Source organism: Helianthus annuus, chromosome 9, assembly GCF_002127325.2.
Source record: "Helianthus annuus cultivar XRQ/B chromosome 9, HanXRQr2.0-SUNRISE, whole genome shotgun sequence".
In the NCBI taxonomy this organism is placed as follows: Eukaryota; Viridiplantae; Streptophyta; class Magnoliopsida; order Asterales; family Asteraceae; genus Helianthus; species Helianthus annuus.
In genome coordinates, this window is record NC_035441.2 from 131286674 (window position 1) to 131358762 (window position 72089).

The 72089-nt window shown below is 36.9% G+C and overlaps 5 protein-coding genes across 12 annotated transcripts in view; 3 read left to right on the forward strand and 2 right to left on the reverse strand.

The window, feature by feature from the left end:
• The first annotated feature begins 22540 nt into the window (after window positions 1–22540).
• On the forward strand, window positions 22541–30788 carry LOC110878739 (aarF domain-containing protein kinase 1). 5 transcript variants are annotated; one of them, XM_022127100.2, is made up of 16 exons: window positions 22541–22844; window positions 22919–23002; window positions 23093–23233; window positions 23767–23837; window positions 23957–24050; window positions 24987–25064; window positions 26320–26386; window positions 26472–26557; window positions 26636–26686; window positions 27247–27294; window positions 27549–27624; window positions 29163–29343; window positions 29422–29559; window positions 29639–29757; window positions 30288–30359; window positions 30527–30788. In XM_022127100.2, exons 1-16 carry the CDS (start codon window positions 22653–22655, stop codon window positions 30640–30642), a joined length of 1614 nt encoding a protein of 537 aa, XP_021982792.1. In that variant the 5' UTR covers window positions 22541–22652; the 3' UTR covers window positions 30643–30788. The 5 variants fall into 5 exon arrangements, with proteins under 5 accessions (XP_021982792.1, XP_035833487.1, XP_021982790.1 ...); XM_035977594.1 differs by having other exon boundaries at window positions 29639–29751; XM_022127098.2 differs by having other exon boundaries at window positions 27549–27669; window positions 29425–29559; window positions 30527–30781.
• A 1318-nt stretch (window positions 30789–32106) lies between these two features.
• On the reverse strand, window positions 32107–40444 carry LOC110878740 (renalase). Its single transcript, XM_022127101.2, has 10 exons — window positions 39967–40444; window positions 37988–38251; window positions 36459–36585; window positions 35778–35839; window positions 35472–35693; window positions 35269–35390; window positions 34558–34696; window positions 34277–34475; window positions 33741–33862; window positions 32107–32333 (listed from the first exon to the last, which is right to left on the reverse strand). Exons 1-8 carry the CDS (start codon window positions 40324–40326, stop codon window positions 34317–34319), a joined length of 1455 nt encoding a protein of 484 aa, XP_021982793.1. The 5' UTR covers window positions 40327–40444; the 3' UTR covers window positions 32107–32333; window positions 33741–33862; window positions 34277–34316.
• A 2252-nt stretch (window positions 40445–42696) lies between these two features.
• Window positions 42697–48244, reverse strand: LOC110878737 (serine/arginine-rich SC35-like splicing factor SCL28). 3 transcript variants are annotated; one of them, XM_022127095.1, is made up of 7 exons: window positions 47992–48244; window positions 46858–46935; window positions 46570–46734; window positions 46436–46497; window positions 46292–46331; window positions 43535–43838; window positions 42697–42867 (listed from the first exon to the last, which is right to left on the reverse strand). In XM_022127095.1, the coding sequence occupies exons 1-6, from the start codon at window positions 48195–48197 to the stop codon at window positions 43568–43570; spliced, it is 822 nt and encodes a 273-aa protein (XP_021982787.1). In that variant the 5' UTR covers window positions 48198–48244; the 3' UTR covers window positions 42697–42867; window positions 43535–43567. The 3 variants fall into 3 exon arrangements, with proteins under 3 accessions (XP_021982787.1, XP_021982785.1, XP_021982788.1); XM_022127093.1 differs by having other exon boundaries at window positions 43535–43964; XM_022127096.2 differs by having other exon boundaries at window positions 43535–43964; window positions 47065–48210.
• Window positions 48245–66020: 17776 nt separating this feature from the next.
• Window positions 66021–70959, forward strand: LOC110878736. Of its 2 annotated transcripts, XM_022127092.2 has the most exons (7): window positions 66023–66280; window positions 67761–67787; window positions 68273–68371; window positions 68592–68850; window positions 69093–69402; window positions 69720–69774; window positions 70620–70959. In XM_022127092.2, exons 1-7 carry the CDS (start codon window positions 66134–66136, stop codon window positions 70692–70694), a joined length of 972 nt encoding a protein of 323 aa, XP_021982784.1. In that variant the 5' UTR covers window positions 66023–66133; the 3' UTR covers window positions 70695–70959. The 2 variants fall into 2 exon arrangements, with proteins under 2 accessions (XP_035833488.1, XP_021982784.1); XM_035977595.1 differs by lacking the exon at window positions 67761–67787 and having other exon boundaries at window positions 66021–66280.
• A 114-nt stretch (window positions 70960–71073) lies between these two features.
• LOC110878735 (protein IQ-DOMAIN 31) overlaps window positions 71074–72089 on the forward strand; it is a 2875-nt gene continuing 1859 nt past the window's right edge. The window contains exon 1 of the mRNA XM_022127091.2: window positions 71074–72089. This exon is cut by the window's right edge and continues 233 nt beyond it. Coding sequence (XP_021982783.1) covers window positions 71942–72089 — 148 coding nt within the window. The 5' untranslated portion in view covers window positions 71074–71941.

Below are 72089 nucleotides of genomic sequence, written 5' to 3' on the forward strand. Positions count from 1 at the left end.
AAATTCACGTTTTTACCGTACAAGTGCACATGCATAGTCCTAACTCCTACTATCATCTCAACACTTATTATTTCACATTATACATACTCATATCCACATATCATATCACACATGCAAAGTTCACCCTTGAACAACCCGTTTTTGCATACATTGAAATATGCGTATTTAACGTTTCGGTAACGTTTTTGGGCTTCGGAAGTCACGTATGACTAACCAAACACCATGGATACTTAATATAAGTTAAAATACTTATATTTATTATGAAAACACCAGTTTATAACCTGATCTAATACAGTTTTGGAAAAATCACTTTAAAAGCCGATTTTTATCGTAATTAACGCATAGTCTTGTACCGAACTTTATTATAATCATCCCAAGTCGTCACGACTTCATATTTTAACATAACACATGTTATTTACTGAATAAAATGGTACTAATATCCATGTTAGTGCAAATTTCATGTAAGACACATCAATCATGCAATTTCACCCATTCTACCACTTTTTAAGCTTCATGCACAACATTCATAAATACCAAACTTATGACATATCTTCGTATCATCATAAAACATTATTTAGAATCAATTTAACATGCTTATAATCTGATTTAATCCACTTTTATCATAACATCTCATGTTCACGATCATATGATCATTTAATCATCATCTACACTTATGTACAGGTACTTAATGCATGATTATCATATCAGCATCATCATCCGAGAACTTAAATGCATCTAACATACATTTATTTCATTTTCATATAATCCAAACATCATCTTTATCTAATCATCATCAAATCATTGCATACTTTTATCCTTCACATTTATGAACATCTAAACAAAAACCCATATGTACATGCATATATATATATATACACACACGACACACACATATATACTTTCAAAAATCAACTTTTCATATATTCATTCTTAATCATAAGAAATTTTATAAAACCCCTTTTTGATCATGCATGCAACCATCCTTTTAAAATCACATAAATCAAGAATCAACTAACAACCAAAACTCAAACTCTAACCCATATATACACACATTTTCGGCCATGTATACACACACATGAGCTTCCATTTTTATTTTGATTAAAACCCATTTGTTATTAGATTTCAAGTTTGTGAAGAATTCCAAGCTTTTGAGAAACTTTCCATCATCGTCATCATCATCATCAAAAAACAAGAACATAACTTTTTAAAAGCAAGTTTATACCTTACAAGAATTTAGTGGGTTTTGATGAGATTTTTGATGATATGGAGCTTGTTCTTCCTTGAAATCACCTTAGAAACTTGATGTGTGTAAAATACAACATATAAATCACATCAATTAAGGCATAAAACTAACCCTTTTTAAGTACTAATGTTGGAAAAAGAGTGTTTTTGTCTTTCTTTTGTATTTTCAGGATGAAATGAGCTCAAATTCACAAAAGAAGCAAAAAGACAACTAATTCTAGCATAAATACAAGAAAAGGAATAAAAGTAGACTGCCCGGACCCTCAACGGCATCCTCCAAGGCAAAGAAGAGAAAGCAGAAGTCTGAACACGCCCCGTGCTCAGCCAGCACGGGGCCGTACCCAAGAAGCAGCATAAAAGACAAACTTATAGAAGCTTCCATTGCCCACCACGGGGCCGTGTCCAGCGGACACGGGGGCGTGGTGAAAGTACAGCAGGCGCATTAATTGTAATTGCGAATTACAATTAATGAGGAGAGAGAGTGTCAGACGGGCACGGGGGCGTGTCCAGCGGACACGGGGCCGTGCCCAGCCTTCTGTTCAGCCTATAAATAGGAGTGCTTGGTTTCATTCCATCTCATCCCTTGGCGCACCACCTCTCTCACACTTCACCCACCACCCACCACCACCATAACACCATCATCCACCACCATCATCCATTGTCCATCGTAGAGTGTGTGAGTCGTCTCGGGATCCAAGATTGATCGTAAGAGTTCTTGACAATCAAGGCCATGTTTGCCTAAGTCTCTTACATAACTTGGTGAAGACAAGTGTTTAGTATAATACTTTTTATTTTTAATCTTTTGCACTTTTTATTTGGTTTTGTATTAATGACTTTAATAACTAGTTGCTTATGTTGAAGGTGATCTTTCCTTATCGTTTGTCCGTGGTGTCTTGGCATTATTTTACTGTCTATATAAGATAAAAGATTTTCACCATTCATATCTCCACGGTCTATATGGAGGTATGTTGGCTACCTGGTCGGGGGTTAAGGGAACGGTTTGGTAAGGGTCTTGCACTTGTTCAGCGTTTAGAGGTCCTGCAAGGGACCTGGGTCAAATTTAGTAGGATCTCCTTCAATGCCCATAGGTATTGGATGGCGGGGATCCAAACTCTTTGACCCCCTCATAAGTTAACTACTATTAATACTATAACCCGGCTATTTAGGACTGTATCCCTGCTGACTCAGACTACTTAGCCGAGGGTAACGTCACCGCCGAAAGCGGGGCCTACCACAAATTGCATTAATAACTTAATTCATTATCTTTCAATAATCCGACCCTTTAGGATTGTATCCTTGCTGACTCAAACTACTGGGTTGAGGGTAACGTCGCCTTCAAAAGAGGGGCCTACTACAATAACTAAGATAATCTCTTAAACAAGTGCAAAAGTGCGAAAATAATCAAAGGTTATACTAATACACGTGTCGAATCCAAGTGATTCATCTTGTCTATCTGTTTTATTTTATTTTTATTTTTCAGCATTTAGTTAGTTTTTATTTTCTTAGTTTAAAAAACATTTTCTCTCACTTTTTGATTTGATTAGACGTTGAGGATAAACCGGTATTAAAAGCTCTTGTGTCCTTGGACGACCTCGGTATCTTACCAACACTATACTACGTCCACGATGGGTGCACTTGCCCATATGTGTGTTTAGTGTTAGTAAATATCGTGTTTTATAAATTTAAAACTTGGCTAAAAGTGTAAAAAAGGGCTTAAATATACATCAAAAATATAACACACTTCACGCACATCAAGTTTTTGGCACCGTTGTCGGGGACACAAGGATTTTAAGAAAGTTAGGAATCAACGGCCTAATCATATTTTTATTTTTCTTTTTAATTTTTAGGATTTTTCTTAGTTTTTCAGCTTCTGCAGAGCTCAGCACGGGGCCGTGCCTGCTGAACACGCCCCCGTGCTCAATCATTGGAACTGGCAATCCTGTTTTAAGTCAGACAGTAAGCTGAACACGGGGCCGTGTCCACTCAACACGCCCCCGTGCCCAAGATTCTCTTACTGAAAACAGAACCGTTAGATCCCGGCGGTTGGTAATTTCTGACACAAACATGGGTGATAGTAATTCTTTTTACTTTCGGCACTCTTATGGTATGTGGTGTTGATTATGTGGAGGCGAACATGAAGAATTAAAATGTTATTTTTTAAATTATAGGCCCCACTATATAGACCCACCGATTCCTTATAACCTTAAGAGGGGCGAAAGTAAAAATAAGCATTATCTCTCCCTCGAATGCGCCCAGCCAGATATTCTAGGGGAAATGCTCCTTGACGAGTTATTTCAACTAGAAGAGCTAATTCTAAATTGGTCAAAAGAACTTAGGAAGGATTTTATTGATCCGCCCCAAGATGATGACCATGAGGAAATGTTGGAACCGCATTCCGACAACCTCGTTGCTCCCGAAAATACCTTCATACCTAGAAAAGACTTGGACGATAGTCGTCCCTGTGCCGATTGTGCCGTGAAGGACTCCCCATCGACTTCGTTCGATGCATACATAGACCTGAGCGATTCGGCATACACCTTCTTTAACGAGAGCCCGGAAAAGGGTTGGACTTGTCCACCTAGAATGAAAATAGGAATTACCCTCACCGATAACCTCTTGCGTTCTCGCCTTAGTATAGGACAATTAAGGTATCTTAGGCACTTTGGGGTTGTTCCAACAAATCAAGAACCACCCGATATAAATAATGTGACAACTCGAGTTTCCGACTTTCACTTTCACATTTATTGCACGTTGACTATGACTGTTTAGTTGTTTGACTTGTTGAACTTGAAATTGTACGCGTTGTGTTTTAATGAAGCGTATTGTCATTTTGCATATATGTGATTACTCATTGTTGTAGAAAATAATATTAAAATTATTATAAAACGCTTAGACTAAGTCACGTGATGCCCGACGAAACAGAATTTTATTCGCCATTTAACCCACTCGACGAAACATATGTGTTTCGCCGAGCCCTGATTCGCCAAAGCCGCCAAAGCCCAATTACGGCCCAAACTTGCTTGCGTGAAATATATACTAGATTAAGGGAGCGATTACCAAAGTATTGAAACCCTAGACTCCCCCCTCTAGCGGCAGCCTTGCGACTTAGTGAATCCCCAAGAAACGATCGGAATCATTTCCTTGTCCCTCGTGGTTAGTGTAAATTATTGTTTGATTATGTGTTTAAAATCGTTAAGTGAACACTATGCTTGCATATTTTCTGCGATGATGATCATGATAAGTTGTCGGCCACCGTTTAATTTTTGGTCCAATAACATCGCCTAGCATATCCTTTTATATTATGGTTGTATGTACCTTGTCAGTTTATATATATGATTGAAATTGGTGAGTGAATGTCGGCTACATTGAAATTGTAAATTGTTGTGTATTGATAATGATAGAACCGACATCAACATATGCAATCAGTGACCTTTAGTTTAGGTTGATAGTAAAGGTCCTATGAGAAAGATTATATGTGCATTAAAGGTCCAATGAAAAAGATGAATGGCCTGACATGTTGTTTACATCAAAAACTTGGTGCATGTGATTTTATATTGCAAATAGAAATGGGTAAAGGGGCAAGTCGGTTGAATGATTTGTGTTTGGGCGGCCATAAAGTTGATTGGTGGGAGGAGCGGCCCAAGGGTGGTCATTAGCTGACTTTAGCGGTCCACTATAAGGTGCCAACCGAATTATTATGTTTAGAAGTAATATTGTTGCTGTGATGATTTTGACGAAACAAAATGTACACCGACGAATCACCGGTTGACGAATCTGGATTTTTGATTCGCCAAAGGTCCTCAACGAAATAGAATTTTGATTCGTCAAAGGGTAGTTGACGAAACACATTATGTTTCGTCAACCTGTGTTTCGCCAATTAATGTGTTTCGCCAACCTCTGTTTCGCCAACTTGGATAACCTGCACAGTAAACTGATTTAATTCTGTTAATTGTTAACTGAGATATTTAACTACAGTTAAGTGATGTGCATGACTTATACAATAATTGAATACATGTTTAGTACTTCTATGATTACCTATACGTGCACAACTTGGATATAAACTGATTGTGTATACGTACATACCCTAGGACGTGATTGATTTACCTCGAGCACATACTTAGCATACCGAGCAAACCCAAGGTGAGTTCACACAGCCAAGGCATGGGGTTCCCGGGTGGGAATGGGATTTGTTGAATTATTGTACATACTCAGCTGATAGAACCGAATGATATGACACGACTAGACTAGTAACACTTACTGAACTGATCTTCGCACACCTGCCAAGGGTTGGCCGCGATATTATGACTGACTTCGCACACCTGCCTTAGGAAGGCCGCGAACTAAACATACTAATCTTCGCACACCTGCCTGGTAGGCCGCGATACAAATAAACCTAGTCTAGAATACTCGGGAGGAACATCCCCTAACATCTTCGCATACCTGCCTGGGAGGCCGCGATGGAAATACGATATACGACATAACGGACGAACATACTACTCACATTATACTATTACAGAACTATTACTGAACTATTAACTGTGAACTCGCTCAACTAGTTGTTGACTCTCTGCTGCATGCCTTGCAGGATCTTAGGTACTTATGGAGCTTGCACAAGGAAGGAGCAGGTCGTTGTGGACAAGGATTCGTGAATGCTTGTTAAACATTTATGACATTTCAAACTATTAATTATGTTGGATTTATTTACATGCTTCCGCTACTTAAACAAAGTTTGGTTTTGAACATCAATCATGTCGTAATGAATTACATTATTTACTTTCATTATTAAATGCTATGTTCGATATGATTGGTGGCTTGATCCTGGTCATGTCACGCCTCCAAGCGGTGGTACTCCGCGGGTGGATTTTGGGGGTGTGACAGATTGGTATCAGAGCTATTGGTTATAGAGAACTCGGTTTTAATATGGGAAAAACGTTTTTATTAAGACCTGACTATAACCAGAACAGTGCTCTCAACGATCCACAACGACGCTTCGCTCCACGTGCAAGACTCGACATCCTAGGTAATAAGGTTTATGTTTATTACCTGCTTGCTAGAACTACATAGAACTTTGCTCGTAGTATGCTAGATTACATTGCTTACAATACGTCGTTGCATGAGAATACCTACGTGCTTACACTCTTCTGTCATCGCACTACTCGCGAACCTTTCTCACTTATGCTACTTTTACAATGAAGATCATGTCTGGACGAATTAACATGACTCAAGCCCAGCTAGAGGCTCTCGTTCAAGCTCAAGTTGCTGCGGCACTTGCAGCCGCTCAAGCAGGTAGTTTACCCTGCAGTATAGACTCACACTAGGATCTTTAGATCCTACATTAACTCTTGTATTTAACTTTGTCCTATTCGTACACAATAGGTCAGCACGCGCAGCAGCCTGTCTGCACTTTCAAGAACTTCATGGACTGTCGTCCAAGTACTTTCAGTGGCACCGAGGGGGCAGTGGGACTCCTCCATTGGTTTGAGAAGCTAGAGTCAGTGTTTGAAATGTGCGAATGCCCTGAGGCTCGCAGGGTCAAGTATGCCACTGGCACGTTGGAAAGGATTGCGCTCACCTGGTGGAACGCGCAAGTACAGATCCTAGGGTTGGCAGCTGCTAACGCCACACCTTGGGAGGATTTCAAGGAATTGATTAAGCGTGAGTACTGCACGCGAGACAACATCCACAAGCTGGAGAATGAGCTATACCACTTGAAGATGACGGGGTCAGAGATTGAGGCTTACACGAAACGATCAAATGAACTGGCCATCTTGTGTCCAACGATGGTGGACCCTCCAGTTAAGCGCATTGAGTTGTATCTCAAGGGGCTTGCGCCAGAGATTCAGAGCCACGTGACGTCGGCTAACCTCAACAATATCCAAGACATTCAGCGTCTTGCTCACCGACTCACCGATCAGGCAGTGGATCAGAACAAGCTGCCAAAACGCATCAGTGCTACTACTACTGCTGTCACTACATCTGCTACTCCCAGTGACAACAAGAGAAAATGGGAGGGGGATTCCAGCAAGGGATCAGTATCTGTTCAGTCTCAAGCACAGCAGCGCAAGACAAATGATTACCAGAGTCCAAATCAGCAGTCATCGGGTAGTCAAGGGCAGAGTGGATATAGGGGAACTCACCCATGGTGTGGTAGGTGCAACAAACACCACAGTGGAAGATGTCGCAGGGAACGTTGTCAAAGATGCCTCAAGCCGGGTCATGAGGCTAAGGATTGTAGAAGCTCACGGCCAGCAAATCAGAACCAGCAACTCCCACCGCCAGCTCCACAGAACCAGCAGCAGCAGCCACAGCGTGGGAACCGGGGATGTTTCCAGTGTGGGGCTGAAGGTCACTACAAACGTGATTGCCCTCAATTGAACCAGAACCAGAATTGCAACAACAACAATCAGGGCAACGGGAACAATAACAACAACAACGGGGGAAACAACAACAACAATGGCAACGAAGCTCGGGGTCGTGCTTTTGTGCTAGGTCGGGGTGACGCAGTGAATGATCCCAATGTGGTTATGGGTAAGTTTCTTCTCGACGATATTTATGTTACTGTCTTATTTGATTCGGGTGCTGATACAAGTTATATGTCCATGAAAATGAGTAAATTGTTAAAACGTACACCAACACCCCTAAACACCAAACATGTCGTAGAGTTAGCAAATGGTAAAAGTGTAAAAGCCGCACATGTAATCAAGGGTTGTAGCATCATTTTAGCTGGTCAGACCTTCTCGATTGATCTTATACCCATAGTTTTGGGTAGTTTCGACGTCGTCATCTGTATGGATTGGTTGTCCCAGCATCACGCGGAGATTTTGTGCAAGGAAAAGATCATTCGTATTCCTCGCTCTAGTCAAGAACCTCTCGAAGTTCAAGGCGACAAGAGTGGTGTTGTGGTTGGCATCATCTCTTTCTTAAAGGCGCAGAAATGTTTACGAAAGGGGCACACTGCAATTCTGGCACTTGTCACTGACGCAGCAGGAAAGGAAAAGAAGCTGGAGGATATTCCAGTTGTACGTGACTTTCCTCAGGTGTTTCCTGAAGATTTACCCGGTTTACCGCCTCACCGCCAAGTCGAATTCCAGATTGAGTTAGCTCCTGGAGCAGCACCAATAGCCCGCGCACCGTATCGTTTAGCTCCAACCGAACTGGAAGAACTGTCGAAGCAGCTACAAGAGCTCTTGGAAAAGGGTTTTATTCGTCCAAGCTCGTCGCCTTGGGGAGCTCCAGTACTTTTTGTGAAAAAGAAGGATGGCACTTTCAGGATGTGCATCGACTACCGTGAACTGAACAAGGTGACGGTGAAGAACCGTTATCCTCTTCCGTGTATAGACGACTTATTCGACCAGTTGCAGGGGTCGAGTTACTACTCGAAGATAGACTTGAGGTCAGGGTATCATCAGCTGAGAGTCCGGGATGAGGACGTCTCCAAAACCGCATTCAGAACTCGCTACGGTCACTACGAGTTTCTTGTTATGCCATTCGGGTTAACGAATGCGCCTGCCGTATTTATGGATCTGATGAACAGGGTGTGCAAGCCGTACTTAGACAAGTTTGTGATTGTCTTCATCGACGACATTCTGATTTACTCCAAGAGTCAAGAGGAGCACGAACATCACCTACGATTGATTTTGGAACTCCTTCGAAAGGAGCAATTGTACGCCAAGTTTTCAAAATGCGACTTCTGGCTTCGTGAAGTCCATTTCTTAGGCCATGTGGTGAACAGGGATGGGATTCATGTCGATCCATCCAAGGTAGATTCGATCAGGAACTGGCCTACACCGCTTACACCAACGGAAATACGCCAATTCTTGGGTTTGGCGGGTTACTACAGACGATTCATAAAAGACTTCTCCAAGATCGCACAGCCGCTTACGCTACTGACACAGAAGGGTGTCACCTATCACTGGGGAGAGCCCCAGGAGACCGCTTTTCAGTACCTAAAGGATAGGCTTTGCAGCGCACCTATTCTCTCACTGCCAGAGGGCACGGAAGATTTTGTGGTTTATTGTGACGCATCGATACAGGGACTTGGGTGTGTATTGATGCAACGAGATAAAGTTATTGCTTACGCTTCACGTCAACTCAAGGTTCACGAACGGAACTACACGACGCACGATTTAGAGCTGGGAGCTGTTGTTTTCGCGCTTAAGATATGGCGACACTACCTGTACGGTACCAGGTGCACGATTTACACCGATCACAGGAGTCTCGAGCATATCCTTAAGCAAAAGGATTTGAACATGCGTCAACGAAGATGGGTTGAACTTCTGAACGATTACGAATGCGCTATCAAGTACCATCCAGGCAAAGCCAATGTTGTGGCTGATGCCCTCAGTCGGAAAGACACTTTACCTAAGCGTGTGCGAGCGCTACAGCTTACGATTCAGTCTAGTCTTCCTGCACAGATACGAAATGCTCAGATAGAAGCATTAAAGCCCGAAAACGTCAAGGCTGAAGCCTTACGCGGCTCAAGGCAACGAATGGAACAAAAGGAAGACGGCGCCTACTATGTAACAGGGCGTATTTGGGTCCCACTTTATGGCGGCTTACGAGAACTTGTGATGGATGAAGCACACAAGTCTCGCTACTCGGTACATCCAGGTTCGGATAAAATGTACCATGACATCAGAACCACGTATTGGTGGCCTAGCATGAAGGCCCACATCGCTACTTACGTCGGCAAGTGTTTGACATGTGCAAAAGTCAAAGTGGAATATCAGAAACCAGCGGGCCTACTTCAGCAACCTAAGATACCGCAATGGAAATGGGAAGAAATTTCCATGGATTTTGTTACAGGCCTACCCAGATCCCAGCGTGGGAATGATACCATATGGGTGATCGTGGATCGACTCACCAAGTCTGCACACTTCCTGGCTATAAAGGAAACGGATAAGTTCTCCACTCTCGCAGACGTCTACCTTAAAGAAGTTGTTTCGAGGCACGGGGTGCCCACCTCCATCATTTCGGATCGGGATGCACGATTCACGTCAGAGCTATGGCAAGCGATGCACAAATCTTTCGGCTCACGGTTAGACATGAGCACAGCGTATCATCCTCAGACGGACGGGCAGTCTGAGTGAACGATTCAAACTCTTGAAGACATGCTTCGGGCATGTGTTATAGATTTCGGCAACGGCTGGGAAAAGCATCTCCCTTTGGTGGAGTTTTCGTATAATAACAGTTATCACACCAGCATTCAAGCCGCTCCATTCGAGGCATTGTACGGGCGTAAATGCCGGTCACCTCTCTGTTGGGCAGAGGTGGGGGATAGTCAGATCACGGGTCCAGAGATTGTAGTGGACGCCACAGAAAAGATTGCACAGATACGACAACGCATGGCGGCAGCACGCGACCGTCAGAAAGCCTACGCGGACAAGCGTAGGAAGCCTTTGGAATTTCAGGTCGGGGACCGGGTTTTACTTAAAGTCTCACCCTGGAAGGGTGTGGTACGTTTTGGCAAACGGGGCAAACTAAATCCGCGGTATGTCGGACCGTTCGAGATCATAGAAAGAATAGGCACAGTAGCCTACAGATTGAACCTACCAGTTGAACTCGGTGCAGTTCACAATGTCTTTCACGTGTCGAATCTGAAGAAGTGCCTGTCAGATGAGACCCTCATAGTTCCTTTTAGGGAACTCACTATCGATGAGCGGTTGCAGTTCGTCGAGGAGCCAGTTGAAATCACGGACCTGGATGTTAAGGTCCTCAAAAACAAGAGAATCCCTCTTGTTCGAGTTCGTTGGAACTCCCGTCGTGGCCCAGAGTACACTGGGAACGCGAAGACCAGATGACAGAAAAGTATCCCCAGTTATTCGAAACCAATACAACCACTGCTGAGGCTGAAACTACTACCACGGAATTTCGGGACGAAATTCCAGATCAACGGGGGGAGGATGTGACACCCCAGGAAAACCAGTGAACGATGCAACCTACCTAGCTTCCTCAGTAAGTACGTACCAAATTTCGGGACGAAATTTCTTTCAAGTTGGGGATAATGTGACAACTCGAGTTTCCGACTTTCACTTTCACATTTATTGCACGTTGACTATGACTGTTTAGTTGTTTGACTTGTTGAACTTGAAATTGTACGCGTTGTGTTTTAATGAAGCGTATTGTCATTTTGCATATATGTGATTACTCATTGTTGTAGAAAATAATATTAAAATTATTATAAAACGCTTAGACTAAGTCACGTGATGCCCGACGAAACAGAATTTTATTCGCCATTTAACCCACTCGACGAAACATATGTGTTTCGCCGAGCCCTGATTCGCCAAAGCCGCCAAAGCCCAATTACGGCCCAAACTTGCTTGCGTGAAATATATACTAGATTAAGGGAGCGATTACCAAAGTATTGAAACCCTAGACTCCTCCCCTCTAGCGGCAGCCTTGCGACTTAGTGAATCCCCAAGAAACGATCGGAATCATTTCCTTGTCCCTCGTGGTTAGTGTAAATTATTGTTTGATTATGTGTTTAAAATCGTTAAGTGAACACTATGCTTGCATATTTTCTGCGATGATGATCATGATAAGTTGTCGGCCACCGTTTAATTTTTGGTCCAATAACATCGCCTAGCATATCCTTTTATATTATGGTTGTATGTACCTTGTCAGTTTATATATATGATTGAAATTGGTGAGTGAATGTCGGCTACATTGAAATTGTAAATTGTTGTGTATTGATAATGATAGAACCGACATCAACATATGCAATCAGTGACCTTTAGTTTAGGTTGATAGTAAAGGTCCTATGAGAAAGATTATATGTGCATTAAAGGTCCAATGAAAAAGATGAATGGCCTGACATGTTGTTTACATCAAAAACTTGGTGCATGTGATTTTATATTGCAAATAGAAATGGGTAAAGGGGCAAGTCGGTTGAATGATTTGTGTTTGGGCGGCCATAAAGTTGATTGGTGGGAGGGGCGGCCCAAGGGTGGTCATTGGCTGACTTTAGCGGTCCACTATAAGGTGCCAACCGAATTATTATGTTTAGAAGTAATATTGTTGCTGTGATGATTTTGACGAGACAAAATGTACACCGACGAATCACCGGTTGACGAATCTGGATTTTTGATTCGCCAAAGGTCCTCAACGAAATAGAATTTTGATTCGTCAAAGGGTAGTTGACGAAACACATTGTGTTTCGTCAACCTGTGTTTCGCCAATTAATGTGTTTCGCCAACCTCTGTTTCGCCAACTTGGATAACCTGCACAGTAAACTGATTTAATTCTGTTAATTGTTAACTGAGATATTTAACTACAGTTAAGTGATGTGCATGACTTATACAATAATTGAATACATGTTTAGTACTTCTATGATTACCTATACGTGCACAACTTGGATATAAACTGATTGTGTATACGTGCATACCCTAGGACGTGATTGATTTACCTCGAGCACATACTTAGCATACCGAGCAAAACCAAGGTGAGTTCACACAGCCAAGGCATGGGGTTCCCGGGTGGGAATGGGATTTGTTGAATTATTGTACATACTCAGCTGATAGAACCGAACGATATGACACGACTAGACTAGTAACACTTACTGAACTGATCTTCGCACACCTGCCAAGGGTTGGCCGCGATATTATGACTGACTTCGCACACCTGCCTTAGGAAGGCCGCGAACTAAACATACTAATCTTCGCACACCTGCCTGGTAGGCCGCGATACAAATAAACCTAGTCTAGAATACTCGGGAGGAACATCCCCTAACATCTTCGCATACCTGCCTGGGAGGCCGCGATGGAAATACGATATACGACATAACGAACGAACATACTACTCACATTATACTATTACAGAACTATTACTGAACTATTAACTGTGAACTCGCTCAACTAGTTGTTGACTCTCTGCTGCATGCCTTGCAGGACCTTAGGTACTTATGGAGCTTGCACAAGGAAGGAGCAGGTCGTTGTGGACAAGGATTCGTGAATGCTTGTTAAACATTTATGACATTTCAAACTATTAATTATGTTGGATTTATTTACATGCTTCCGCTACTTAAACAAAGTTTGGTTTTGAACATCAATCATGTCGTAATGAATTACATTATTTACTTTCATTATTAAATGCTATGTTCGATATGATTGGTGGCTTGATCCTGGTCATGTCACGCCTCCAAGCGGTGGTACTCCGCGGGTGGATTTTGGGGGTGTGACAAATAAGCTCCTTAGGAGCAACAAACTCCATAAAACAGCCTCCCGACACGGGGCCGTGTCCGGTCAACACGACCCCGTGCTCACTCAGAAGATTCTCTGCTGATTTTGTCAGAATACGGACAAAATGTGTCAGGATTTTCTCTGCACACGGGGCCGTGCCCAGCGGACACGGGGCCGTGTCCAGTGTGCTGTCGTTTTCTTTAAATGCAGCCTGATTCCTGCTCATTTTTGACCAATTCACTAAACAGAGATTCCTGGGATCTTCACATATACCATCCTAGGTAAGTGCTAAAAGAAGGTTCCCAAGGACCATCTTGTCTTTTCCACTTTTGTTCATTTCTCCTTCTTTCAAAATTTTTCAAAACATCTCCTCCATAGAAGCTTGGAAACCCCATGATTCCAATCTTCTATGTGAAGTTTGTAAGATTATTGGCTGCGGATTCTTGTTTAAAGTTAGTTCCATAACTTTGTTTTAAATTATCTAAGCTTAAACGGCAGTTAAAAGATGTTAAAATAATTTAAAACCCAAGAATCGTTAGACAAAAATCCTGCAGACAACTGAACACGGGGCCGTGCTCAGTGAGCACGGGGCCGTGTTCGAGGTACTGTTCTGCAAAAGTTTAGTTATCTTCGGTTTCTTTCACAGAAAATGGCCAGCAGGAATAGCGGATCATCTTCACGAAATAACCGAAATGGAAGAAGGTCGTCCACAGCAGAAGATTCCCTAGTAAACTACGTTTACGCCTTGAGGGAAGCCATAGACGAAATGACGGGAGTAGAAGAAGCATTAGTGGACCGTATTAATCATCTGACGGTAGGATTGGAGGGCTGTCTTCGAGAAGTAAACCTCCTGCACCAGAGGTTAAACCTTCTCGCTTCCCCACCTTTGGTTCCCGTGATAACCCAAAGAGCGTGGAATGTAGTACCCGAGGTCATCATTCCGGCCGAATGGCACGCCATGCACCAAATGCCTCAACAAAGGGTGGTGCAAGGAGTCCCGGTGAGTGTTCCTCCTCAAGCCACTGAAGAGAATGAAGCTACCTTCTACCTCCCAAGGGAGATAGAAGAGTGGCTTTGAACAACAACCGAGGAGCCGTCGGCTAAAGGGTGTTACTACATCGGGAAGCTATTTCCGAAATTTTCCTAAATAAGTAGAACCTTTATGATAACCTCATGTATCCCCTAGTTATTTAGCTAACTATATGTAATTCTCTATGTTTTCAATGATATGATGGTTTCTAAGATTGATGGTTATTAATGAATAAAACACACTCATAGTGGTAATGGATGAAAAAGGGAACGAGAAAAATGGCCCCATGCACAAAGAACAGAGCAACCCGACACAAATCTCCATCACAGAAGGCTCAACACGGGCCGTGCCCAACCAACACGGCCCCGTGCTGAGCCACCTGCAGAAAAACGCCCAGTTCAGGTAACTGGACACGGGCCGTGTTCAGCGGACACGCCCCCGTGTCCAGGCTTCTGTCTTAGTTCTTTAATTTCTGTTACTGGCACCTGACCACGGGGCCGTGCCCGGTCACCACGGGGCCGTGCCCAGGATGCCAGTAACATAAATCTTTGCTTTTTAACCCACTTTTACACATTCTAATCAACCGAAAACCTTATTTTTGGGACACATTGAGGACAATGTGTATTTTAAGTGTGGGGGGGGGATGCTAAAACCTTGAATTTTGCAAATCCTAATTACAAGCCTTACACAAAACTCTATTGGAACCGCTAAACACCCCAATTTTTTTTCAAAAACTTTTCGTTTTTTTTTACTTGTCTTGGTTTAATTTGGGAATAACAAGTTCTAAAAAGGTTATATTTTTACAAATTTACAACCGATAGCGTCGTGATAACAAAGAACCAACATAAGAAAATTACGAAACGGCATAACAAGTCTAGTTAAAAATTCGATTATATATACTTGATCACATTAAAAACCCATTCCCACAAAAGTGAGTTTTGAGCCTTTATTGAGCATAAAAATATACATCTTTAGACTAAATGCTCATTTTTCGTTTCTTGTGTGAATAGCCGCTTGGTTCTTACAACTCTAGAACTTGCCACGACGATACATTCCCGGTCCTTACCAACTTAAACCCAAGTAAGTAAGTGATGGAGGCATTAGGACTAACCGTATTTTTCTTTCTACACCATTATTTTTCATTTTTTTACCACCTACCCAAAATCCCCCTAGTTAGCCCCTTTGAGCCTAAACCTTTCATTTCATTACCCTAAAAACCCTTTTTACCCACCAAAAACCCTTTTTTATTTTTTTTTCACCCTTTATTTTAGTAACAAGCTCGGTTTTTCGTAAGCTCGCTATTTTATGTGACTTTTCAAAAAAAAATGATGAAGTCAAGAACAAACAAAAGCTATATAAAAGCTTGTTTGGAGAAATACTTCAAAATAAAAAGTCACTAAAAACAAGGTGTATCACGAAAACCGACGCTTTTTACGATTTTTGCCCTTTTACTAACCACTAACCCAACCACCCACCTTTAACCCAAACCTAACCCTTCACCCAAAAAGTCCTCTTGATATTTACAAAGGTAAAAAGTTAAAAAGGAGGAGGATTGATTGCTTGGCAAGCCTATGGAAGGCGTAAGTTCCATGCCGCTCTCGAGTGATTCACTAAAAAAATTACACCTTCGGCCGAGTGTTGAGTGATCTCCCGTGAGGTATGTGAACTTGTATATAAATGGAATTTTAATAAGGCATGCTATGCCCGAATAAGTAATTTATCTTGTGAAACGTTCTAAATAAATCATAACGAATAGGATTGTAAATAAATAAAAAATAAAACTTACAAAGATCTTGGATTCCCGACACTCTATGACAAGCCAAAAACTTTCTCTTCTACCTATTCCATTTGGGAGTGTAAGCCACATTTAAAGAGTTTTGCTTGAGGACAAGCAAAAGTTCAAGTGTGGGGGTATTTGATGTGTGTAAAATACAACATATAAATCACATCAATTAAGGCATAAAACTAACCCTTTTTAAGTACTAATGTTGGAAAAAGAGTGTTTTTGTCTTTCTTTTGTATTTTCAGGATGAAATGAGCTCAAATTCACAAAAGAAGCAAAAAGACAACTAATTCTAGCATAAATACAAGAAAAGGAATAAAAGTAGACTGCCCGGACCCTCAACGGCATCCTCCAAGGCAAAGAAGAGAAAGCAGAAGTCTGAACACGCCCCGTGCTCAGCCAGCACGGGGCCGTGCCCAAGAAGCAGCATAAAAGACAAACTTATAGAAGCTTCCATTGCCCACCACGGGGCCGTGTCCAGCGGGCACGGGGGCGTGGTGAAAGTACAGCAGGCGCATTAATTGTAATTGCGAATTACAATTAATGAGGAGAGAGAGTGTCAGACGGGCACGGGGGCGTGTCCAGCAGACACGGGGCCGTGCCCAGCCTTCTGTTCAGCCTATAAATAGGAGTGCTTGGTTTCATTCCATCTCATCCCTTGGCACACCACCTCTCTCACACTTCATCCACCACCCACCACCACCATAACACCATCATCCACCACCATCATCCATTGTCCATCGTAGAGTATGTGAGTCGTCTCGGGATCCAAGATTGATCGTAAGAGTTCTTGACAATCAAGGCCATGTTTGCCTAAGTCTCTTACATCACTTGGTGAAGACAAGTGTTTAGTATAATACTTTTTATTTTTAATCTTTTGCACTTTTTATTTGGTTTTGTATTAATGACTTTAATAACTAGTTGCTTATGTTGAAGGTGATCTTTCCTTATCGTTTGTCCGTGGTGTCTTGGCATTATTTTACTGTCTATATAAAATAAAAGATTTTCACCATTCATATCTCCACGGTCTATATGGAGGTATGTTGGCTACCTGGTCGGGGGTTAAGGGAACGGTTTGGTAAGGGTCTTGCCCTTGTTCAGCGTTTAGAGGTCCTGCAAGGGACCTGGGTCAAATTTAGTAGGATCTCCTTCAATGCCCATAGGTATTGGATGGCAGGGATCCAAACTCTTTGACCCCCTCATAAGTTAACTACTATTAATACTATAACCCGGCTATTTAGGACTGTATCCCTGCTGACTCAGACTACTTAGCCGAGGGTAACGTCACCGCCGAAAGCGGGGCCTACCACAATTTGCATTAATAACTTAATTCATTATCTTTCAATAATCCGACCCTTTAGGATTGTATCCTTGCTGACTCAAACTACTGGGTTGAGGGTAACGTCGCCTTCAAAAGAGGGGCCTACTACAATAACTAAGATAATCTCTTAAACAAGTGCAAAAGTGCGAAAATAATCAAAGGTTATACTAATACACGTGTCGGATCCAAATGATTCATCTTGTCTATCTGTTTTATTTTATTTTTATTTTTCAGCATTTAGTTAGTTTTTATTTTCTTAGTTTAAAAAACATTTTCTCTCACTTTTTGATTTGATTAGACGTTGAGGATAAACCGGTATTAAAAGCTCTTGTGTCCTTGGACGACCTCGGTATCTTACCAACACTATACTACGTCCACGATGGGTGCACTTGCCCATATGTGTGTTTAGTGTTAGTAAATATCGTGTTTTATAAATTTAAAACTTGGCTAAAAGTGTAAAAAAGGGCTTAAATATACATCAAAAATATAACACACTTCACGCACATCAAAACTCCTTTGAATCTTCAACACCTTTGAAAACTCCTTTGGATTGGACTTGATCTTTAAGAACAAGGTTCACAATTTGAAAATGGAGATGTATGTGGGTGTGTACGGTTTTAAGAGAGAGAGAGTGGAAGAGATGAAAAGGTTTTTGATCTTGAAATTTGTATATTATGGAGTGTTTCTTGGGATTTAATGATTGCATGCATATTGTAGGCTTAACAGTTGGCAAAGAGAAGAAAAAGGTGGGCACCTTGGGCCGCCGCCTATGTCACCCCAAATCATATATATATATATATATATATATATATATATATATATATATATATATATATATATATATATATATACACACATCTACATATACAGGGTGGGGTTCCTCTACAAAGTGTGTTTTTCCTACAAAGTGTAGGAAGTATTTTGGACCATTGGATGAGAGCTTTTAATGGTTGAAATCATCTTGGTGGCATTTTGCTAATATTTGTGTTTTAAAATAGGGTCTGAATTCAACCCCCCCCCCCCCCGCGCCCCTTTAATCTCGCGAATTTCCCTTTATCTCTCTCTCTCTCTCTCTCTTTTTCTTTCTTTCTTTCTCTTATCACATCTGAAACTAAAAAACCTACAAAATCTCCTAAAATCGAGGACAAAGATTGGTTGTGTTTTTTTGTAAGTTAAAATGTTGTGTGTGTTTTATATTGTGTTTTTCAGATACGAGTGTGTTTTATGCCTGAGGGAGGCTATTGTGGAAACAAATATAACACAATATGAAGAAATAGAAACTGATAAAACACAACGTCAAGAAATAATTAGTGTTTGTGTTTCGAACTTCGGATGAATGATAGGATGAATGTGAAATGAAGAATGCTATGTTTTTTTTTTGTGAAACTAATATAACACAATGTGAAGAAACCAGAAACTGAAAAAACACAGCGTCAAGAAATAATTAATATATTTGTGTTTCGAACTCGGATGAAGGATGAGATGAATATGACATGAAGGATGCTATGTTTTATTGTGAAACTGATATAACATAATGTGAAGAACCCATAAACTAATAAAACACAACGTTAAGAACTAATCACAACATCAAGAACTAGTTAATGTGTTTTACGTTTATGAACTTCAGATGAATGTGAGAAGAAAGATGCTATTATGTGGTGTATATAACTGAATCAATCATTGGTTTAGAATAAATAATTTCCATAAATATCTCAATTAGTTATTTATCATTATATCTAGCATAAATAACTTATTTAATTAATTACAATTATACCCTTTTATTAAAACACTAGAGATGACACATGTCATCACCAAAACACTTCCTACACTTTGTAGCCAACTCTCACCCTACATATACATATACATATATAGTGTGAGACTTGGCTACAAAGTCCATTTTCCTACAAAGTGTAAAAGTCATAAAACACCGTAATGTCAACCATAAAACACACTCAAAACCCACAAATAACAAAGCGAAGATTACTAAAATGCCATATTTGTGGGTTTTATGTTTTGTTTCGTATGATATGGCTTTGATTATCGAATGACTAACATTAGTGTGTTTTATGTTGATTATCTTGTTGTGTTTTATATTCATAGTTTTACGATGGTATGTTTGAAGTTTTTTTATGGATTGTTAGGGTAGGGATATTGTGTTTTAATGAACTTCACTCTATTATTTGTGGGTTTTGTGTGTGTTTTATAGCTGAAATTGTGGTGTTTTATGACTTTGTACACTTTGTAGGAAAAATGGACTTTGTAGCCAAACCTCACCCTATATATATTTATATATATATATATATATGTAGGGTGAGGTTTGGCTACAAAGCCAATATTTCCTACAAAGTGTAAGAAGCCATAGAGTGGCATGCAGCAATTAGGTTTTTAATAAAAAGGGCATTAAGGTAATTTGATAATTATTTTATTTATGGAATTTATTTATTATTAACTAAATCATGAGAATTTTAAGGAAACTTAATATCTCCTTGATTTTGTATTGGAGGTTATCAAAATTACCTAAGATTATCATTTCATGCGATTTTCATATCTTCTTCGTAAATCAATTGCCTGATAAAAAATAGTGGCTTCTTCAACAAGTTATTGACAATGTGTTTACCAGTTAAAAGGTTAATGTTAATGTGTTATAGTCCCCTTGGTATTAAATGTTGTTTTAATTAATGAAATGTAGTTCACTGAGAGATATTGGTATTGTATTTTAGCAGTTAACACTTAATAAACGCAGTTCACTGAGAGATATTGATGTGTTTTACTAGATAAAACACAATGTGACGAACCAGATGAAATACATTGTTTTGACGTTGTGTTTTATTAGTTTCTAGTTTCTTCACATTGTATTTTATCATAGTGTTATGTTTTACTACACTTGAAGTTGGATACTGGATGTGTTTCATAACAGTGTCTTTTAGTGATAAAACACAATTTGACGAACCAGATGAAATATGAATTGAATGTGTTTTAGAAGAAGATGATGAATTGCGAATGAAATGATAAACATGGTATCAACCGTGCTTATATTTCAAGCCGAATTTGTTATCTTGATACATGATACTAGCTATTTTTTGTATGAAAGAGGGTTTTCTATAATTGGATTTAGAGAGAGGGGAAAGTCACGAGATTGTAGGGGGTGTGTTATGTATGACAGCTATTGATTGATTTAAAACACGTAAAATGACAAGACTACCCCTAACTTATTATGACAATTAATTAATGACACACAAATATTACAAAAATGCCACTAACTTGATCTCAACCATTAAACACACCCATCGGATGGCTCAGATCGCTTCCTACACTTTGTAGGAAAATACACTTTGCGCAGGAACCCTACTCTATATATATAATATCTAGTTAAAAACAGACATTTAACTGACTACCGAGTATTTTATCTCGCGTTTTAATCGCGTTTAAAGGCCTTTTAAATTATTTTTATCATTCTATAAAAATTAACTCGCCATAATATTGCTGAACAATATATTATTTGCCTTGACTGGCTTCGTCGTTTATATTTTGTAAGATACACGCGATATCGCGCAATACGCGCTTAAATTCGCAAATAAGTGTTTTTAAGCGTTTTACTTAATTTTTCCTCACGTATATAATTAAAAATAGCATTTTAATCATAACGGACTATTTTTAGGATTTTAACATTAATCGGACGGTCACCGTTCGTTTCGCATTTCGTTCGTTACGCGATAAACGTTTATCTTATTTTTGCCAACATAATTTTTAACAAAGTTTGGACTTGCCAACACATCAAATACCATCAATTAACACCAAATTTAATAAAATATCGCCTTTATTCATTGATAACACGTGTCACACTAGTACGATACAGACTCAAAATAGCCGGGTGTCACACCCACTGCCATCGTATTTTGTTTACTATGCACCATCACCATCCATCGACAATCACCTTTTCAGCCACCATTAACAACCTCATAATCAATTTGCATCCAACTATTTAGACCCCAAATAATCAAAATGCAATAAACAAACCCTAACAAAACAGAATTATGTTACAGAACAACAAACACAAGATTATTAAAGGGATAATTTTGCATCACGTTTTGTAAGTGATTCCATGGTATGAAGTAATCAACATTAGATAATCAAATGAGTGTTTGACTAATTTTGATTATTTAAAGACTTGACATTTAAATATCAGTCAAATTGCAAGCAGCTACTGCTAAACTAACTATTTGATCCCCAAATAATCAAAATGCAACTTGAAAATGCAATAAACAACCCTTAACAAAACAAAATGATATTACCGAACAACAAATCAACACAAGATTATTACACGGGTGTTTAGCATCACGTGTTGGAAGTCATTCCACGATGTATGGAGTAATCAAAATCAGAATGATATCACAGAACAACAAATCAACACAAGATTATTAAAGGGATGTTTATAGCTTCGCGTTAGCAGCAGAGCGATTCAATCTCATCGCGTTTCGAAAGTGATACATTTGTGAGTGGAATGTGGTTGTTGTTCGCAGTAGTGGGTGGCTAATCGGTGGTGGAGATGGGTGTTGCAGGTTAGGATGGAGACGGTGGTGATGATGGATTGGTGTGGAGTGACAGTGTACATAATAAGAACAATAATAATAATAATAAAGATTAGAGGTAAAATAGACTTTTCATAATAAGAATCAAGGACAAAATAGACTTTTCACTCATTTTCCAAAGCTAAACTAACGGAGACTTAACATAATGGCGCAAACTAAAGCGAAATAGAAACTCCATGACGTAGGTATCCATTTTTAAAACTAGGAACTCAGATTGATACCGTCTATATACCACATGGACGCAAATTACACTCTACTCTTTGTTTTTTAATCGCAAAGATAAAGTGATCATTTTTATAACATCTACATCGATTCATCGAAAATAGAAATCAAGCCATAACTAACTCTACAAGGTAACGATGGTTATTTTTAAGACCAACATTTAAAAACATTAAAATATATAACCAAAAACGGTCCAAACACCACACATCGATCTAGATTTCAGCACAGAGTTGATCCCGTTAAGACTCTCTGAACTTCCGACGACAATCACCGGAATTCCATTCCGGCTATGAGGAGCACCGTCGTCTCCAAATTCTTGAAGAAGAAAACGTCATTCTACCTTTTCATCATCTCCGGCACCGGCGCCTCCGCTCTTACTTACTACAATACTCTAAACCCTAACCGCAACCGACACTCTCTTCTCGACGTCATCACTACGTCATTCAACGGCGTCCTTCGGTCCTCTCGATCTCTCTATACCGTTTGTTTCCTTCATATTTATTTGAATTTACTTATAATAATATATAATTATAACTAGGATTATTTTGTTTGTAGATTACTGCGAATGTTGTTGATTACAAGTACTCGTTGCAAGGATTATTGAAGGATACAGATGAATATGCACAAGTGTTATCCGAGGTTTTGTTGCTTGATTTTTAGAGTATAGTTGTTAGGGTTAGTTAAAGTAGTTGATAGTGACCAAAAGCATGTGTTTGATTTGTCACTTAGGTTCATTTGAGATCAGCTAAGAGGATATTGAAACTATGTGAGGTGAACCAAGGGTTTTATATTAAGGCTGGTCAGTTTGTAGCGTCTGTACGCCAAGTCCCCAAAGAATACTCTTCTACTCTTGCTTCATTGCAGGATCAGGTTTGCATCACCGGTTTCATAAGTCTGTTTGCATCTTATGATTAAGGGGCGAGTCTTGGTGCAACGGTTAGGTCACGGTTCGAGTCGTGGAAACAGCCTCTTGCAGAAATGCAGAGGCCAAATTGGCTCGACACCCTTGGACCCTCCACGTGCGGGAGCTTTGTGCACCGTGTTTGCCCTTTTTGTTTGTATGTTGTGATTGTTGGTATGAATGGGTCCCTCTAACTGGTCAAATTATCATAAAAGGGTGACTAAAGGGGGAACAGGTTAAATGGGTTGAAAGTCTCCAAGATGTATTTATAACGAATGCATACAACCTGCTAAAGTGTTTTTATTAAAAGATTATTGTTCTGATAATTGCTCTGTAGTCATAATCAGCTCATCGTTTATCTATTAAAGATGGACAAATTGATATATTTCAACCCGAACCTGTTATGCAACGTCGCAGCCCATCCTCCCTGGCGTTTGCAAGTCTTGCAATATCTATTTGTTTGTTTTGGTTTACGCTTAATCTTTGCTTGTTGATACTTTAGGCAGTTCCATGTTCTTTCGAAGCTGTAAAAGAAGTCTTAATCAGCAATCTTGGATCCGATCTGAATGAGATGTAAGTTTTTACTAATAGAACGGTTGATGAGTATCCCTTGAAAAAAATTGTTTGAAGTTTTTGCTTTCACGGTTTGGTAGCACTCAATAGCTGATTCCATATGTATGGTGGTGTATCAGTTTTATTTCTATCGATGAACAACCTATTGCTGCTGCATCCATTGCTCAAGTGCACCGTGCATTACTCAAAGACCATCAAGAAGTAGTGCTTAAGGTTGATCAGAGATTTTTTCTAACTTTTATCATTTTCTGTTCTGGTTTCTTTTTATAACTACTTGTGGGCTCTTGATGTGTGTTCTTTTTCCGGTTATAACAAAGTGTCCAAATATTTGAGTACAGAGATAAAAGTCTCTTCATAAGCTACAAGTAATGTTATGCGTGTGTTCTTTTTTTGTTTGAATGCATCGAATAGAAACCACATAACAAGATATGTACCTTTATACCATTTTCTTTTAGTGGGCTGACTTCAGTTATATCTTATTTCCATCAGATTAGGTGGGTAAAATTACACATTTTTAGTTAAAGAAGAAACATATGAAATGGTTGAAACTTGAAAGTTTCTTTAAGTGTATACAAGTGCTTACAACTTCCTAAATCGTTTTATATAAATAAAATGAGATTTTTATCTAAGTAAGATAGCTCTTGTGGTCATCTTTAATACATTAATTATGTATAAAATCCTAAAAGATGGTTTAAAGAGTATTTGCTAGATCAACCCAACCTAGCGTCCCATATTGACTCTTTAAAAAAAAATTAACACTAGCGTTCAAGTGCTTATATGTAGCCAGATGTTATTTATCTTGTTATTTAAAAAAAATAGTTTTATTAAATTACAAGTAAAACGTAGGAAAGTTATGCTTGTATACGTTTGCAGTTTTTAAAAACTAAAAAGAGGGGTAAAATATAGAATCTGCGTCAAAAGTTGTCATTTAGGAAATCATGCTTATATGACTAGGTAACTGTTAAAGTTATTGTTAGTTCCATATATTTTGCTACTTTATATTGACATTTTGGTATCTATCTGGCAAGATTTACATTTGAGGTAATCTCATATTTGGTTCATTCTTTCCATTGCATGGCTTGTTCTACTAGTATAAAGGTGTTGAGAATTGAGGATTTTTTTTTAAATATTTTTTATGTGCGAGTGCAGATCCAATATCCAGGGTTGAAGAATAGGATGAAAATGGACATAGCAACAATGTCTTTACTTGCCAAATGTGTCACATGGGTATGTGTTATGTTCATCATGCTGTTGTTCTGTTTTCATATTTATTCTTTCAATAATGAAACTCTCTGCATCATAGAATCTAGTGCATACTTAAGTAATTTGGTTTGCTTGTAAACATAATATATGCTTTACTTACCTTGGGACACACATATACACATGCGCAGTGGCGGATCTAGAAAATCCGCCAAGCCGTAACGTTTTATAAAAAAGCCGTAGCGAAATCGTAAAAACGTCAAATTTTTCCAAAATTTACACTAATTTTACACTACCGCCAGAGCGCCAAGCCGTAGCGGAGGTTGCCCCTTCTTATATGCTAGGTCCGCCCCTACACATGCGTATAGAGAATCTCTGCATAATAGAATCTAGTGCATACAGTAATTTGGTTTGCTTGTAAACATAATATTGCAGTATGCTTTACTTACCTTGGGACACATATATACACATGCATATAGAGAAGGAGAGGGGGGGGGGGGGTTAAATATAAATAATGATCCGGGCCACTCATTTCCTATGCAGTTAATGCTGTAAAATATCGGATATCGGTCAAGGACCGATATATGAGATATAGGTTATCTTGGTGAGATATCGGTAATCATGGCCGGCCGGCCTTGGGGGTGGGCGGGGAGGACCAGTGGCCAGGGCCCGATATTTCTAAGGGCACTTTATTTTATGAAAAAACCCGATATGTATATGTAAATATATTTTTTTTAATATGGTATACCCATACAAACACCGACATAGGCCCACTTACAAAACTATTCTTATGGTTTAGATTAGTTATTAGCCCATTTGCATTAGGTTTAGATCTTTAATGAGCCTAATACCCAATTTCGTTAAGGTGTAAGGGCACCTTTTTTTGAGCTCGAACATGGTACACGAATTCTTAGGGCCGGCCCTGTCGGTAATTTTAATATAATGCAGAATTTATATATATAGCAATTTAACACTAATAATTTAGTGATATATCGGTTATATTGGTCAAATATCGGTCGATATCGCCGATAATACGGTACCGATATTTGACACCGATATTTTACCAGGGGACCGATATAACCGATATTAACTGCATAGCTCATTTCAAACACAACGATGGAATTTGAATTCAAATGCATCTAAAATCCTTCCAAATGCGTTCGAGCTCCACCCCTGCATATGAAATATATGGCTTAGAATGGTTCTTACAAGTTTACACAAACACACAACACATGCAATCTCTTATCATCTGCTTTAAAGATTCCTTCTCTTGTTTCTACAGTTTTTTCCTGAATACAGGTTTCAGTGGATGGTATCAGAATTTTCGAAGGTCATTGCTTTGGAACTTGGTGAGCTAAACTTACATGAATACTTCCTGTTGCTGTTCCTTTTTTTTTTTTTATCATTGCATAAGTTAAAGCTGTTGCGTTGCAGATTTCCTACAAGAGGCAAGAAATTCAGTAACAACTGCTGTAAACTTCAAACACAATAACAGAATCAGAGTCCCTAAGGTTTTTCAGGTATGCTTTCGTCATTTTATGAAGCTACAAGTTTTTATTTATATGGACTGACCTTCAAAGGTGTATTTATACATATAGGAACTTACCACTAGCCAGGTGTTGACGATGGAATATTGCACGGGACGAAGGGTTAGCATCTCATTTCTCTCTGTATTTCTCTTTACACTACCAGTTATGTCAAGTATAACGTTTTACCTGTTTTCTTTTTATATATTATTAGATAGAAATCTAAACTATTACAAGTGCGCTAACCCTTTGAGGAAACTGATAAATCTGGGTACCATCTCATCATAAATTGATTTAACCAAACACAAGGTTATTTGAGAAAATAATTTATGCAGTTTAAGTAATTATCTAGAAATGTATTAGTGTTAGGGTTCCGATTTTTCGTATAGAGTGATTAATCTCGGAATTGACGGAACAAAGTAACAACTTAACAATTTATGAGAATCCATCACTACATGTTGAACAGTCTTTGGATGTAAGTATCCTAATCATTTATCAGTTGTTATATTCTAGTCATTTAGAAAAAAAAAAAAACAAGTGTACTAAAGATGTATATCACTTGGACCGCTTTCATTGTTTGTACATAACATGAATTGGATTATATGCAAACCTTTTTCTTCAGCAGTGCTTGTTAATATGCAAGTCATTTCATGTGGTTTAACACGAAATTTGCTGGCTTTCAGGTAGATGATTTGGATTATATCCGGGAAATGGGAATCGATCCAAGAAAGGTTGGTGTATTTAATAGTTTGAAATACTAATGCTGTTTGATGAATAAATTGATTTGTGGGGTATGTGTATGGAAATTCAAACGTTTTTTTTTTAATTAGATACGTATAACTAAAGTAGGTATTTGGTTCAGTTTTCTAAACCATCTTGGTTTCAAAGAATTGGAACACAATAACATTAAAGTAAACAAATCGTCAAACCAAATAAGTAGCACAATATTGCTGTGGATATTGATTCTTGTGTGTTTGTATTGAAGGTTGCAAAAGTGTTGGTGGAAGCTTTTGCTGAAATGATATTTGTCCATGGTTTTGTGCATGGAGATCCACATCCCGGTAACATATTGGTTTCCTTGGATGAAAAACAAGGGTTTCGTTTAGGTATATGTGCTCCTGTGTGTGTATATGCATATATATATATATATATATATATATATATATATATATAGGTAGAGGATCCTGTAAAAAGTCCAACTTTTGTGAGAAGTGTGAGAAATAATTTGGGAATGACAAGTGTCCCTTATCTTAAATAATTCAAAAGGGTATATTAGTAATTGTCCATTCTTATCAATTAATTGATTTCCAAAGATAACTGCCAAAAATATCAAGCGATATATTAGGGATGTGATTCGAATTCGATTTGTTCTATACATTTAATTGTTTACGGTAAGTTCTTGTTGTAGTGTTATATTCCCCAGTCAATAGTGTTATATTATGTACAGGTATCTTTAATCTCCTTTTCATAGTGTTTTATCCCCATCAATAGTGTTTTATTCTGTATAGTGTCTTACAGTAAACAGATAGTGTTATATCTTTCTATAGTGTTTTATCATGTAATATACTGTTCCTTTTCATAGTGTTTTATCCTCATCAATAGTGTTTTATTCTGTATAGTGTCTTACAGTAAACAGATAGTGTTATATCTTCCTATAGTGTTTTATCATGTAATATACTGTTCCTTTTCATAGTGTTTTATCCCCCATCAACAGTGTTTTATTTATGTATAGTGTCTTACAGTAAACAGATAGTGTTATATCTTCCTATAGTGTTTTATCATGTAATATACTGTTCTTTATAGTGTTATAAAAAGTTGTCCGAAGAATTTATTTCAGTACGAGAAATTCGCTGATTTTTTAGGAGATTGATGGGGGTTTTGAAACAGTTACCATAAATTCGCTGATTTATAGGAGATTGATGGGGATTTTGAAATGGTTACCATATTTGAAACGTTGGAAAAGTCACTATTACCCTTTAATTTTACATAAGGTCCTTCTAATTAAAACACAATTTACATTTTATACCCTATTGATCTCAACCATTAGATCAAATATCCAATGGTTTAAAACACTTCTTACCCTTCTCACATTTTAGACACTTTTTACCATATCCCTACCCTATATATATATATATATATATATAGGGTAAGGTTCATGCGAGAACCACCTTTATTGCGAGAACCGCGAGAAGCAATGTGAACACAACCTAAAATAGCTAAAAAAACCTTAACACCCCCCCCCCCCCCCCCTTAAAAAAAACTAAAAACTAAACCCCCAAAAAACCTAAAAAAAACACACAAATTTTTTTTAATATTTTTTAAGTTAAAATCGCTACTTTTAGTAGCCAAATTTTTTTTTTTTTTTTTTGGCTACTAAAAGTAGCGATTTTTTTATAAAAAATATTAAAAAAAAAAATTGTGTTTTTTTAGCTATTTTTAGGTATTTTTGGTTGTGTTCACATTGGTTCTCGCGGTTCTCGCAATAAAGGGTGGTTCTGAACGGATCCTTGTCCTATATATATATATATATATATATATATATATATATATATTCCAGATACTAACTGTCCAAATTTTATCCATTATGCATATGCATCAGTTCTCCTGGATCATGGGATCTACAAAACTTTAGATGAAGAATTTAGAGTCAACTACTGCCAACTTTGGAAAGCATTGGTTCTTTTAGATTCACATAAGATCCAACAAGTAGCCCAACACTTTGGCATAGGGAAATACGCTAAATATCTTTCCCTTATATTCACAGGAAGAACAATCAACAGGTAGTAATTATATATGATTAATTTCATAATACATACAGGAGCGTGCTGACATCACTATTTGTTTTTCATGAGGAACAGTAGATCCGCTTTTGGGGAGGGAATGTCTGTTGAAGAGAAAACAAATCTGAAACAGGAAGTGAAGTCACTTAGTATGGGGGATGTATCAGAATTTATGGAATCTTTACCCTCGGAATTTCTTACTGTATTGCGTACAGAGTAATAACCACTTCTACATACTACCATTTATAATTTTGTTTCCCTTAACCACCTTCCGTTTCTATTTTTTGTACTACAGTGCACTCGTCAGGTCTTTAACTAGCAAGTTAGGTTCTTCCCAACGCGAGCGACTGGTAGTTTATGCAAATTATGCATTGCACGGACTATCTTTAAAGCCAGATTCCGATTCTGGTAACTGTAAGCTCAAATTGCAATAGTCCATATGTTACCTTCACATATTTGTAATATGGTCAACTAGGGGTGTTCATGGTCTGGTTTTGATGAATATATTGGGCCGAACTGCTAACTATGATTTTGGAAAACAGAAACCAAACCGTCCAGGCTGGGTGCATATGCTAGACCGACCGGTTTCAGCGGTGTTACGGTTCAATTGGCAATTTGATTCAATCTTTTACTTCTTTTTTAAAGTTGACATGACAAAATAGGTTCATGAATATTATACATATACACAGCTGCATATTCCAAAAATGAAAAGAATAAAGAAAAAAAGATTAAATGGCGTGTTCAGTTTACACAGCAGGGGGCTCCAAGTTCCAAATCGTCAACCGGACCATTGAACTGCCAAACAATCAAAACTAAACTGTTCAAATCTCAAACCTGCTGGCTTTTGCTTTGCTTTGCTTTGGGTGGGTGGGTCGGTTTCACATTATAATTATCGTGAGCATTTTTTCTGTTCTTTTTTTGGTTGGTTTCTTCTGCCATCACAGATTTTGTGTCGAACGGTGTACGCACCAGAATCATGTCGAGAATTGGTCATCTCCAAGTCAGGCTCGTGCTCGGTAAATCACATACTTTTCTTTATTTTATCCAGCTCGTTTGTTTTCTAAACAATTTGGATGGAGTGGAGTGGGGTACACTTAGCATAACCTTATAAAAAAATTGCTTTGTTAAAAAAGTATTGACATTATTAAAGTTGTTGCCTTAACAAGAAGTTAATTGTTTTCAGAGTTATTGCAGCTGTTGTGGTGGGTGAGGGATACAAGACAAGCGCTCATTACTTGGTCAAAGCAAATTACCCGACTTGTCAACCACCATCACACTCCGATTTCAGTTATCAGCTGAAATAATATAAACTTGCATTCATTCATGGACAGTTTCATAAAATTTGTCAAGGTAACAGAGATGTTCAATTGAGAATTTGAGATTGATTGATTGTATATTACAATCTAGGAGTTGTATAAAAAGTCAATATGAAACCTTATTTTCAATGAGCTAGTAACATATAGGTAAACGATCAAATAAAAATAATATTAACGTACGAAACGTACGCATTGAGGGAAAAAGCAAAAAGTGGCGGTGTCATTTTGGTAATTATCAGCAACTTCAAAATTACTGGGGAAAAAGCAAAAAGTGTCTTGTAGAGTAATTTTGAGCATCTGTAGAGTAATTTTGGGAAATGTAGGGTAATTATCAAATTACTCTAGTAGGGTAATTTTGATAATTACCCTACACGACCAAAATTACTCTACATGAACTTTTACAAAATTACTCTACAGAAGCTCAAAATTACTCTACTAGAGTAATTTTGAAGTTGCTGATAATTACCAAAATGCCACCGCCATTTTTTTTGACTTTCTTTCAAATCGTACGTTTATTTTATTTTCACGGGAACTTAACTCGTAACATATATTCTATCAATATCGTTTCAACAGTAGATATACTGTTTGGTTATTAAAATTATGCTTGTAAATGTTGTGATTGTCGGATTTACGTTTAGCTGAATTGATCCTTTAGTGTTTAGTGATTTGACATAACAAAGACTGAAGCATACACAATCATCACATGCAAATCATATTTTACACGAGGGTTGCAACTTGAATATATCATCATCATAGGTGTTCACAATCCAATTTGACCCCACTAGGAACTTCTAAAAACAACAATCTAAACAGGTTGATTTGGACCACATGTGCTGCCATTCAAACTAAAAAACATAAACTCTCTTCGATCTGCATCACTGATCCTCAATCTTCTTCAACCCTTTCATATCTGTTGTTTCCACACTGCATTTAAAACCAGATAACCGTTTAGAATCCCAGAAAATTTGTGGTAGCTTTTCCACTGTAGCTGTTTGTGCTTGTCTCGCCGGCCGCGCAACGCGCGAAGATTGTTTGGTTTTCCGCCAAAACGGAGATAGGGCCAGGGGTTAGTTTTTTTTCTATCAAGTCTAAGGGGTTAGTTTTTTTTTCTATCAAGTCTAAGTTAATACATAGTTAAACCGGTTTGACACCTTAATTACATGGTTTAAAGCGTGTCTAGACGTGTTCGATCCAACTAACTCGTGTGAAACTTGTTATAGTAATCGTGTTAACTGTGTTAGTAGTTTCACACAACACGTTTAACCCTTGTATTAAAACGACTTAGTTTTGTAACTTTGTAAATAATCAAATGAATATGCATATTATTTTCTAAACTTAGTTGCACTTTGCTGTGATTTAATACACTTCTTTCTGTGTAAAACATCAGTGGTTCCATTGAGAGAGAGAAAGAGGAATCAATACATGAGAGAGACGGAGACGCAAAGTATGAATCGAACAACAAAACATAAAACTTGTGTAACCTTTAGACTAAGTTATCTATGTCTGATGTAGAATGCTTACTTGACAACAAAACCTTTAAATGTCAGCTAACTACAGCACCTGAGAGTTGCTACACAAACTATATAATACAACCCTAAATACTTTTAGCAGCAACGTTCTACTCTAGATTCACCTTATTTTCAAAGGAATGCCACCATCTTCACTTACGCGCGCCTGTAGACAAAGCTTGATTAGTCCATGCAATTCACGTTTTCTATTTATTTTCGGAAAGGCAATCATCTATACTATATAATAAAAGAAACCAACTTTGGGACACATGTCGTTCATTGGAGCCATCTATTTTTTAGTTTTCTCGTCTTTATCTCCTACTTAATTATTAAAAATTAATATTAATTAAAAGATAATTACAAAATTAAAAACAATTCGTAATCGTATAGGAGATAATACAATCTTTTGAAATATTTATTAGATTTCAAAATTATTTATCTCGACATTAACAAAAGATGTACACTAAATATAAATTAATATAATGTAAAGAGTTAAATATCATTTTAGTCCCTGTGGTTTGGGCCATTTTGTCAGTTTAGTCCAAAAGTTTTATAATACACAAGGTTTATAAAGATATAATAAGATATAACTTTTTATTGATTGGTATATAAAATTACATGTGCTCAACCCATATAACACATGAGGTTCTTAAAAATGTAACTTTTTTCATTATTAATATATAAAATAAAATTTACTCAACCCGTACAATACACAGAGTTCTTAAAAATATAACTTTTTTATTATTTAATATATAAAATTACATTTATTCAACCCATGTAATAAATGAGATTTTTAAATATATTTTTTTTATTATTCGGTATGTAAAATTATATTTATTCAACCTGTGTAATAAATGAGGTTTCAAAAATATATTTTTTTTTATTTGATATATAAAATTACATTTATTCAACCCGTGTATTACACGGGGTTCTAACCTAGTATTAAACTGAACCAAAAAGGGAACAGACCAAACTACACAGGCATGGATCTTCAAGATGAAGAGGCCACAAGGAAATATTTACAAACACAAAAAACTATAATCATATACATACATGTATATAAACCAAATAATTGAACTTGAACCGAAAAGGAAACCACTGAGCTTATTATTTTCGATTTAGTTTAGCTTTTAGGGTTAGGCTTTGGGGGGTTTGGGTTTCGTTTTTTTTTTTTTTTTGGGGGGGGGGGGGGGGTCGGTTTTTTCGTAGTGTAATACTAATTTCTTTTTGTATTTTTAAAATGTAAATTTACAGCCAAAAAAAATGGGTGTGTTTTTTTGAGATTTTTTTTGGAGTTTTTTAGTTTTCTCATTTAAATGAGTTTTCTCATGATCCATCCCCTACAATACTATAATGATATAAATATATAAACCATATAATTAAATAACTAATAGATAATAAATGAGCCAAGCTTGAGCATGAAAAATTACTAATGGGTCGAGCTCGAGCATTAGATGGGTTAAAATTGCCACCTTTATAACCAGCAGCCGAGAATCAGATTGTCGAAGCTAAGATAAGCACCAATGTCATGAAATTTTACTTATATGTAAAAAAAAGATCAGACATGTGGTACCTTGCACATCGAGGGGTATTGGCCAATATTACGTTTAGTAGCATAGTAAACTGTTATAGCAATAGCACCAAGAAGGGCTTCATGTTATGACAGTAGGAAGAGATGCTAATATACTCCAAAACCTGTAAGGTCAAAATGAAAAATTAATAGACTACTAGCCTGAGGTTGGGCATACCGTACTTATTATTAAAGGCATACAAGCTAACCGAATCACTGTATAAATAATCAAGGTAAAATATGTTATACACTATATTCACCTGGTGCTCATAAACCGTTAACACTGATCAAATCGGCCGGTTCAGCCGGTTTAATGGTTGGAATTGGCCGTTTGACCATTATTATCTTTTTATTTTTGGAATACGCAATCATATATATATTTATATTAATACAAACAAACAATTCAAAGAAAAAATGTTTAAATGGTTCAAAGTTCAGACCTCCAAAACTGAGCAATTTTGACCTGTCCGAATCATTAATACAAAAGAACATATGTAAAACAAAAACGATGATATGCATTGAAAGAAAGATGAACTTACAACTCGAGGAAGGATTCACGATTCATGTCCACAAGAATATTTACGCTCCAACTTGAACCTCAGCCTCACATATATTCTTATTGGACTCTAACCCTGGGAACTGTCCGATATCATGACCCTGCAGCGGATGGAAATCCTCATGTAACCCAACGGCAAACTCATCTGGTCGTGACCCACCACTTTTTAGAAAATCTGCAATCTGTATAGTGAATGATATACCATTTGAGAGAGAGGATGAATAAAAATGAATAACTCAAGACACGCGTATAAACAGAACTTACATGATTTCCTAGGGATAATCCACTTATGGCTGCAGCCTCTAAACTGGAACCAAGTAGCCAATCGCCACAAATACCGGTTCTTCCAAGAGGATCAAAGATGCACGGAATACCAGGAGTATTTGTAGGAAGAGCTGCACCCCTGCATAATATAAATTATTCCCACTTAACTTGTGTAATGCCTCATGCCAACACTATACATATACTTACGTCGGTGGGCCAATCCCACATAGCCAAGTGTCGCAAGATGATTGGTCCACAATGGTTTTACTTCTTTTACCCTTTAACTTTGTAAATATACATTTTTAGTCCCTCTATTTTAACTTTGCTAATATACATGTTTAGTTCCTCTACTTTAACTTTGCTAATATACATCTTCAGTCCCTCTGCTTTTATTCCTTTTAGTATTTCGTTTTTTATGTTTTTTTTTTCTCACTAACGTGACGAACCAAACCAACTCCAGCCGAACAATATTGTTACCGGTATCGATATTCAGCACCGGCATTTTTTTGCTTTTAGTATTCGTCTTTTAGTGTTTTTTCCGATATGTATATTGATGTTTCGAATTTCGATGTTACTTTTTCCCGTGGTTTTATGTTATCTCTTTTGGCTGCTACACCGAGTGTCGGTATTGTACTAATAAGCAAACTTCCGCCGCTACGCGCGGGTAAAATTACTAGTAATTATAACAAATGCAATTGCGGAAATTCATACCACAATTGTACGCGCGTATACATTGGCTTCTCAAGTGATCCAGTTTCTAATCCTAGGGCATTCTCAACACCTGCAAGCATCAGTTGTTTCACCTTCTCTGCCGTTGCATTAGGAATATTCTCCTGGTAAAAACTCGAGTCAAATTGGTGGTCATATTATGGAGTCTTAATTTGCAGATAGGGAGTATATAGAGAGAGAGAGACCTGTGGAACTTTATTGCGTTTTCCAAAAGAGGCGGTGCTGAAAAACGTCCAACAATGAGGTGGTCCCGCATTCGGAGAAGTAGATAGTTTTTGTGTGTCGTTTCCCATCCATGATACTGAGTCGATCCCTTTCACAAACGCCCCTTCGAATGGAGCAACTGGCAAAGGAAGAGGATCTTCGAAGGCGGCAAGAAGAGCCCATATGCTACTAAGCTCCAGTCGCTGTAAATATTCACCATTAATAACCACTGAATAATTGTATGAAAGTCGAAGGTTATGAGAAACTCTAAAATGCTTCATATCTACCTTCATCTGCCTTGCAATAAGTGGTAATCCCGATGTAGAGAGTAATCGGTTAGCACATTTTCCTGATGATACAAAAAAAAATATTGCATCATAACAGTGAAAGTATGATATGCTTATTTCCATAGCAGGCAACCCTCCTTCAAGGGTCTTGATCCCAGAAACGAATTATAAAGTTTTAATTTCAAACAATAAATGTACGTTAGAAAAATCTCTAGATTTGTAGAAATTCTAAGTGTATATTATTAAATGAAAACTATGTATGAGTACTTACATAGAATTTTTTTGTTTGATTAATTAGAGACTAATAGTTGCTTCAAAATCTGTTTAGGGGGTGTTTGGATGAGGCTTCAATACATAAATTTTGGCAAAAAAAATCCGTCTATGATTCTGAATATTTAGAAATGATATTGTGAGAACTGATTTCTAAGATAAATGTAAGGTTAACTAATTATCCCTAGCGTAAATCAACTGATTTTCTTATTATGATTTTTCAAATCACCGTGAAAACATCCTATAGGTTAGTATATTTCAGTTTATAACTAACTTAATAATTGCTCAACTCGTTATTTTTTTTTATTTTAGTTTCGTTAGTGAAAAAAGTATTAGAGAGCAATATTCATAAACAATGAACATAAGCATGACAAAATATATAGAAATATAGTGTATAAAATATGACATTACCATTATGTGCAATAACAGTGGCATCAAACTGTCCACGATGTTTTCCGTTCTCACTCAAGTGCCACATTCCATTATATGGTTCAATAGAGCTTATCCAGCATGGCCGCACTACTTCAATCATGGAACTCTGAGACACATATAAACTTTCCAGCTAAGCGGCCATTACCCAATATTCATATTACTATTTTAACACATTCATCATATGATCTTATTTTAATTCAATATAGCCTAATACACCAATCTACTGTGAGTTTGATTAATGTCTTTACAAGTCAGAGTTAAAGATGGATCGTAACATCAATAATCAATACCAAAACCAAAACCGAAAACAAAACAACATAAATCAATGGAACTTAGAGATCAAAACATAATTGAGGTTTGCAATTAAATCAATCCATATTCAATGTTTATGTCCCAAAAAAAAAAACTGTCAAGAAATAAAAATTTGCCAAAACTGAAAGTTGTCGAAATAGGAACTTTCTGAAAATGGCTAACTCAACAAAAACGAGCATCCAACCTTCAAATGCAGCTCCGAAAACCCGGGCCCGCGTGAGGCAGTTTTTGCACGCACTCGTTTTCGTTTATTTTTCTTTTTTCTGCTTCTGCGCCTCAGCACCAATTTTGCGCCTCAGAAGCGTTTTTTTCCAAAAAAAATCCATTTTTGCGCCTAGGCTACCACCAGGCGCTATACGTGCGCCTCGCTGCGCCTAGGCGCGCGCTTTTTGCGCTTTTGACAACATAGAATAAAAGAATTGATGCAGGAGCAGGAGCATCTTCAGTCAAGCCCAAATAATTTATAATCTTTTATCATTTGAATTTTAATGTTTTCTATCTAGTTCCCTATTTTGTGGGGATTTGAATTTCCTAGTTTATCTATTTTATTAATTATAAATTAGGAGCTAGGGTTTATTGTTTAGTTAGTTTTTGGTTGATTATTAAATAAAAAGAACTGTGTTCTTGGAACCACTGGTTCAATTTATTGTCATTGATTACTAATCGTTCTTGAGCCATTTGATTGCATGCGAAACTGCATCAAGAATAGTGACCAAATGAGAGTTTTTGCCTTGATAAAAATGGCAATTAAGAAAGAATCCATCATATTAAAATGCATTGGAACAAAAAACCAAGCAAACAAATTAAAAGATATATTACTCGACTTTCAAGAGGTCGATCACAATTTTCTTTCGGAGAGGTAAACCAACTTTCCACTAATCAAATTATGCACAAAAAGAATTAAAACCTTAAAGCCCTACATTTGGATTCTCTTAACAAGAATCTACATAATATAAATAGGATTCCTAATCTTTAGCTACTAAATAAATAACTTTAGAACTTATCTAATAATAATGAAACTAATAACTAACATTACCTACTAACAGTAATAATCCAATGCATCTATTTGGGTTCTATCATACTACGACAATCATATAAATATGTGTGCATAGATAAGAAATGCTAACATATGTCATGATGTCCGATCCTGTGGCGTTAAAGAAGCATAGTAATTTATAAAAACGAGGTATGTGTACCTGAGAAAGTATTGAATCTGCAAGGGTACGCATGCCATTGACAGCTATATATCGAGGAGGGGAAGAAAGAAATGGGAAAAAATGACCGCCGGCTTCAAGATCTCCAATCACCCCTTGTGACTGGCGTACCAAACCTTTCTCGGACCATTCATTAACCAACTCACGAAACGCAGAGTTACTCACAGTAAAGAATTGGGCCGCATGGTCAAATACCATTTCATCAATATTTCTAGTGCCCATTCTTCCCCCAAGTCCATGAATCCCCTGAAGTTACACAAGCGTTACAATCTTTACAAATCTTTTCTATTCAACTATGCCTAAGCGGTTTGACTTGTTAACTTCTAAACATTAAAATATAAAGATATTGTCGTCATCGCTAGTTAGGAGGCGTTTGTTTTTACAAAATTGCTAAAAATAGTTATAGATGATATTTTGTGTTGTTAACTTCTAAACACTAAAATATACGTCATCTCTAGTCAGATTTGTTTAATCGATGGTCTAATTTGTTCAAGTACTCAAACCCATCACTCAATTGATGGTCAAAGTTGTTCAGTCAGATTTGGAAAACTCATCAAGCGCACCGCACATTGGTTAGCCGCATCACATGTGCAACATGGAATTGCATTGCATCAGCTTCAATGATGCATTTCCATCACCGCCATAGTTATCAATAGCGAATAGCGGTCAATAGCGACAGACTACCTATATGCTACGTAGCGATAGCGATGAAATAGCGCCCGCTATTTCGTGTTTAGCGATAAGTTAGTAGATAATTCAAAAAATAAAAAACAACTATTTATAATTTATATATGCATTTATAATGTTAATTTTATACTTTTTATGTATAAATTAAAAAGTTTAAGGACCAAATGTAAACTACTGAAGATAGAGGGGGTTAAATGTTTAAATACACAAACTACTTTTACACTTTTTAAGTAAAAAAATACAAGTTTTAGGGACTGAATGTAGACCAGTGAAAGATAGAGGGGTTAAATGTTTAAATACCTAAAGGTATTTAAACTTAAAAGCCTAAAACACTCATATACGCAGCCGCTCTCTTCTTCTTCCCCCTTCTTCCTGGTTTCCGGCTGAAAACTGCACCGTTGCCGGAATTTTTCGCCGGAATCCGCGTCGGAAGTCGCTATATCGTCGTTATGTGGTCGATATGTACCTTGTGGCGCCACGCTATTCGCTATAGCGGCCGCCATAAACGCTATTGATAACCGCATCAAGCATACCGCACATTATGCGTGCATTATTAAACCAAGCTAGAAACCATTTATAGACAATAAAATTTCCACAAAACTAACCCCCATACACTTGTTTGAATAAAACTACACAAAAGGATTTCAATAAAAGTAAACACCTCCACTAATAAAAATTATCAAGAATAACTAGTATTCTTGCTTAAGGTATAGTATGGACCAACTAACTCACATCAAGCTAATAAACACAAAATATTAAAGGAGTTAAATGCCATTTTAGTCCTGGGTCATTTTGCCAGTTTAGTCCATAGGTTTCATTTTTCGCCGGAGGGTCCAAAAAGGTTTCACCATTGCCATTTTAGTCCACTGGGTTAACTTCATCCATTATTGCTGTTAACGAGAAAGACAATTCGGTCATTTTATATGGCCGAATTGCCCTATAGTTAACATAATTAGATTTAAAATGACCAAATTGCCCTTATCGATAACAGAAAAAATGGATGAAGTTAACCAATGCACCAAAATGGCAAGGGTGAAACCTTTTTGGACCCAGGCGAAAAATGAAACCTTTGGACTAAAACAGGCAAAATGGCCCAAACCAAAGGGACTAAAATGGCATTTAACTCATATTAAAACAACTATCTGTTACTTCAAACAAGTTTCTTATCCCCTTTAAACGCACACCAACTGTTCGACAGAATGCCTCACCGAACCACAACCTCAACACTCACAAAAAAACAAACTTAAAAACAAATTACATGAATTACCACATACCGTATCGAAAACAGTGGAGCGAACTCCTCTCTTCTCCAACTGAAGAGCACAGAGAAGACCAGACATTCCACCACCAATGATGGCGACAAGAGGGTCGTCACTGACAGGGGCAGTGAAAGTAACTTGTTCTTGTTTGAAAGTTTTTTTCAAGACTGACTTCCTGGAGCTCCCGTAAGATGACCTTCTTCGATAGGGTTTCTTGGGTCCATCCATTGAGGAATAAAGAGTCCTAGTGGTGGTGGGTGGTGTGAGGAAAGTGAAAGTGAAAGTGGGGTGTTTGAAGAATTTAGTGTAAGGAAAGTGGTGGGTGAAAGAAGAAGTGAGGTGGCGGTGGTGGTGGTGGTTGCAGGCGGTGTGCATGCTGGATTTTGGTCGGAGGATAAGGTGAAGAAGTGAAATTGAAAATGGGGATATTTGCAACTGACTTCGTTTTCTTTTTTGTTTTCGTCGTTAAATTATCTTTTGCAAATTATATATAAAGCAAATATTTTTTATTTTTGCAAATTATATATAAAGCAAATATTTTTTTATGTGAATATTTTTATTTTGAACTAATGTTTATTGTAAAAATATTTTAACCAATATTTAAATCATACCGGGATGACCTTAAAAATGGTTCAACCGGTAGAACCGAGTTGTATCGGGTGATTCAACCGGATGAACTAGATAACTCTATAATTTCATAGACATACATACATACATGAATTATATTAACATAACTTATCGGTTTTAATTTTTTTCACTAACATAATAAATTATAATATAACTATTATCATGTCCTCTTTCTTTTTCAAGTTTCAAAATACAATCTTTCCAATAGCATTGCTTTACCCGTATAGACATACATACGTACGTACGTACGTACGTACGCGCGCATGCGCACCAAAATAACTCTAGAATACTAAAAACCCAAACCAAAATAACCATGGGCCGGTACCGGTATTAAGGTTCAAACCGGTATACCGGATTTTACCGCTGGTACGAATCTTATGCCGTTTCACTTATTTACCGGGGTGTTTCGTACCAGATTTGCTTCCGAAACCAGTAATACCGGTGTAACCGGCCGGTATTTACCGGTTTTTAAAACACTGTGTAAAACACCTTTGGATAGTATAGTTGGATTAAAAATAATTAATGAGATTCTTAAAAGGTTTTTTTAGGTCGGCTAAGGTACTTTAGTGTTAAACTTTTAGCAATTTATTATCTTAATTCGTTGATTAAGTAGATATTTTTTTGTTTTTTAGTATGAAAAGAGATGAATATCAGTAATATGACAACCTGTAAAAAGTAAGACAAATAAAAATAAAAAGGGCAAGTTAACGTTACTCTATTTTAATAATACAAATATACACAGATGATTTTGATATAATAACTTGTCTCACGTGTGACGAACAAGTATTATGATTTAAAGTAAAAATCCTAAATATTAGTTGTGTATAGGGAGTAAACAAGTCAATCAGGCTTACCAAAACTAGAACTAAACTAGTTATTAATTTTACGAGGTTTAATTTGGCTCCTATATTATTTAGACAAGATGGTATGGGGGCCGGCTGAGGCCCGACGACGGGCCTCATTCCTCTCTCCTCACACACACACACATCTATACATACATACATATATATATATAAAGGGGTTCATCCCCCACCTCCTAGGTCCATCCCCTTCAAGCCCCTCCTACGTGGCGCCGACGTGGCGGCCCATCCGCTTGGAGATGAGGCTCTCCATACCCACTAGCCTTACATATTTAGTATATAGATATAAATAATATTTATTGTTATATTATATATCATGTTAATAGATTTAGAGATTAACTATTGTACAAGAGAGTAATTTAATACAAAGTGTAAGAGAGAATGGTATTTTAGGAAAAATCAATATTTTTAACTCATAAATTCAATTCCTCACGATTTTCAAATGAATATCATTTTCATTAGATAATATTTAAAAAAAATACACCAAATTAACGAGCATTTCATTCTATTTAATTTGAATATGCTATTGATATAGTTTTCTTATTTTTTTAATTTTTTTTATAGAATATGTGATTACACATTCAATATAAATCATCATGTGATTTAACATTCACTATGATTTGTTATACTTGATGTTACACTTATGTTTATTACGTGATTACACATTCAATAATAAGAACTTAATTGCTTATGCTTAATTACGTGATTAAATCTGTAATATACGGCATTATGTTGTTTACATATTGATTGGTTAGTGTTTTGTATTGCATTGCATTTATACTTAATTTGTGATTAGACTGAAAATATTAGCCTATACATCATGTATTTTGTTTTTTATTACAGTTAGGGCGGTGGGGGTGGAACGTTAATGTTTCGTGATGGCCAAAAATAACGAGTGATTGACCTTAGAACACCGCCGTCACCATAGTTTATAACGAGTGAAATTTATAACGCGTGGATTTTATCACGCCGTGGAAAGTGGAAATTGTGAGGGAACATGGGGGTTTATTTTTGGGTGTTGTGAGTGGTGACCACCGCCACTAAAAAAGGTTGTGAGTGATGAACTAATGGTTGATGACATGGCAAAACTTGATTGGATGTTTGTGAGTGATGGAATTCTATCACTAGTGACCACCCCCACTCCCCTTATGGTTAGTACGTAATTACGTAATCAGTTAGTAGATTTGGCACTACTATTAAAGTGGTTCTTGATTATTTGCTGCTTCTCATTAGAACTCTTATCTCACATCTACAAGTATAAACAAAAATACCAGAAAACATATATTGGCATACTGCATAAGCATATATAGCAAAGTAACATTACATTCCCAAGGCATGAAGAAGTTAAATTGTATCAAAGTTCAAACCAAAATTTTAACTTTCTGAGCAGGAAAATTTGGTCACTGTCTTTCTATCAACCACCATTCACCTGCAAAAAAAGTGACCAGAATACACACTCAAACATTTCAGTCATAGTAAACGACCCGAGCCGCTCATGAGCTTCTTGACATTGGATCACTAAAAGCTCGAATAGAACCAAACTTAAACAAGCCTGAACCTAAATTAAAGCTCATTTAACAAACGAGCTCGAGCATGAGCTTCATACACTGAGCTCGAGCCTAACAAGCCTCTTATTTATACAAAATATAACAAATTTTATTTTATGTGATAAATACATCACTAAATAACAATTATTATTATATATATATATAACATCATGATAAAAGTGATCAATTTTTATATATCTGGTTATATACACAACTTTTAATTATAGATGTTATAAATAATTATACAGTTATATATGATATATATATATATATAATTTTAATAAATAATAAACAAGTCGAGGCTGAGCCAGCTCGAGCTAGAAAAAGTTAACGAACTCGAGCTCAGCTCAACTCGTTTACACCCCTGACACACTTAGAAGATCATTCATTGACGCAGAAAAGTTTCGTATACATCACCAGGTCAATTATAATAACTAAAAACACAAAATCAATTATTGGCAAATCCTTACAAAGCCTGAAAGATGTTTAACTCATGTTTAAATTTAACTACTATAATCAGATAATAAAATCATTAAAGGATAAAAATACCTGAAAGAGATGAGGTTGAGAAGGATCCATTGACTAATAAGGTGGAGGGGACCTAGACCTTGACCTTGACCTTGAAAGCCGACCACCACCACCACCACCACCAGCCTCATTTGACTTCCAGTCTTGTGCAAGCAGCGGTTGTGGTTTGTCATGAGAACTGCCTCTCTGGTCTGTATACATCGACCCCCTGCCATTTCTCCCAGGACTTGAACGTCTAGACTTGTGTCTTCTACCATCATCATCATCATGAGGTGGTGGTGGTGGTGATATAGAAGACCTTGAATGCTCATTCCGACCTCTATCACTGCCATTTCCCCCAGGACTTGAACGTCTAGACTTGTGTCTTCTACCATCATCATCATCATCATCATCATCATGAGGTGGTGGTGGTGATATAGAAGACCTTGAATGCTCATTCCGGCCTCTATCACTGCATGTAAAGTCACATCCCATAACTTACCATAACTATGATTTGGATTATACCAACGTATTTCACTAAATAAAGACAAACATAATATCTAATCTACTTTGAATAACAGCTGAAAGAAACAACCCTAACTCGTAACTGCTGTGGGTTGGGCATAGAGTACAAGCATTGTGCTAGAGATATTATTACCTTTACCCGACCAGTTGGTAAAAAAAGGGACGGTTATAGGTTAACTTTTGTTCCAAAAGCAGGGTCCGACTAAAGATCTTTATAACCAGTTTGTGAAAGCTTTTGCAGTTTCATCTCAACCTCTACAATTCCCAACAATACTTTTATGTGGTGGTGAATAACTGAATACTGATATCCCCCATTCTTTTATTCTTTAGCAATACACAACTGACAAACTTCAATTCTCTTGGGCCCAACTTTAATCTTTAAATTCTTTCTTAACTGTTGGTATATGCAAAGCAATATATTATTATACTTCACACTCAACATCAGATATAATACAACAAAAAATACATGTATGGCACTGTGAGAAAGCGCATAGTCTGATTCTCTTATGCCAGCGGCGTTCTTAAACTAAATACTAGAGCCTAAATGATACCAAAATTTAGTGCAGATAAAATGTATATATGTAAAGGCAATTTCATATATAAACTAAAAAATAATACCAAATAAACCCATTCAAAATACATAAAAACTAAAATATTATATACAATAATTTTCTAAATGTTTCAATAAAGCAATTTAGAAAGTTGTATGCATTTAATTAACACTTCCGCTTACTTCCATCCCGCATAACCTTCTTGACCCATTACATTTGTAGCTAAAATAAATAAAAACATTGGAACCATTTGACCTGTTTCAGATAGAACATAATCCAAATAGACGTACTGATAGATAGATGAGTTAAAATTCCCATCTCTAGTTATCGTACAAAAAGTATAGCTTGAACAAAATAAAAAGAGAGGTATGTTTTAATCCCAATTCCCAAATCTCCAAAGGCTGGATAGTAGATAGTGATCATGAAATCCAGTCTCACCTTTTTCATGTGACTATACATGTCATTAACTACAATACATTTTTAGTTTTGCTTTAATATTGTGCGAGTTTGATTAGAGGGTGGTCTATGGATGTAAAGATAAGATAGAGCTTTCAAATGAGGGCTAATATTTTGTTGGAAAACTACATTTATATAGAGGAGTTAGACATCTACCTACAGCTAAGGAAAGCCAAATGGATTAGTTTCTAGTTTGAAACTAGATGAAAAAACGTCTTGCCCATAGAGCAAGAACTGATAAGTGACAACTACATTCAAAACAGAACATTTAGCACCATGCAGCAAACACAAAAATGTATCTAATTAAAAAGTACCACTACACCTATGAGTTGGTGGTAATTTTACCTACGATATTTTGTTTCCTACAAAAAAAAACAATATAGCGTTTCTATTCTGTTACACAGCAAATTATTTCAGTTTCCAACAAAAGAAAACAGCATTTCTCAAATTTAACTGTGCAAGGTAAAATTAAGCCATGTAACAGAACTGCATGAAGTCGAAATTAGGTTAATTATATGATAAATAACAAACTAAATGGATCAATACTGCCGGTATTGTGGAATCTTTCAAGCAATGAACTCCTTTGAGATGGAAGAAATAGAAAACCTTAAGTGGAATTTGACTTTTTTTTTTTTTATCTTTAGCTTTAATATAAGTTTCTCTCAAGGAACTTATAGCCCACTTAAAAACATGAGGGGTATGTTTGGCATGGAGCTTTTAGGAGCTTCTAGCTTTAAGCTTTTAAGAAAAAGCTCCTACTCAATAAAAAGTCTTGTTTGGTTGAAGGAGCTTTAAGCTTTTAGGTTAGGAGCTTGAAGCTTTTGGTTGAACGCTACTTTGTTTAGAAGGAGCTACAAGCTTTTAGGGAAAAATGACTATTTTAACCTCTAAAAATAGGAAACTTTTTAATGCACAAACTTTCTAAATTTTTAGTTATGTCCATTTTGGTCATTTTATACATTTTATTAAAAGCTCCAGCTACTCTACCAAACACCAAATATATCTAAAAAGCTACAGCTACTAGCTACCAGCTACAGCTACTAGCTACCAGCTACAGCTACAGCTACCAGCCACCAGCTACCAGCCACCAGCTACTTTTGCCAAACATACCCAAGATCTCTAAACAAAAAGGGGAGCTGAAGTACAGATCTAATTTAGATAGAGCATTTTAACTCTACACCTTAACGACTTTGGATGCATAACCAGCCAACGAATAGCCAAAATTCCACAAAACAAAAAAGGGAATCAGGAGGAACATGATCCTAACCTGTAGTCACGTCTGGCAGGTGATAAAGAGCGAGAATACGCTGTTTTAGAAGAGAGAAAATATAGATATCAATGCCATATAGATGTATTTTTTTTCTTCTAAGTTAAACATAGTGTCAATGCCAAAAGTTAAAGTGAAACTAACAGCGGCGTCTAGAAGACCTAGGCGGGGTCCGCCTAGTAACCGAGCCTCCTCCATGACGCCCACTGAAAAAGAAACTAAAGCAATCAGAACCGACCAAAACATTGAGGCCGAGCAACCATAAGAAGAAGAATCACCTAATCTGACTAGTCGATCTCATTTCACGCGGAGTTTTTCTATTTTCTTCAGCAAAAACAATAGCTATTTCACGCCCCCCGATCACACAATGATTTAGCTCATGTTTAGCTTCTGCTGCATCTTCAGGGTTACGGAACTTCACAAAACCAAACCCACGTGGCTCACTGCAATTATCAACAACATATTTTTTCTGTAAAATAAACTCTTGCATTTTGATGAGACTTTTCATAATATACCTACTAATTACTAGTGAAAAAGAGAAGGGCACCAGCTACAGGGAATCATACCCAGTATAATAGTTTTTGGGAAGATAGACATCTTTCACGGGGCCAAAACGTTCAAAAGGGATCCTAAGATCTTCTGGTCTGCACAGACAAAAATTAACTGCTCAATATTTCCCCTTTGTAGTTTAAATCAATCACACCCCTACTACTTACCGTAAAACATACAACACGAAAATTGACAAAGGAGTTAAAGTATCAAACAAGTCTTACGGTGAAACACGCATGTGATACAATGAGCCAACTTGCCTTAGAGTTCTTCAGTACATCAAACTTGGGTTCGAAATTTCTGTACTGGTCACTATTCACTTGACTGACTATGATGACTTGCTAAACTTTCATGCACCATACACAACTATAAGGTAACTAAAGCTAACAAATTTTCCCACGCTAACATGATAAAAATGACATTGTTGTAGGAGTACTAATTATCAATTTAACATGAAAAGAATCACACCCGATGGCTACTTAATCTTGAACAAATCAATAGAGTACGAGACTAGTAACAAAATGAATTTAAAACCAACCATTAGGTTGATCTAGGCCTGCACTTTTACAATGCATATTTTATATAAATTCCATTGCATACGACAGATTAACAAAGCTCTAGCCAAACCTCCTAAAGAATTGTCTTCAGACTGAAATCATAAAAGAATGTTATCAATATCCTGCATGTCCTAATATCTTATACTTTCTATAATATTTTTCAGTTTTGTAACTTGGAAACAATTTAGGGAGTGTTCATTAAACAGAATGGAATGGAATCCAGACGAAATTAAAATGTAGATTTCATTTCTTATGTTGTTTGTTTCAACAAAAGAAGAATTAACATAAAGAATTCCAGTTCCATTCCATTATGCTAAAAGAACATGCCTAACTTCCAAATCAAATTTCAATTCATGCGCAAATTCCAATTCCAATCCTGTACCTAGGTTTTGCATATATACTTTCACCCTCAATATAATTATTTGAACAATAAGTTTTGCGTATATACTCAAAATAATAATCCAACAAAATCAAATTATTCACGGACGCATAATCATCTCTAACACCTAATAATATATAAAATAAAAACCTAGTAACCTAACTAGAACAGAGTTTCAGGTATACAGGCAAGTATGTATAATACGATATGTTAACCTAGAATCGAGGGAGATATTGCGAACGAGAAGACCGCATGGAGCAGGTGAGCGGCGGCGTTGAACGTTGGAACGACGGTCTCGATAGTCATCGTGACGACGGCCGCGAGGATCGTCGTAACGGCGGCGAGACGGTGGCGGTGGAGTGGGTGTACGACGACGGGGACTGTAACTTCTGCTCCGGGCGGACCTGTGGTATCTCCCCATACTTGGGTTGTTTGAATCACGACGACGCAAATTGCCCTAATTAACCAAGAGGGTTAACGTCATAATAAGAGAGTTACAAATGGAGTTTTTTTTTTTTTTTTTTTTTTTTTTTTTTTTTGGGTCAAATGGGTTTGGATTGAAACCATGTATTATATGGGTTGAATAAATATAATTTTTATATACTAAATAATAATGAAAATATTACATTTTTACAAACCCATGCATTGCACGGATTTAACAAACATATTATTTACACGGCTTGAAATGTTAATACATATAATCGTCAATATATGTTTTTGAAAAAATAAACTTTGATATACTATATACTTTTTATTACATTTTACCTTGTTTATTTATTTAGTACTAGATTAGAAACTTGTGTATTACAAAATTATAGATGAAATCTTATAAATACGAGTCACACAGTAGTTTGTTCATAAACCGTTCAATATTTAAATTATTTATTTTTATTGAAAATACATGTTAGTTCACACTTTTTGCAGTATCCTTGAAAACATTTGTTTAAGCAAGACTGGGGATCGAGGAATAAGGTGCAAACTGTGCAATTATGTGGAGGCGAAAAGTATTAAAAATGGAGTTGGAATAGTCAAGGTTATGAGTTTATACCATGACAATTATCTTGAGCAATATGGAGCAACTATTATTGTTTTGTTTTGTTTGAATATGATTAGGTGTAATGGTTTAATATTCGGGACTGAGTTTCACGTTCCTGAAGCAACATCCAAGGCAGCAGTGGGTGTCGGTGGTTTTGATCCGTCTGATGCTTCTCCTTCTCTCGTGCATATGTATAGCATATGAACAAGGAAATATTTGTTAAGTGTCCCTAGCCCTTACTCAGAGGAAGGTTAACGTACATTACAGCTTAACGTACATCACGTACGACAGGTAATTACGCACGTTCATTTTAAAATCACGCACGTTATAACTCAAAAATCCAAAATCACGCATGTTGAAATACAATAATCACGCATATTGAAAACATTAATCACGCATGTTATATAACAAATCACGCACGTTGTTGTACGTGAAATACGTTAACCCGTAATGTACGATATACTTTTTCCCCTTACTCAACTGTTTATTCAAATATTTTTGGACAAAAGATTTGGTTATAGATTCTCTTTGTGATATTGCTCTATTGTCCATCTAAACAACGTTATTGTAGCAGCGTTTGATATGTAAAATTTCTAAAGACTACCTATGTTTTTACACGGGCTTTACATCTAGCAGGTAAAAAAAGGTACATTGCCATGTGCTATTTATTAAAAAAAATCATTTATATAGCAAAGCAAAACACACCTACATTCAAAATATTAAACTCAAATTTCAAACTTAACAAAAGTTTGAAGATGGTTCTGTTAAAAACATATGGTAAGTAATTACATAATCTTGTATGCGATTTTGAATAATTATTTCAGTGATGCATTATCATATAACCAGGTATGTGATATTGTAATAGGTAATTACAAAACATATATTACATAATTATTATAACCATGTATGTAATTACGTATAAACATTTATGTCTCTCCTCTAAAATTCATATGCCGCATTTTGGTGACATCCTATATTTTTATTATAAATTTCTTCGATTTGATATTTCAAAATAAAATAAGGCTTGCATATATACTTTAATCCTAAAAAAGATGATGATCCAACAAAATCGAAGTATTCGACATAAATATCTCCAAAAACCTAATATTAGCATCCCACGATAAGTAAAATTTGATATGTTTACAGTTTACCTGGAATCATATGAGACATTGGTTATGAGGAGGCCGCAGTTTGCGGGGGAGCAACGTCGAATGTTAGAACGATGACTAGGATCTTCGTGACGACATCGCGTTGGTGTTGGTGGACAACGTAGACTAAGACTTCTACTTCTGGTGGACCTGTGATATCTTCCCATAGATTGGTTATGGTGAATGTTTGTATGACAACACAAATTGCCCTAAATAATTATTGGGAGAAAACATGGAACATGTGTTAGAAACCTAACATGTGTAATATTTAAAAAGGTCTTAATATGGGTAATATTTAAAAAGATGTTAAAAAAGGTTGAAACTGATCAAATCATTTAGGGTGTAAGGGGCACTCCCCTAAGAGGGGAGTCCCCTCTCTTAGACCATGTGTAGTGGTAGTGGGTTATAATGTCCCCACCATGGGGCATTATCCGACACGTGGCGTCCTAGTCAGCGATGGGGCATTATAGCAAAAGTGGTGTAGTGGGTATAATGCCCCATAATGCCCCTATCAATCATTAAACAAAAAAAAAAAAAAAAGAAAAGAGTTGATGCTGATTGGCTAGTCAAAAAGCCAACAGTACCATTGACCACAAGTCCAAATCTCATTGGCCACCACCTTCTCTCTTCAGCGTTTTAATTTAAACGCCCACATGCAAATTTTCAAAAAATAACGCCCCATAACGCCTAGTGTAATGGGGTGGGGGGCGTTATGGGGCGTTTTTTTTTCAATTTTTTTTTAAAATCACGCCCCACTACGTATGGTCTTACGCATAACCAATCCTCGTGTGCCACGTCAACTCCCCTCTTAAACTCCCCTAACACCCTAAATTAATGGCGGCACTCCCCTCTTAGGTGACTTGGTTTTTTATTAAAAAAAAAAAGAAAAAAGAAAAATTTTCATTGGTCCATCTCCTCCCTCTCTCCTTCCTTTCTTCGGTGACTTCCCACCGATTTCATTCCCCCAAATACCTCACCGCCTTGATGGCGGCACCCCCCCTAATCGGCAAGCATGTTCCCGCACGGGGTCACCGAAGGTGCCCCGATCCCCCTTAAACTAAACTAAAGCATGTCGGCCGGTTTTCGATTTAAGATTCAGTGTTTTGGTTCATGATTTGCTTTTCACGGGTGGCTTTTCTAATGGCTTGGTCTTGTTTGAGACTTCGAACCAATCGTTTAACTATAAAGTTTACATATTTTTCTTTTTATTTATTAAATACACAGATATGCATATGTATTATATAGACTTGTAAATGAACCGAACGTTTAGTGAACCGTTCATGTATCGTTCGGCGGGAAATTCGTTTATGTTCGTTTATATAGTAAACGAACGAACATGAACAATTTTTTCCATTCATTTAATTAAATGAACGAACACGAACAATGTTTCGTTTGTTCATTTACATTCATGAACAGTCGTTTATGTTCGTTCATTTATGTTCGTTTATATTCGTTCGTTTATATCGTTCGTTTATTTAATTCTTTAACTTTATATATTACTAATATTAAGTTTAAAACTAATACTAAATAGGGTTTAGGGTTTAGGGTTTAAGTTAAAATCTACAAGATTTTCTTTACTATCATGACGTTGAATTGGTGATTTCAAGATGGTGTTTTGGAGTTTCTATTAGACTATAACTTTAACGAATTTATTTACATTTGAAGTTCTTTTTTTATGATGGTTATGCTTGGATATTCCCGTTTACTTTTGATTGGTGTTTCCTCATTGTGTTCCTTAATTTATGTTTAGTTATGCGCGTTTGTGTTTGCTCACTTATGTTCGTTTAGATTCCCTTATGTAAGATTACGTTCGATTATGTTCGTGAATTGTTCGTTTACACTATTAATGAACGAACATAAACGAACATGAACATGCTCCTTTTGTAAACGAACAAACACGAACAAGAAAATCCGCTCATTTAAATGTTCGTGTCCGGTCATTTATTCGGTAAAACTTTAACGAACGAACACCACCATGCCTCATTCGTGTTCGTTCGGTTCATTTACAAGTCTAGTATTATAATCATGAATCATCTTTATCATTTTTAATGCAAACTAACAATTTGAAATAAAATATTAATTCATCAAAATTGAATCCTTCAAATGTCAATTAGTAAAACCAGTAGGTTTGACCGACCGACCCAGCTTGGCCGGTTTGGTTTGTAATTTTCTCAAAATGTAATTAGCAGTTTGGCCAAAAGTTTTATCAAATCCCACTGAACTGAACCATGAACACCCTACTATTTATATTTATGTGAGAAAACTTGTCTTTTCGATTTATTTTCCGGTTTATATATATATATATTTTTTGATATTTATGTTGTACAAAATGATAACATAACTAGATGTTTACACCGCGCTACGCGCGGTCGGGGCGGATTTAGCATGGTTCCATGGGTTCCCAGGAACCCATTCGATTTGAAGAAAATGAAAAAAATTAGTGTAAACCTTGTATGATTTAAGAAAAAATAAAGAAAATTAGTGAAAAACTACCAAAAGAAACCCAGTGGAATCCGACCCTGGATCCGCCACTCGGCGGTCGAGATTTCACATTGAGATATAGATAAAATACACTTTCACAAATTACAAATTTTATCACAGTTTGAACTTAAGTAAAACCATAACTTATTTAAATTATTATAAATCAATTAAAATGTTTTGAAGAAGACTATAATAATATGTGATTCTAATGTCTTCGTTCCACATTATTGCAATTTGATAATGGAAAACTAAATTGTTGTAATGGGAAAACAAAACACTTGAGTATTGAAGGTATCTAAGGGTATACGGTGTGGCATGCGGGGAAGCTCGGCAACGATGTTTGCCGATCGGCAAACACTGCCGCCAACCATTTGGCGATGCGGCAAAGTTGTGAAATCGGCAACCCTTTACCGACTCGGGAAACATGATGGGTTTTGATGTGGGGGCCACTCCAACGGTTACATTACCGTTTAAAAAAAAAATTTCTTTAAAAAATTAAACTATAAATATAACACTAAACCATTTAACCATATACCTTCAAATTTATACTCAACCAAACCAAAAAATACCACCAATTCCTCCCGAAAGTTTACCATACAAAATGGCGGATGAACTCCCGTTATGGTTCCCACCCATGAGTAGCGACGATTCATCCGATAGTAGCATTCTTTTTTTTCAAAATCTCATCGAAGAAGCCGAACTTCAAGATACCGGCACATCTAACCGAAGGAGATATATTGAACGTCAACGTGAGGAGGGGCATGAGACACTCATGGCGGATTATTTTGTCGAAGACCCGAAGTACAACGAAGATATCTTTCGGCATAGGTTCCGTATGTCGAAACGTTTGTTTCTAAAAATTGTGTCCGATGTGGAAGAGAACGACCCGTGGTTTGTAGAGGCCCCCGATGCGTGAGGTAGGAAGGGCTTTACGCCCTTGCAAAAGGTGACATCGGCTATTAAACAGCTCGCAACTGGAAACACTCCAGACGAGAACGATGAGTACTTGCATATGGCCGAAAGAACTTCCCGCGAGTGCCTAGAATATTTTTGTGATACGGTTTGCAAAATATACGGTCCAGAGTTCTTACGTAGACCGACAAGCCACGACATGGCACTTTTATACCAAGCTCATGAGGAAAAACATCACCTTCCAGGTATGTTCGGTAGCCTTGATTGCACCCATTTCGTTTGGCGTTTTTGTCCGACAGAGTATCGAGGCCAATATATGCGAGGAGATCATCGATACCCGACTGTTATGCTCGAAGCGGTTGCTTCTCAAGACTTATGGTTTTGGCATGCTTTTGCCGGTCCACCCGGTTCTCAAAATGATATCAATGTTCTACAACAATCTCCGTTATTTTTAACGGAACGAAATGGAACCGCGCCAAAATGTCCATTTTACGTTAACAACCATTTATACAAACGTGGTTATTTGCTCGTGGATGGAATCTACCCTTCGTGGTCCGTGTTTGTGAAGTCGATCCCTTACCCTCACGAAGTAAACGAAAAGAAATTCAAGAGGCAACATGAGGCGACAAGAAAAGACGTCGAACGGGCTTTTGGTGTTTTGAAGGCGAAATGGGGTGTATTGAGTCGACCGATGCAAGCAAGATCGGTTAAAAAAATTAGGAATGCCGTGTACACTTGTATTATTTTACACAACATGATTTTGAAAGATGATGGAAAGGCGATAGCACCGGTGCACATTCGGGATCCTCCGGTCGAGCCGGCTCTAGACGATACGGTGCTGGGCGAGTTGATGAATGAAGACACCCATTGGAGACTCAAACACGATCTCATAGATCATCTCGCAAGTCAAGATTTACCCCATCTTTTGGTCGATTCCGACGAAGACTAGTTTAAATTGTTTCATGTTAATGTAATTTTATTGTTTTTTACTTTAGTGTAACTTTGATGTTTTTAATTTAATTTATGAAAGTTTATTGTTTTTAAATTTAATGTATATATTCTAACTTTATTTATATAAATAAAATAGTGCACAAAAAAAATAATAATAAAAGTTTACCACTTCAGCAAGTGTTTAAACCATTGCCAACACGTTTCAGCAAAGTTTAAACACTTTTGCCTAATTGACATGGCGCGCTCTGATTGGTCGGTTTTTTGGTTTGCCACTTTAAAGTGTTTAACCACTCCTTACAACCTAAACGTCTGAACAATACACAAAAGTCAAGTCACCAACTTTTTGACTACTTCATTGTTCAATTCCATTTTGAAAGCTAAACTATCAACCACCGGTAACCCTTGCACCAATTACAGTGGCGGAACCAGAATGATTTAGTTAGGGGTCAACATAAGCTTATATTCTATACTAGTTCAAATTAGGGGGTCCATTTCTAAGTTTGTTCTTCAAAAACTCAAAATTTATAAATAAAAATTCAGAAAGTTCCGGTGACCGGAGGGTCAATGGACCCTCTTGACCCCCCTCTGGTTCCGCCCCTGGCACCAAACACAACCACCACTACCTATTGCCGCCCAGGACCCCCTTGTCACCGCCTTCCATCGCCATCACCGGCCGACTGTCAACACCTTCAGCACCAAACTGCCACCGCGACCATCATCACTACAGCACAACCACCTAGCCACAGCCACAAACAAACCATGTAATTTCTTGCCTCTCTCTCTTATATATGACCGGAAGAGTAGGGTTCGCACGGAAAGTGTGTTTTTCCTAGAAAGTCTAGGAAGCGATCTGGTCCATCCGATTGGTGTGTTTAATGGTTGAGATTAAATCAATGGCAATCTTGTAATATTTGAGTTTAATTAATTGATTATTTTAAATGAATAGGGGCAAATTTGTCAAATGACCTTTTTTAAATCAATTAGATAACTGCAATCCCTACTTTTATGGGATTTTCCCTCTCTCTCTCTCCATTATTGATTTGATTTTCTCTCTTTCTCTCTCCAATCCAACCCTAAACATAATAAAACCTGCGATCTCTACTCCCCTTTGCTGTTGGCGACGCAAAACAGGATCCAAAAGCATTCAGGTTTCGGTTCCAAGGCTTGTTGATACCCCTTTTCTTCACTAGGTATTCATATCTTGTGTTGTGATTAACGTTCTTGTAGTGCATATATGTTTTCGGTCTTAATCTGCTTGTAACTTGGCTGTGTTTTTTCTGTTTGAATTGATGATTGTAGAGAGGCATGTAAAACACAGCGTCAAGAATCTGCTTGCTGTTAAAACACAGCGTCAAGAATCTGCTTGCTGTTAAAACACAGCGTCAAGAATCTGCTTGCTGTTAAAACACAGCGTCAAGAATATGCTTGCTGTTAAAACACAGCTGTATGAATCTAAATGATAAAACACATTTGTATGAATCTGCTTGCTGTTAAAACACAGCTGTATGAATCTGAATTGCTGTTAAAACACAGTTGTATGAATTTGAATGATAAAACACATTTGTATGAATCTGCTTGCTGTTAAAACACAGTTGTATGAATCTGAATGCTAAAACACAACTGTATGAATCTGCTTGCTGTTAAAACACAACTGTATGAATCTGAATGCTAAAACACAACTGTATGCATCTGCTTGCTGTTAAAACACAACTGTTTGAATCTGAATGCTAAAACACAACTGTATGAATCTGCTTGCTGTTAAAACACAGCTGTATGAATCTGAATGTTAAAACACAGTACCAAGAACATGCTGATAGATTCCAGCAAGAAAACGAAGGAGTGGTTGATATTAAGTGAGATCAAAAATCGAAAACAAAAAATTCCGAAATTTATGGATAGTTAGTTATTGAAGATAATTTCCTAAAATAAAAATAGATTGTGAAATTACATAAATGCCCTTTTAGATAAAATCCTTCAATGCCACGTGTCGCGTTCTTATTGCTTTCTAGACTTTCTAGGAAAAACACACTTTCCACCCAACTCCTACTCGAAAAACTTTCCATTGATTCCGATACACACCTTTGGTTGTTTCCTCATCTTTCCAACGGCGGATTGCCCCCACCGCCGCTCCAGAAAAACAATCTACACCGCTCCCCCTCCTCAAACCCGGAACTCTTCTTATCCTCAGAGTTCCTCTTTGTCTTCTTACCGGAGCGATGAGAATCCTCATCCTCCCTTTTACGTTTTCCATCTTCTGAGGCTTTGGCTGCCTTGTTTCTGACTACATCAAGGGTCAGAGATTGCGACAGGTCGGCCGCTGACCTGAACGTAGCAGGTCTCGATGCTTTCACACTTGCCTTTATTTCTGAGGCTAGACCCCCAATAAAGCGAGCTATACGCTTTGGTTCTGGCGTGATTAAGTAAGGAACCAATCGAGACATGGTATTGAAACTTGTAAGGTATGCTTGACAATCTAAGTTCTCCATGACTAATGTCAAGAATTCAGTCTCAATTTTCTCAACTTCATGTTGAGGACAGTAACTTTCTTTGATAAGAGCAATGAACTGATCCCAAGTCAAGTTGTACAAAGGGATCTTCCCCGTAGTTTGGATCAGTGACCTCCACCAAGCTAGAGCTTCTCCTTTAAAAGATTGTGAAACAAACTTCACAATGTCTTGTTATGCACATCCACTGATGTCAACAACGGTGTCCATCTCATCGAGCCACGTCATGCAGTCGATGGCTCCTTTTTCTCCGGTGAAGTCTATGGGCTTGCAGGAGACAAAATATTTATATGAGCAGGTCTTAACTGGTGCCCCTTGATGAAGCACCACCTGTCTAGACGGGTCACTCTTTTGATTTGACGAGTTACGATCATCGTCTTCCTTCGACTCATATGATTTAGAAGGGGGCTTACTTCGAGCCACAGATAGAGTCTTAGAGTGTGTATCACTTAATTCATCATACTGTCTGTTGAGAGCATGTGTAACAGCATTATCTATTAATGTCTGCAATTCCGTACCAGTTATATTAACTCTGGGAGCATCATTATCCTCCCTCGGGTGGCTGTTGACCTCATCTGATCCAGCCATGTAGCTTGATTGCTACATAAACATTGACGATGGTTCATTCAAGGGTTATAACGGATTCATCATTTTTGACGATTCATCAACCATGGTACTATAACCCATATTGGTTAATTTGTTAGTTATATTTTCATTATAATTTATCCTAGTTATAAAACATTAAGGATATTAAAGTGGCGCAAAAGGCCTAGTCACAAGGACTGTTTTACTTTATAAGCCATGATTTCAGAGAATCGAGGCATTAAGGTTTGATCATAATTCATTACCTTTTCTTGACATAGAGTCAAAGACATCAACTGTATCTTGTCCCTTAGGACGATAAGTATGGCCCGTAGGTATTTCATCACTTACGGATGTTTATAATATGACCATCTTCATTTGATGATTTAAGCCATGATTCTAAATTACTAGGCTAGATAAGGGTTTGGAATTTCCCAAAGTAAAGATGACAAGTGTAATTTTATCGTATTACTGTTGTCAGGAGTGTTAACATGTTTTCAGATGTTAACAAGAATCTGAATCCCTTTTAAACATGTCTTACCATCATAGCTAGGTCTTTAATGACATTCAAGCTAGGTTTTTACCCTTTAAGATTCTTTCAATATATATACTATATATACTATATATACTGGTAGATCAATTATGAAAAGGGATAAATATTTGATTTATTTCATATATTATAGTCACATAAAATGATAAAATGTAATTTAGATAAAATATTCAAATGATTTTAAAAGGAGTATATAACTGCCCTAACGGGACTTTGAAAGGAATGATGTTGTCCATGAAGGGACTAAAAGATAAACATGTCCTTGCAAGGACTTATTAAAGATACGATCTTCAGCAAAAAGGAGTTTTCACTTTATCTCTGAATGTTTTCTCCCTGGATGCACGTTTTATCCTAGTCGTGGTACGAAGTTCAACATTTCAAGGCTCCGGATGAGGAGAAATCCTAATACAGCTTCTTCGTTTGGCGACGTATCCAATATATAAAAATAATTGGAAGCAAAAATTTCCAGATTAGGATTGAGAGTATTCCTATGTTAAGTCTAGGCTCCGAAGTTTTTTTTTTTAGGAATGTGCTACTGTGTCATTGAGATTAAACACAAAAGGCTAGTGTTTAATTCACTCAATGTTGGCTCTGATACCAACCTGTCACACCCCGAATTTCCACGTATCACCGGTGGGCCCGGTGAGGAGTATCGTGACGTAGTCGATGTCATCATGGTCAACAACACAATATATAAATGCACAGCGGAAGCAAAAGATAAATATATTACATTCCGAATATAAAGTAATGTCAAAGTATTACAACGGAAAGTAAAGGATCCACAGGCGGATCAAATAAAAGAAAACTGTTCAACAGACTTTAGGCATCTAGAACTTGCAAGATTCCTTATTAACGCCCTGAGCTTCCAGCCAATTACGTTCAGCTGTCACTTAACCTTTTTGGAAAATACGTCAGTTTACAGTTTACACTGGTAAATACAATTAACCGACTCATTTGAAAAGGTTTAAATAAAATTGATTTGGATGCACAAGGCACAACATATCTTTTATAACTTGGGACAATTATATTTATAATCTTGTATACAGATTTACATGTTCGTTGTACGTTCAGGGCCTGATGTAGAAACCAAGTCAAGATTAACAGACACGCCACAAGTATAGGCCCACAAGAGAGTGAGATACCGTTTCCCTTATGCACTGTCAGGGGTATGCCTACACCTCGTGCACAAGACGTGGCCATTTTATAATAAAATGATGTCAAGGATATCCGGGACATGGTCATTAACCCCTAAAGGCTTTTATTTCAAACAATACAGATTAAAGCGGGTTACCTCAATAATTTAATCACAATACTACTAAACATTCAATACCCGACAAAGCGGTATTATTATAATACCGTATCCCAAGCCCGTATAGGGAAAATAAGTTAAAAGTATTTACCTGAGCTAGCAATGCAATTTATACTCAGCCGTATATTCTAGTCAGCAAGAACAAGTACTTCTACTGGGGCTCTCAATCTGGAACGAAGGTTTTTATTAACCTGTTAGATTCCTAACGGGTCTTATTTAAGTCGTAACTTATACCGGTTAGTTTTAAGGAAAGTTACGGTCCGAACGCGAGATTAGGCGAAGACCGGAAAGGAATGTGATTTAGACCCGACAAGTTTGAAGGCTTGTATAATATGGGTAATCCAACCACATTCTGGATTTTGAGATAAAAACGACAAGGTTTGACCCGTTTCGGCTAATTTATGTAAACTAGTTACATAAACCGAACCGAACGCGTAATGGCATAACGGGTAACCGTAAGAGTCTTATACAGGTTTCCTAAGTCAATATGCTCTAAATATGTTGAGATATCAGTAGGATACCTTCCATTATGCCCAAAACGGGTTTAACCCCATAATACGCCCCGTAGGGGTATCTTGGTCATTTTAAAAATTACAAAAGAGATTATTTATACTTCTGATGTTCGGGTCTGAAGTAATCAGTAAAACCACTTATTTTAACAAGCTACATCAGTAGGTAATAAGTCTTTATGACAAAAATGGTTTTAAACCCAAACTATGCGTTTAATACGCGTAAAAAGTCATTTTAAGCGATTTCCGAGTTATACCGGAAATCTGAGTTTTCTGATCAGATTATAAAGTTCAAAATACTATATTTATTATATTAAATCAGTAGCAATTGGATTGGTGTCAAAATACTATGTAAAACTCATTTTATACATAAAAAGGGTATAATCGGTATTTACCGAATTAAGGCGATAGCCTTAGGTTATGATCAGTTTAAAAATAATTAAAAATCTTTAAAAATCTCAAAGTATTATAATACATCAGTGGGTAAAAGGTTTGGTGTCAAAAAGTGGGTTTAGATAGGCTTTATGCTAATTGCGCCGTTTAATTACTAAAAGGCGTTATAATTTCGCTAATGAGCATAACTCCTAATCTAGACCTCCAACTGATATGAAAATTTAGGGACAACTTTATAAATCAGTAATAAGGATTATTGTCCTTTCACTTTTCCAAAATTCTTGTTTTATAGTCAAAAGGGCATTATGGTCAACATTGAGCATTTAACGGAAACATGCATATAGAATGGACAAACAACGAACCAATCACAGAGGGTTATACCCTCATGTAACTTGGTCCTAAGGAAGTCCTAAGGCACTTCTAGACTCTACTAAAACGGGTCAGAACTGAAGTCAAAGCAAAAGTCAAAGTTTTGCGACTTTCGGTTCCGAACCGGGTCAAAACAGGAATTTGTCGGATCAAACAAGCTTAGATCAGTTCTTATACTTATTGCCAAGTTATATGAGTGAAAAAATAGGTTACACGCCTCCTACATTGCTAATTATGCGTTAAATCGAAAATTAAGCTTATGTTGACTTTTTATAAACAACTTTGACCCGACATTTGATCTAGTTAGAACGGGAATCAGAGGGTGCCCTTTTAAGGGTTTAAAGCCCACATGATTACCAACTTACAACTACCTTTGATTCGACTAATCACTGGACCAATAGTGATTAATCGTTAAGTCAACCGTTAATTACGACGGTTTGACTTCTAAGCTATAAACTAAGCAAAACATGATTAGGGAAGGTTAAGTAGGCTTACCAAGGTCCTATGCACGATTAGGGAAACTTAGAAGGAGGTCTTGAGCTCCAGAAATGATTAGAAGATGAAGGAATGAATGAGTGAACAAGTCTTGCAACAATGGGGCTATTTATAGTGATCTTGATCCATCAAGATCATGACAACTAAGGCTATACATGAACCCTGATGATCAACATGTGTTCCTAAGGCCTAAGAATTAATTTAGGCAACTCTTGGAAGTGTTAAGGGGCACATATGACGTTTACATGGGCTGAACAGGCAACAAAAACGAGTTTCTGCACCTGGGCAAGCCAGGCGGCCCGTGTAAGACCTTTACCAGGTTTACGCGCCCCGCGTGGGCCTTCGGATCTGATTCCAAATCTTTTCAATAATTGCATGCTTGGCTCCTGGTTCTTCGAAAGGTCAACTTAACTTATCTCTTGCATTTTGACCCCTTCCAAATTACTTACAAGGGCCCTTAGACTTTTACCCATCATGTTAAGTCCTTGTTTACCTTGATATTACTCGAAAAGTCTTAACTTTCAATGTTGACGCTTTTAACCCCTCATGTACGAAATCGATCATAACTTTCTTATCTTATAACGAAACTTTATGAAATTTATATCGTGCATTGTAGTGAGCATAATTTACCGTTACAAAGCCTCGGGTTTGCTAAAGGGTCACTCAGAGGTATAACTTAAACATGTTGACACATTTAACCCCTGTAGTTTGTAATCTCTCACTTTCTTCCACATTTCGTTCCGTATAATCCATGATTCATTCGTTTGAAGGTATGAGCATCATGTAGGGTTACTGTAAAGTATATTTAACCCTTGTTGACATTTTTAACCCTTGAATTCACATACTTTCCATGCTTGTCAACTTTAGTCCCTCTAGAGTATTCTTTCGCACGTTCAAGCTTTTGACACGTGTCAATACATTATAGGACGTGAATTTTCGAGGTGTTACACGCCGCCTAACCGCCACCATCACCGAACACACCACCACAACCAAAACACAGCCACTGTCACCACCACACCAACACCACGATGTGAAGTAGGGTTTTGGCAGAAAGTCAAACGAAAATGTAGAAACCTTAGTGGCCAACACCATACTATTGTTCATTATGTTTGAAAGTGCCTGACTTCAAGTTTTGATTTGTAGATTCACCATGACCGGCACACATATTTCACCCTTCTGGAATATATGGTGGTGCCGGAGATGGATGGTGGAGCGGTGATGATGGGTTTGGTGTTAGGGTTTTGAGAAGAATTGGGTTGCAGAGATGATAAAGGATGATCGTGTGTGTTTTGGGAATGAGTGCTGAGGGGGTAAATCAAAGAAGCAAACTTCAGTGGCAAAAAGCAAAAGTCAAAAAAGACTCCTGGCGCAAATGGACGATGTCAATTGATATATATAATAATGTGTTAGAATTTTTTAATGTAAAGTATTCGATATTTTTCTCTCCTTTTTTTCTACATAAGATTTTTGAATTTACTTTCAACAAAATTTTTAACTAAAACTAATTTCAAATTTTGGTGATGGCACATTAAATGTGGATAGCTTCATCCATTAGTTGGCCTCATTCATTTGGGTTGGGTTCATAAAAAATACAAAATTGATTTAGGTATATTCTATTTGTGGATGAGAACTAATGACGAGGGTGTACACTTAATAGCTAAGAGCAAGTGTAGTGGTTTAATTAAAAGTGCAAAGACTAATGTTATGTAAACATTTGGGCGTTAACTAAAACATATATATATTTACAAGTGTGTAATGATTTAATTGCAAAATTAAATAAAAGAAAATAATAAAAATAATAGAAAATGTGTGATTGATTGATGTTTAATATGCCCCATTTGTTTTCTCCTTTACGCTCGTTATCGTAGTGGCAATAGGTGCCTTTAGCGCCCCTCAGTGGTAGAGAGGAGAAAAATGGTTTTTAACGCCCCTACATAGTGATGTGATAGGGGGTATTAGTTGACTACACTTGGTATAAGAACATAGGGTGGGAGTTGGCTACAAAGTCTATTTTTCCTACAAAGTGTAAAAAGTCATAAAATACCACAATTTCAGCCATAAAACACACTCAAAACCCACAAATAATATAGTGTAGTTCACTAAAACACAATATCTAAACTAACAGTTCTTAAAACTTCAAACAGAACAGCGTACAACTATTAATATAAAACACAACATGATAATCAACATAAAACACACTAATGTTAGTCATTTGATATTCAAAGCTTTATCATCCAAAACGCAACACAAAACCCACAAATATGATGTTTTAGTAATCTCCACTATGTTATTTGTGGGTTTTGAGTGTGTTTTATGATTGACATTATGGTGTTTTATAACTTTATACACTTTGTAGGAAAAATGAACTTTGTAGCGGAACCCCACCCTAAGAACATATTACTTTGTCATTTGTCAATATAATGCAAACTATAAAATATACATGTGTTTTGCAAGGGGGGGGGGGGTGGGTTACGTGTACATTTATAATTCGTTCACACTTTTATGTGTTACAAAGCAACGATAATAAACATCAAGGTACGTTAATTTGAGGATGGGGGCAAGAACAACACTTTCACAAATCAACAATTTGGGCTCCAACTTCAATTTGAATCACAAGATTAGATTATCAGGTAACTCAATAAAAGTAAAGTTAAAATATATAGGAGAATTGGATTTGAATAATCGTAACTTCGACCCATTGGTCGACATTAATCCATATCTAAAAAGATCCTGAGAAGAGTCCCAACTTTCAAACTATTTTCCTCCATCGAGTTACTTTTTAAATTAAGGTCTAACCGAGTTAGCTTCTACTGACGTGGTTGATGATGTGTAAAGAAATATAAACTTTATCATAAATATATTCTATTTTTCAATCATTTTTTTAAATACGTGAGAAACCTAAAGATTGAGACCGCATATTTTATTATGTGGAAAGAAGATGTTGTCAAAATACTAAAAGAACAAGGTAATTGCAAATACACGGTTGTCGGAGAAACTCCAACCAGATATCAAGATTTGAAGATAGAAAATTTGGAACTACAAAACAAGATCTGCAAGAGGAGAACAAAGAAACTGTCAATGAGAAAGTCCAACTGGAATAAACAAAATGTCATAGGTTTAGTATTTGTTGTCATAGCAAAGTGGTGGGTTCTAATGTTTGTTATGACAATTAGTATTTGTGATTGTAAACCTGTGGTTTTTCATGTCAATATGTGAATCTAATGTTTGTTGTTAATGTTAATGAATATAAAAATTATAATGGTGTAAACCTATTTTGCACAAATTCTCAACAATCCATTGACTCATTATGCAGAAATGATGCACAACAACCCACTGACGAAAAAATGTTATTGCATAAAATGAGTAAAATTTTGTATAAATGTGCTAAACTGTAATAGCCAAACCATTCCAGCATAAACTGTGATGCACAAACCATTCCTGCATAAACCATTGTAAAGCGTTGCAACATACACTGCTGCAAACCATTATTCCAATGTTCAGTTTGTTTGTGGCCACACCAATGAAATTGCATTATTTAGTGAACCCTTAAGAAACATAAATGTTAGAAACTAAATAAACATGTAAGTAAGAAACCTGTTAGTGTCAAAACTGTCCATTAGTTGATCAAATATGAGTGTCCAACCCTAACTTCCCACCATCATTTATCTCTAACTAAACATTTTCTTAAATCATTCCCAACTGCATTGTTCTCACCTTCAACTAATGGCTTTTATTTATGGCATAATGGATCATCTTTGGAGGGTCTAATGTGTAACTTTTGAGAAAGTTCAAGGGCTGGTCTATTGTTGCTTCTTCAGTACAAATGCACCCCTCCTCCTCTTAAGGTTGTAGACACAATTGATTGCATCCCTTCACCTGCTCCAATGCGCACAAATCCTCTCTCGTTGCTGTAGGTTCAAGTCTCGTCTGCAGTAAAATTACTATGGGCGGGGGACGAGTTGTCATCGTCATCTACGTTCCTTGACGTGGTTGCCCTTTTGCCATTGGCCTTACCTGGTGATCGGGCTTTTGGTGGTCGTTAAAAAACATATGAAAATAATGGTTTTTATTTTTTCTTTAAATTAAATTTTGTAATTTTGATCACCAATTATCTATGGTATTACATCATTATGAACAGTTTCATGTATAAAATTTTTTGACACATAACCAAACTCTTTGAGAAGCAAGAAATATCACGTCCCATGATCTATTAGAATAAGATTAACGTTTATACAACTTTGTAATCAACTTGAGATTGTTTCTAGGTGGTTGTGTTTCTCTATCAAAGATATCTTATTTATAAAGTTGTGCCTAACAAACTATACATACCAGTTGACGGTAAACCGAAGGCTAGGGGTGTTCAAAACTATCCGTATCCGAAAATCCGATCCGAAATATCCGATATCCGAATCCGAAATATCCGAAAAATCGGATATCCGAAATTCGGATATCCGAATTTTTCGGATTCGGATTCGGATAGTGATTTTCAAAATTTTCGGATATTTCGGATATCCGAAATATCCGAAAATTTAATTTTCATTTTTTTCGGATATCCGAATATCCGAAAATATCCGAAGTATCCGAAAATATCCGAAAATATCCGAAAAATATCCGAAAAAATATCCGAAATATCCAAAAAATATTCGAAAACTTATATTCGGATATCCGAAACTATCCAAAATATCCGTTTCCAAATATGAAAAAGTAATAAAAAAATAAAAATTAAATAAAAAGTTTGATTTTCGGATATCCGATTCACTATCCGAAATTTCGGATACGGATTCGGATAGTGAAATGTGGTATCCGAAAATTTCGGATATCCGAATTTTCGGATATCCGGTTTTGAACACCCCTACCGAAGGCAATCAATCGAACAATATATCCATTCAAAGACACCTTACAAATACACATAACATGTAATTATTTTATATGTTTTTGTAATTACTAGTCAATCACACCTTACCAAATTCAAAAAAGAAAAAAAATATATATAAATAAAGGGACCATAGTAATAACCATTTGTCCTTGTTGCTCACGTTTCCTCTCCCGAACAAGAACGTCGAGGTTGTTGCGGCCGCCGTTGATTTGCTCCGACAATAATATTTCCCCAAACACAGAATGCAAATTCTAGTAGCCAAGTGCAATCTACACAACTTTCACCGCATTCAATCAACAACCCCTTTTATTTCATCATCTTTTGTAGCTTATTTTCGATCCACCCCCACATCCTCCGAGAAATGGGAGAACAAATGGTTCAAGTCGCCGGTCAGTTTTCCCATCATAAGTTCTATAATTATTTTTCCCTTTTGTGAAATCTTGATTAATTGCTTTGTAACATTGTTAATTTGTAACCCCTCATCATTGGCAAAAAAAAGTTTGCAACTTTGAGGTCCAATGGATTCAATTTGATATTCAGACTGTTATGAATTTGATTTTCCAGCTAAAATGTTTATTATAGCATTGGGTATTGTTATAGTAGTGAGATTTTATGGAATGAAATCAATAGATTAAGCCAATGATCTCTAGATCAAGCGGTGGAAGGCTTGCATTTCTCCCGGGAGATGCAGGTTCAACTCCCACTTGGTGCAGAGTGAGGCACTAGTGGGCAATGATAGGAGACCCAGGGAAACCTGGGTTGGATCCTTGAGCCAAACGGGTTTTACCGGTAGTTTCACCGTCGTGCCTATGGGCAGGTGGGTTACCGGGTTTTCCCCGGAACTGGTGGTGGACTCAGGTTACTCTCGGAGTACTCCGTTTGTCCAGTGGGTGCCCCGAGAGTGCTCGGGATTGATTCTCTTGGCCGTTCAAAAAAAAAAAAATCAATATATTAAATATTTTTTTATGAAAACAATGAGCTATGAGCATATAGGTGATTGTAGGTTGAAAGTTCTTTTTTTTTGAACTCAGATGGTGCAGTTTTGTATGTGGTGGAGAGTAGAGATTAATTTTGAGTTGTATAAGCTTTAGTATGTTATATAAGCTCAATATGCATCTTTTGGGATAATTTGGCGACATAGCGAAAGTTGAACGGTCGAACTGGATTGTGAAGTTTAGATTAAATTGTATGATTGGTTTTGAAAACGCGTGCCTAATGTGCGAGGCACACAGAAAAGCGCCTGGGGTCTTGACTCTTGAGGCGGGCGTCTCATGTAAGTCTGAGTCAAAGTTGGTCATATTTGGTCAAAGTTAGGGTTTGTCGGAGTCGGAGACTGATATATAAAAACAACCAAAAAGATGAAGAAATTATTAAACGTGTGCTTGATATGTATAACAGACGAGAGAGAGAGAGAGAGGCAACTTCTCGTTGTAAATTAAGCTTATCTTGGTGTACATAGCGTCCGCTCACACCTTGTACCTCGGCTTTTGGACCTAAAGGCCTTGGAGTGTCTCATGCCTTTATAAACCAAGATCGTATGTATGATTGTTTATGCATGTGTGTTTTAAGACTTGCCACATTATGTTTGTAGTTTGACTAATTCGATAAGGAATAATAATGCCTGCATGGGGATATAATAAAATAGAGAATGCTTATGTTTTAGACTGCAGGAATAGGAGATGATGTGCTTGGTTTAGGTACTAATGTTCAAGAAAAAACATATGTAGTTAAAGGAATAGGAGATGTTTCAAAATGCGATGGTTTTTGTTATTTAAGGACCTGTATCTATACATGCTTACTATTTTCTTGTGCTGTTTCTGTGAAAGTAAAAGTATTCACTTATGTAAATACAAATGTTTGTTGATGCAGGATTTTGGAGATGCAAAGCCATCTAAGGTATATTTTTTTGAATTTCAAACTTCATTAAAGTTTAAAATACAAAGAAAGTCCCTTAACGTGCGAAGCGTACGCGGCCACCAAATAACGTGCGTAATTATGTATATAACACGCGTAATTAGGTTTTACTCATGCGTGAAATTTTTTTGTCCATGCGTGATTTTGTGTTTCAACCTATGCGTGATTTTTTTTACCACATGCGTAATTAGGGGTTACTTATGCGTGATTTCTGTGTTTTGTTCATGCATGATTTTGTGTTTAACCTATGCATGAATAGGGTTTGAATTTTATAACATACGTAATTTAGTCACGTACGCTTCGCACGTTAAGGGGCTATTGTACGTTAACCTATATATATAGGGGAGGTTCTATTCAGAAGCCACATTAATACGAGAAGAGTGAGAAGAAGATAAATAATTCATTTTTCAATATAATAATTCCTGTTTAATGGGCGGTATAAACGCTAATATTTTTTTTTCTGGCAGACATTTATTAGATACAGAACTCGGCAAAAACGTGCTGATGCAAAGAAAGCTTTGAACGATATCTACTTCGGAAGTGGGAGCTCCAAATTTACACTTGAGGTAGTCTTTCACTTCGCCTGTTTCAATCCAGGCCTTCGTTTTATACTTCATTACAGTTAACAAACATTTTATGCATACAAAAACTCGTCACCCTTATATAACATATGTTAGTTTGATTTTTTTTTTTTTTTTTTTTTTTTTTTTTTTTTTTGTCATGATTCAATCACCTGGTTCTGAAGTTTTGATTTGAGTGTTTTCTTCATTTTTTTTAATAACCTAGGGTGAATATTTGAAAAAGCGATGGACAAAAAGTTGGGATGACGATCCAACAGAACACAAAAACCGAAGGGACCCGTCAGCTCGAAGATGCTGGGATGATGATCCAACAGAACACAAAAACAGAAGAGAACCGTATGCTCGAAGATGGGATGACGATCCAACAGAACGCAAAAACATGAGGGACCCGCGAAGATGGGATGACGATCCAACAGAAAACAGAAACAGAAGGGACAGTAAAGCTCATCAAAAAAGAAAGAAAAGTAATATTCATGGCTTGGCGCCTTTTCTCCTTATATTATTTTAGAGTCGATGCTTATTATGCTTTATTTAAATGTTAATCAAATCCAACCTACGTATGCTACTGAGTCTCCTAGGGTCCAATAAGTCGAACGTCGCCCTAATCAAATGCAGAAGAGTTCTGTAGTCATTTTTCTGTGTCATTATTAATATAATTTAGTTTTGTAATCACATTTGACAAAATAAATATTAACATGCTGTACAGATAAGTGGAAAAGAGCAAACGATTTTGAAGAATTTGATGATGACGATGAGGATGATCCTGAGAAGCATTTCCAGGCAACATTTGGAAATCGACGGTATTTTTGGTCTTTTAAGTCGTGGGAAGAGTCTTTTTCACAAAGTAAAAAATCTGGATGCAAGTATTCAAATACCAGAAATAAATGGAGGACTGTGAGTGATGATGATGAGTCCTCAGAAGATGATGATTCCTATGTTGTTGGTTCACATTCCGATAGAGTAGCACTTGGTTTGCCGACAAACGGTCCGTTAAAGATCGAGGAAGTAAAAAACGCGTAAGTTCATGTTTATCTTAGTTTTGTCTATAACATTATAAAAAAAGCAAGAAATTATCATTTTTGCGATACAAAATGTTAGCTTTCAAAACTAGTGAGTGATCTTTTGACAAGTTGGGTTGACATGAAACTCTTTTTGTCGAAAAAGTCTTTAATTTTATTGTAAATAATTAATTTGTTATATATGATCTCATAAATTATATTATTTCCTGTTTGACAACAACAACAACAACAACAACAATCATCTAATTCTATTATAAATACTTAGTTTGGTAATTCGCTCGTATAACCTGTGAGGTCTATCTTTCCTGTTTCAGTTTTCGCCTTTCCGCTCTGAAGTGGCACCCTGATAAACATCAAGGTCCATCACAGGTTAGTTTCTACTTATATTTGGAGTTTAGTATTTAATACTTCAAGTCGGTTTTTGAGGTGAGTTTAAGATCGGGTTTAATGGGCACCCCAATGAGTAATGTTTTAAGTTTTACCACACAACCCACGGGTACACGACAGGTAAGGGACGGGACACATTGCCGTTTAACTGCTATTACACCTTTAACCCTTTCTTTATTGGTCCTGCTTTCGCACCAAAACGATGCTTATTAACGCACTCGATAGCTTCTGCATTTTCAACAAACCAATAACACTTAAAAATGGGAAAAATTACAAGTTTTGTCCTTTATCTTTATACCACTTTTCAGGCGGTGTCCTTTTTAACGAATGTTGATAGGCGGTGTCCTTTACTAGGTATTTTGTTGCAAGTTTAGTCCTTTACACCCAACCCAGTTAAAAAACCCTGTTAATTGTTGGGTGTAAAGGGCTAAACTTGCAACAAAATACCTAGGTAAAGGACTAAACTTGCAACAAAATACCTAGTAAAGGACACCGCCTGTCAACAATTAACATGGTTTTTTAACTGGGTTGGGTGTAAAGGACTAAACTTGCAACAAAATACCTAGTAAAGGACACCGCCTGTCAACATTCGTTAAAAAGGACACCGCCTGAAAAGTGGTATAAAGATAAAGGACAAAACTTGTAATTTTTCCCTTAAAAATGATACTTTTGTTGAAAAGTAAAGGCTAGTCTACCTCAAAAGTCAAACCATAACACCTGAGATTAAAAGTCAACTCTCGGAACTGCAAATTTGACTAAGATATGTTCAAGCATATCAACTTATTGATGATTTTAAAATCCTCATGATGAAAACCTTGTTTGTGCAGGCAATAGCCGAAGAGAAATTCAAACTTTGTGCAAGCGCGTACAAGTCGTTGTGCAACGCGCTCTCACAGGTTTAGTCGTTTTACCAATTAATATACAGTCGTAAAGATGGTTTTCACGCCCATCAGAATTCAAAGGTAGGAGCGGTTTTTTTTGGTTTTTCTGCATTTGCACGAGGCGTAAATATAACAACCAAGTATTGATGTGACTTAGTTTCTGATCAGAACGATTATGCGTATGAGTTTGATAACATGATCGCGTATACTTATTTAAAAACTATTTTTTGGACTTTGGTTTATATATAGGATTAAGAATCATTACCCAAAACTGAATTTTTATTCATGGCTCTTGTATGAACATGTTACAAAACTGAATATTTTGGTTGATTGGAATAAACTACAAACAAATCATGTTGAATAAAAAGCTGAAAAGCATACAATTATATATCATGTTGAATACAGTTTCTTTGAATTTAAAGGTTATATATGGATCATTAACTTTTACAATCTTAACCTTGTTGTTTAGAAACCTAGATAAAAGGGCAAAAGCAAAACTAAATAACTATTCTAAAATCAAACTCATAGATGTATGCAACTAAAACAATAAGCTCAAACTGTAAAATCGGACCAAAACTAGTCTGTTGGTAACAGTTTAGTTTCGTTTTATTTTCAACTTTTTGGTTTGTTTTGGTTTTACTTTTCAACAATTTGTTATCGGTTTATAATTTTATATTAGTCAAAAACCATTATTCACGGTGTGACCTAAAAACCGTTAAAACAAGACCCTATATAGTTTAACGTAATTTTCTTAACGCTCGTAAAAATAAAATGTCAAGAAACCATAAGAAAATTTACAAAATCTACCCTCTATTTGGAATCATTTAAAAAATATGATAAAAAATTTTATTTTATTTTATTAAACTAGCTAGTGCTGGAAATTGAAGAAAAGTGTTTGTTAAGTGTCATTTGGCACAAGTAGAGGAGTCAATGCAGGCTTCTGCCTACAAACAATTCAAATGTTTCTTATTTTATTCCATCTTTAAAATGGTCAACGAAACACGAAAGCTCTTAATTTTGTTCAGGTTTTTCTTGTTTTTTTTTTAAATAAAAAAACAATTTTGAATATGAGTTGTACATAAAAAAAAGACACTGTTCTTTAATCCAATATAAATATATATAGTTGTTTCTAAATAAGTTATTACAGGCTTAACATAAAGTTTAATCCACATGTCACAAGTTACATAGATTATCTTATTAAAAATATTCTTAGTTATATATATGAAGACTCATCACACATCTATTTTCACAACTTCCATTTGGCTGTTATGGGCAAGGCAAGTAGATGGATCAGAAACTTGTTGCTAGGCAAAAAGGAGGACAAAATTAACAACGGCGATCACGGTGGTGGCGCGATTATACCGTCGTCTCCACCACCCGTCACTGCCATCATACCGACAACTCCACGGAGGCGAT

What these genes read in the sequence shown, in the direction of transcription:
- LOC110878739 (XM_022127097.2), top strand. Translation starts at nt 22,653, where the DNA reads ATGAGGAGCACCGTCGTCTCCAAATTCTTGAAGAAGAAAACGTCATTC. An exon ending in GGATCCGATCTGAATGAGAT is followed by an intron (nt 23,838 to 23,956) that starts GTAAGTTTTTAC and finishes GTGGTGTATCAG; the next exon opens with TTTTATTTCTATCGATGAAC. An exon ending in CCAAGTCAGGCTCGTGCTCG is followed by an intron (nt 30,360 to 30,526) that starts GTAAATCACATA and finishes AATTGTTTTCAG; the next exon opens with AGTTATTGCAGCTGTTGTGG.
- LOC110878740 (XM_022127101.2), bottom strand. Translation starts at nt 40,326, where the DNA reads ATGCACACCGCCTGCAACCACCACCACCACCGCCACCTCACTTCTTCT. An exon ending in GCTCCACTGTTTTCGATACG is followed by an intron (nt 38,252 to 39,966) that starts GTATGTGGTAAT and finishes GTGTAACTTCAG; the next exon opens with GGGATTCATGGACTTGGGGG. An exon ending in GATTATCCCTAGGAAATCAT is followed by an intron (nt 34,476 to 34,557) that starts GTAAGTTCTGTT and finishes TTCACTATACAG; the next exon opens with ATTGCAGATTTTCTAAAAAG.
- LOC110878737 (XM_022127093.1), bottom strand. Translation starts at nt 48,197, where the DNA reads ATGGGGAGATACCACAGGTCCGCCCGGAGCAGAAGTTACAGTCCCCGT. An exon ending in AGATCGACTAGTCAGATTAG is followed by an intron (nt 46,498 to 46,569) that starts GTGATTCTTCTT and finishes TTTCTTTTTCAG; the next exon opens with TGGGCGTCATGGAGGAGGCT. An exon ending in TAGGTCTTCTAGACGCCGCT is followed by an intron (nt 46,332 to 46,435) that starts GTTAGTTTCACT and finishes CTTCTAAAACAG; the next exon opens with CGTATTCTCGCTCTTTATCA.
- LOC110878736 (XM_022127092.2), top strand. Translation starts at nt 66,134, where the DNA reads ATGCAAATTCTAGTAGCCAAGTGCAATCTACACAACTTTCACCGCATT. An exon ending in GCTCCAAATTTACACTTGAG is followed by an intron (nt 68,372 to 68,591) that starts GTAGTCTTTCAC and finishes TTAATAACCTAG; the next exon opens with GGTGAATATTTGAAAAAGCG. An exon ending in AACATCAAGGTCCATCACAG is followed by an intron (nt 69,775 to 70,619) that starts GTTAGTTTCTAC and finishes TTGTTTGTGCAG; the next exon opens with GCAATAGCCGAAGAGAAATT.